Source organism: Aythya marila (genome assembly GCF_965140915.1).
Source record: "Aythya marila genome assembly, chromosome: 2".
Taxonomy (NCBI): domain Eukaryota; kingdom Metazoa; phylum Chordata; class Aves; order Anseriformes; family Anatidae; genus Aythya; species Aythya marila.
This window is the reverse complement of record NC_139043.1, coordinates 133,640,096-133,701,043: the sequence shown is the minus strand read 5'-3', so window position 1 is coordinate 133,701,043 and position 60,948 is coordinate 133,640,096. Positions and strand designations below refer to the sequence as shown.

Below are 60,948 nucleotides of genomic sequence, written 5' to 3'. Positions count from 1 at the left end.
GCTGTGTGCTTGGTAGCAACCAAAATAGAAGTCTTTCTCTCGCTTATTCTCCAAGGACCAGAGCTATCATTTCAGGTTTTAATTAAAAGCCTCCCCAAAGCTACTCATTTGATTTTATTTTGCTTTGGTTGTTCTACAGCAAGTCTGACAACACGGGCACTTTGCAGGCCTGCTTGTATGGCACATGTAATTAAAGCCAACGGGGGTTACGAAGCCTTTAAAACTGAGCCAGGGTGGCTAAAGCTGGCAGCCCAAAATTAGAAGCGAGGTTTGAAAATCCAGGTCCCTGCGTTTGTGTTACAGCAACACCTAGAGGCTGCAGCTCGGATTCATGTCCACCCTCCTGGACACTGCATACAGGCAGGCTCGGATCCCTTTGAGCATCCCCACACACGGCAGTCACTGTCACAGAGGCTACACTCAGTCAGGCCCTGAGCATTTTGCTGAGATGGCTCACCTGGTAGATACATATACACACACACACGAGCATTTTATGCATTTTTTTAAGCAAAACCCACTGAATTACTGAATTGGAGGGCACAACAATTGCAGAACATACTCTGGATGACGTCCATAGGAACGCTACTGCTGTAAATTCCCCTACTCCAAAACGCATTAAATGAGCTATCCAGTTATTTCGCGATCATCTGCAAGCTGAGATCCATGAAAAAATGAAAATTAAATCCATGTGTATGCTTAGTATAGTCCGGCACTTACGTTGTTGCTGATTATAGGAATTCAATGTTTACAATTTACATTCTTTCCCAGACTTTTTTTTTTTTTTTCCCCCCTCAAATTGAAGTAAAAACTCCCTTGGCCTTATCATAATACAGTTTAGGCTGTTGAGGACGGCAGGAGTGCTCCTTTGCGAGAGAAGCAAAGTCCAAGCCTGAGACACCGATCCTGGGCTGAGAACTGAAGGAAACATAAGATAGGATCCAAAATAAAGACGTAGAAAGGAGATGAGAAAAAAATAATTGCTACTGAACATTTCCAAGGCCGGTTGAGATAACCAAGACTTGGACTCTTCTTTCAAGTATGAAGAAGGTTGATACATTTTTCTGCAGCTGTCTGGAGCAAGCAGCTGGATGAATGACACGCTCCGGAAGAGTTGTAGAGCATCTTCTCAAGGTGTCCTGTCGAGAACAGCCAGCTGGACTTTGTCAAAGGCAAGAGATCTGAAATCCTTCAGAATAAGGGAAGCACTGGTGTTCCTTCCAGACCCAAACTGGGTCTCTAGAGGCACACGGACTCTCACATCCAGGCAGGTTATTGGATTGGTACCATATAAAACATGAGGAGCTGCTTCAAGCCTGGCAGCTGCCTATCTTCACACCTTCACAGTAAGTCTTTCTGGACCCAGGTAGGTTGAGAAGTGTGAGGGCACAGCAGCAACTCCAAAAGGAGCTGGAAGCAGGCAGAGCTGGTGCAAAGTAACACCTGACCTCGTTAGTCCCAGCCTGACTCTACCTAGAGAGCACCTGGATGGGCTTACTGCCCCTACAAAAAGTGTACTCGACCTACTGCCACGGTGCCAGGGCACTTCTCCCTTGCTTACCTCTCAAACCTTGCCCTGTGCATCAGCTGGCTTCAGAGGGGGCAGGTGCACGAATCTCCTCGGGCAAACACCAGCAGTCATGCTGTCCTTGGGCTTGGAGCCTACTGGATGAAGTCCTCTTGGATTTCTAGTGCTATTTTCTTAAGAATGTGTCCTCAAATCCTGACCTGCCTCCCCACCCCCGACCATGTTAAATTGAGTGACTTGGGGTGTGTTTGTGTCTGTCCAAAATTCATTTTATCCAGTTGTGAAACTGCACCTTAATTTGTTGAGACAGGACCAGTCTCTGCCTGGGCTCCAGAAAATAAAACCACAGGGTGACAACGGATAGATAAAACAAGGCAGAGCAAACCCAGAGGGGGAGGGAAAAAGAATATTTCAAGTTATTTTGAACATAAAAGGCCTAAAATCAGCTGAGAAACCTCTGGTTAAACCACACCCCATGACCATGTAGTCTTTACAGTCCCTCCAACAGTCAGAACGAGAAATACCAGTGGGAGAAGAGTGCCCTGGGAGGGCAGTGCCTGGGCCTATGGGCACATAACCAGGATGTAGCTGAATGTGAACACTAATACCTAAGAAAACCAGTTAAAAAAATAAAAATAAAGTTTCTGGGCTCCTCTCTAGTTCTGAGAGAGCAATTCTGAGAAAGTAGAAGCAGCAGCTCCTCGGACACACTATGACTGAGAGAACTGCAGCTACCAAAGCAGGCGTGGGCACCAGTACCTTTACGAAGAAATGCAGTTTTTGATGTGTTACTGTTAAAGGACGCTTCATTTTTTAATGCCTCATTTTTTTTCCAGTCTTTTACAACACTAATTGATCAGAAACAGGCTATGAAAGCATCTCCTCCAGTGCAGTAAGCTGTGTCTTGAGAGAGGTAGTTGTTATAATTTGTTTCGTCAGGTCTTTTCCCCCTCTTCGGATCTACAAACTCAACATTTGCCTCTTTGCTGTCCTCAGAGGTTGAAAAAGCTTCCACCTTTCACTACAATCTTGGAATTTATTGGCTCTCTATATAAATTAATATTCAAGAGGATAAGTTATGTTGAAGTCTTTCCCAAGAAGCATTCACTGCCTGTGGAGAGAAGGAACTGAGGAAAGAAGGGAAAGCCTGTGCACACCAGACATCAGGCTGATACTAACAGCAGAGGAGCAATCAGCAGCTCACAATCAAGTTGTTTTATATACAAAAACAACGAGAAACTGCTGTTATGGAAACTAGGGCAGCAGCGTAAGCCAAAGCAGAGTATTTCTGACACTCGCTGACACCACTGTGCTGGCAGAAGTTTACTTGCTAGCAGCCTGTCTCACTGCTCTTCCACAGGAAGTCTCGTTTCTCCTTTGAAGATCTGTCTTGAGGCCATCTCCCAACTCAGTTTTCTGGTCCTGTAGTAAAACAACTCCAAAAAGAATAAGGGGATTGTTTAAGACAAGGCTTAAGCTGTATACTGTAGGAGCTTCAGAAGGCATACAACTGTTTGTATTATCGGAGCTGTTGCGCTGAAATAATAAATTGCTGCTCAGGAACATTTGCTGCTGCAATTACAAACAACAAAATAACTTCTGAAGGTATGTAATGACTTCAAGGATGTAATCTTTTCCTACGCCTTGCAAGTACAGACAGACACACAGACACGGGTGACATGGGTTGATTTACTGAGTTATTGCAAAATACAAGACTTTGCAGTCGATACAGAGCAACTCTATTCAAAACTATTAAATACATGGTAACATCTGTGTCCTCTTGTGATAACATGGTAAAAAAACAGTACAAGTTTTAACAGATGGAACAATAAATGGTCATCTTCACAGAAGAGTAACAAAAGCACTGGTTGAAATTACACTCCCACTATTGAATTGGAGGCTGTATATAACCTATACAGCAACTTCGGTACTGGAATCCAGTACTCCAGGCTAGCACTGGTTCACTCCATGCCTGCACCTTAAAACTCTTTGTTTTCATTTAGCCCACTACACAGAGTTCTGGCCACAACCCCCTGCTTATGCCCCGCTGCCCCAAATTAGCCTCCCTTCAATGACTGACAGCGCTGACGGCCAGCCTCTGGAGGGCCAACTCAGCTCCCTCACTGGCAGCAGGGGAGATCACCAGAGGACAGAGAAACAACATCAGAAGCAGGAGAGTACGGAGGAGATGTTGAGGCAGAATAAGTAGTTAAAAACAGGACAGTGCAGCTGTGACTATTACAAAATACTGTTCAAGCAGCAGAATTCATACATGGACACTTGTTGCTAAAGAGCTCGGTGATTTGTCACGGTAGGTGTCGCGCGCACACCAAATTCAGCAGTAGCGTAGTAAAATGGTAAAACTGGGATCACTTGAAGTTTACAGCAGTGATCAAAAGCACCTTTCCAATGCCTGCTAGTGCAAAGCTCACATCCAGAGACGATGGAGCTGAAAATACAGTTGTCAGTCAGCAGAGGACTTGTGAGAACACGTGTGAATTCCAGGCAGAACTGTTGACAGAGGACAGGAAATACCATTTTCCAAGCAGCACTTGAAAAGTTTACTTGTTTCCCCTCACCCCAGCCCTCCCTCTGAAAGAGTAGCAAAAAACAAACAAACAAACAAAAAAATCACGGGAAATATTTAAAAAGATGTTGTCAAACAACATTTCTTCAAGGCCAGTGCTGTTGTAACAGCGTAGAGAAGTCAGCTTCCAACAAGACAACACTTCGCATTTGCCTTTTCAGTTTTTAGGGTGCAGTGCAGCAGCGGAAGCACCAGGTCTGCAGTTACAAGAGGTGTGCTTGTCCCCACAGGCAACCAGACGGTGTACTTCAGTGTCTGCTTGCACACGTAAGCGTTGTAGACACAGCTGGTGTGCATACACCGTGCAAGTAGGAAACGGGCTCTCGCCTTGCACAGCCACAGGACTTACTGGATCGAAACCACTCGGCTTCCAACCTCTCGCTTTGGTATTGGATCAACAGAAAATGTACAATGCCGTTCTTCAGCCTTACACAGGCTGACTTATTAACCAAGGAAATAAAGTAACGAGCTGAACATCCAAAGAAATCTACAAATACATTCATCAATATGCAGCACACCACAAAGAAAGAGACAATAATACATGGATCTGCTGATATGAATGAAAACCAAGTAGTTGCAGGAAAGCCTGAAAGTCTTCCTATCGTTTTTTCCCCCCGTAATGTTTAATGTCACCGTAGCAATGCTGATCTAGCAGCTTCCACTGTGTGGCCTCTGAAGTTGGACACTTACTTGATTGAAAAGGGGGGTGGGGAGCAAAGGGCCTTTGAGGAGTTCAGCAGCAACAGTTAAGTGCATTGACAATGTCGATCATCTGTGGCACACAGGAATTCGTGGATTACACAGGATACTTGTTTTTTCCTCCTATTTACAGTATCATACACTTGTATAAAGTCTCTGCTGCATCTTCTTTTGTCATTACTCTGTGGCAAATCAAAGTAACTTATTCACAGAAAAAGAAAATCCCAGGTTCTTCTGAAAACTAGTGGCTGAGGGTATTAATTACCCTTACGTAAGCTACCTACCTCTATCAACCCCCAAATTTAATTGGCACAAAAACATTTCGATAACTTAATACAGGAACAGATTGCTTTTGATTGTTTACCTCTTGATTTAATCATTACAGTCACACCTGGAGTATTACCCACGTTACTAGATGTTGGATTTAATATTTCAAACCCCTTGGCCTCCCCCCCGAGAAAAAGAAAATAAAAAACCTGCATGAAAGTCATTTTGCTGTTGGGTGTCCAGCTGCATGATAGGAAGTACAAACCAAGACGGTGTATCACAGAAATATCATGCTAGCTCTCAGACACCAAAGACCTCAGCAAGTCTTTACAAATAATTATGTTTATGGAAGCAGTAAGCAACTGGGCTCCAGCAAAAAAAACAAGCCTGCCTTATCATCAGGCTTGGTAGGGCACCAGAGCCTTCAAAGCAGTTTCTGCTTTCAGTCTGAAGAAGCTGGGATTTCTTGGTTCCAGCTGAGGCAGAGGCAAATCAAAGGGGAGAAGGAAGGAACACTGAACACAATGTGACACGGCTGAGAGAATGGCAGACTTGCACTTGAAGATGCAAAATGCTGCAGTAAAGAAGAAAAACCAGCTAAATGAGATATCCGTCTCTGAGGGCAGGAGGCACGGCCCTCTCTGTTTTGCAACAGGTTTTTATACAAGGATTTTAAAACGTTCAAAGAAATAGAATCTGTAACAGTCAAGCAGAAGGACAATGCAGAACAAAAGGACCGTATTTGAAGGTCAATTTCACATCATTTACAAGAAACCTGGACCCATTTCTCAGCTGGTAGAACACTGTCACCAGGTCTGTAGAGCCTTTAAATAAAAGCAAGCAGCTGTCGACGTGTATGGACGTTTTAAATATTTACCAACTGTCATATAGAAAAGTTTAGTGGTGAGAAAGACGGGCAGTGGCTTTTAGTCAAAGGATTGCATACTCTTCTAGAAAACAACAAGAACACAGTGAAACAGAACAATCCAATCAACCATGCAAACTGATTATCAGTTTACTAACCTTCATCTTTATGGCCTCAGCTACGATATTAAAATGCACTTGTAACACCTGAACACAAAACAGGGTGTACCTGCTATGATAAAATTACTTTTCTTTCCAGCATACTCTTCATTAGCTTTTGTTGCCACATGCTGAAGAAACTAGGTTTAAATCAGTGAATGGCAAGTATCAGCAGGCGATGAGTTGCACAACACCGGTGGCTCCCTCTTGACCATCCTTTTCTTCAACGCCTTTCTTTTTTAAAATTTAAAATTAAAAAAAAAAAAAAAAAAAAAAAATCAATCTTCCATTTGGAAGCTCAGAACCAGGTCTGATTTTCTCTGTCATCTCTAATCACATTGTAGAGTATCTTCAGGCACCTTTCTTATTTCTTGCCAATTCCATTTGTTACTTTTGACTTGGAGTGCCGATTCCTCCTCCGAGATGAGTGGCTTTCACTATTGACCGTATGTTTTGGTGGGCTATTGTCAGCACCTGCTGAGAAATAAAACACTTTTTGACTATCTGACATTGACAAGTTCTTGTCTGAAAGACCGTGAAGGCTTTCTGGAGCTACAGCATTTACAGTATGGAGTAGTTCAAGCTAATACAAACTGGTACTCCTACTCCATCTAGTGGCCTAATTACAAAAAAGAATGAAAACAAATTTAAGAACTGTAAAATTCCTCCTCTTACAAGAGATTTCAGAAGTTTCTCGTAGCAGAATATAGTGGTGAAGCATCTTCTATTTTGAAATGACATCAATAATTCAGATCTCTACACTTTTATTACTGACAGAAGTTTTATTACTATCAGAATTTAAGAACTATGAGACTGAAGTCACAGATTCAGTCTTTCTTGACAGGTAGTGTTTGACTCCGAGTAAACAAAGAGAGGCAATGGGGACTGAAAGAAGGATCCAAGAGCAAAACACGAAGAGGTTAAGTTCACAATTAATAAAGAAACAGATAAAGTCAGAGAACAAATATTTGCTTGGCTAGATTTCTCCAGCATGTATAAAGAGAGACTTTTCAAGTGCAAGCAATTTTTCTTCAAATAAAAGTCCACAAATGCACTAAACTAAGAATAAGTTATTATCTGCATCTAGAGAAATCACATTTGGCATATAAAAACTCAATTGTAGACGTTTTTCAAGTATATGATAAATAAGAAATATTTTAACGATACTAACATCTGGAGCGTGAGCTCTGACAGGTCACATCCAGATGTGAAGCTTGATTTTTTTTCAGTAAGCCCACACTAAATAGTAAGAGGAAGAGTAAATTAACTGACCTCTAGTGTAGGGAAAAGAAGTTAAAGAGGTGGGCTGCCTGTAAGTACAGAAGAAGCTGTTTATGACTATCAGCGCTGCACTAACTAGGCAAGTGTCAGCAAGAACATAAGCTCCAGGGCACATACTTTACTTTCTTAAAAAGGAGGAATAAAAGTATAATTTGCACTCATATATTTAAAACCAAACATGCAATGTTTAGGTAGAAAACCCATTCAGAACACTTATGAAATATGTAACGTCTTAAACCTCCAAGAATGATCTGGAATAGCAGGAGAAAAGAGAAACTGCTCCATAAAAAAAATAATACATTTCTTAGAATTGGAAGAAAAAAAGAAAAAAAAGACAGTAAAACCAAATAGCTTTGTAGATGATTTATCTGTAGAGCTCCTGCAGGGATGCTTAAGGAAGTCCAGCTGTCTCCCAGGTAAGTTTCTCAAGCCTCATTTCCTAATGCTAAGCATTAAAGCATTAATAAGAACACACATGTAAAAGTGTCAATACCTCTGCTGAATTTAGAATGAAGCCAGGAAGCATCTGGACTGTACGGGCTGTCTTCGCTTTCTGATAAGGTCTGCAAAACACAAGAGGGACACACGTCATTGGGATGCTGATTCCTGAGACCAGCACAGACTTGTAGATTGAAACTGTGGCAGAAGTCCTGATAAAACACACAACTAGCACTTCGGATGTTTCCCTTCATAGTTAAGAGGTACACCATAGATGGTGCAGTAAGAATTCACCACTTGCCAGGTGATCTGTTGTGTAACCCAGTATTCTTAATATTCCCCTAGCATTCCACCTGTACAATGGGAACAGCAGCTGACCATTCGTCCCTGAATGCTTTGCCAAAATTACAGCCTCGTTTTGGGTATCCAAGAGGACAACATTCTTTAGAAACCACCGTGTAAGCTGGGATCTGTCCAAGGCTCACTGAATTCAGAGTTCTTTCTATTGACTTCAGTTAAGGCTCCAAACCATCCCCCTCTCCCCCACGTATGTTAGTTCTGGTAAAGGATCCTAACATCTAGTAGCTCTGTTGTTTCATTCTGGTATAAAACGAGACCAGGCATCCTAGTAAAGTACCTTTTCTCGGTGGCCGTAGTATTCCGCATACCAAACCATTCCATATAAACACAGGAAAGTTGTAAAGGCCTAAACAAGGAAGGAGAGGAAAAAAAAAATGTAACTACTTATTTATTCATTTTTCCCAAATTCCTTGCTGGTTCAAAATCTTTGAATTCCTGGAGATTCCATGTTTGGAGACTTTCATGCTCTGTTTCTCTCTGCATCTTTTTTCACATCAATTAAAACTTGGGCTCCAACTTTAGGATACACTAAATAGCAGAACAATAAATACCGACTTCCTATCACCTGTTCGAACTGTGTTCCCAGTCAGAAGGGAGAAGCATTTAACTGTCACAGCCCAGAAGAAATGCCTTAGTTTTCATTAAAATGTGTTTGGCATCAGAATTACAAGTTGGGCAAGACTAACTAATGTGTTTGCTGTTGTAAAACGGGCATTTCATGCTGCATTTGCAGTAATTACACTGAAGTGCAGAAAGTTGCAGGCTGAGTGAAAACAATTTGCCTGATAAAGCAGGGCTTCTGCAGTTGTAAGACTTCAGTCTGAAGCAACATGCATTACTTATTAATGCTGTTCATTAATTCCTGTTCTCTTCCAGAGGGCACTGTCAGAAGCAGCTCCCAGATTATCCTCAACTGAACTGTCATTTTCTCTCATAAAGAGAAGATCTATAACCACAGTATGTTTCTTTGGTAAGTACTGGTTAAGTGACTACATTCTACTAGGTCAAGAACTAAGGAAAAAGTTATTCTTGTCTCTTCAGAGTAGTTCTAAACAATCTCATATTTGCTCTTCCTAGGACATGCACGACGTTCTTTACCAGCATTCCCTCACAATGATCCCCTGCTGCCAATGTTCCAGAGAGGAAGCTATTTAGATGCTTTCAATGCCTTTGCTGTGCCTTATGTTTCACATGAGAAATCTCACTTACCACACAGAGAAGCCAAAACACAACATACAGGATTTGTGTTTTGGAGAAAAGATCCTGTCCAAACTTTATGCACACAATAGCTTCAAGGAAAGCAATAACCCTGTGAGTGAATACAAGAAAAAGAGAAGAAAAAAAAAGTGGTTACAAACACAAAAGACTCAACTCTCATGTCCACAGCCCAGGCTCGGGATGGTCAGCTCTAAACAAGCACTACTCTCTAGCGAGCACACATCTCCCCAACAACAGCATTAACTCAAAGTCTTTGGAAAATTTATTGTTCATTCTTTATTTTTCTTCAGCATAAACAGCCCACAGAAAATGCTAAGCTAGTAGGCCACAATTCCACAAGCCTCTGCTTGTCCAAGGAACAGGCAGGAATGTGTGCCAATAGCTGAGAATTTCTGTTCATACCTACCACTGTGCTTCAGCCCTCACCAGATAGAAATGTCTTTTGCATGCTGAACGACCAATAGACTCCCTGTTGGGTGAGCTAGAACTACGCTTTGGATATTTCTCTGCAGGAAACAAATTTACTACAATTCTAAATAGGTTACTTTGCTCACTTCAGAAGTATTTTAATGAGAAAAACAACATGAAACAGTATTCCAAATTCTCTGAGAGCCCACACGTTTGCTCTGGTTTACGTGTAAACCCAGGTCCACGCTGTAATATTAGAGGATTTGTGGAGAAATGTGAGAGGAAAAAATTGCTGCATTTACTTTCCTAGCCAACATTGTAAGAATAAAACCAAGCTCCATCTCTCCCTCATCACCAGGTATTTACATCTTGTCAGGCTCAAAGCTATGGAGTCCTCTCTGCCACTTGGGGTGGAACGAAGGGGCTATAAATCCAAAGCTTCCACCAACTCTTGGTGTTACTCTTTTTTCCAGCAGATTACAGCAACAAGCAGCATGAAGAATACTTGCACTGTGCACACTTTCCACAATTAGATCAGGCTGAAAATATGCAATCACAAAAAAACTTATTTGAATATCTATTTTCAGACTTATTAGACAAACGTGTTCAGTGAGAGCTTTGAACCAAGGATGATAGTTGCTGTAATCCATCCTCAACGATTTGAGTCAGAAAGCAAACATTCAGAACTATGTCTCCCTTCATCTTGTGAAAGAATATGTAGACATTATTTCTCTTGGATGAAATAGGGAACGCATCTTTCTTCCTTCATAGCACAGACTTTGAAAATTCCCCCCTCCAAATTATAAAACAGTTTAATATGCATCTTTTATATGACTCTGAGATTGCCATCTGTAGCTAAAAAGAATGTTTTTTCTCTTCCATACAAACATCTCAATTCCTAAAACATTTAAATACATATTTCAGTAAAATGTCTGTATTTAAATGTGAACCTCTGAAATGGTAATTCAATTGCTCTGTCACTACTCAGATGTTTCTGCACAAACAGAGCAAGTTTATTTGATTCTAATTGTAAATTAAGCACTCATTAACTATTTGATTGATTAGTTATTTTGGTACTAAATTAACACCCAAATCCAAAAGACAGGTTACTCTGTAATGATAATTAAAAAAAAGCCAATGCCTTTTTAAGGACTATGTATGTCGCAATCTCCCTTTAGTGATCATAATGCATGTTTTGAGGAGGGGGAATCGGGGAATCCTCCCCAGGTAAGGGGATTTAGGCTTACAGAATACATTACTTACTCCTACTCAGCTCTAATAAACCTAAACAAGAACAGAAAGTTACTACCTTTTGAATATCCATTGGATGTTATGACCATGAGTTGAAGACAGTAATAGATCCATCCAGGAAGGTGGAATCTCAGTGAAAGAGGTGAATATTTAAGTCCTTCCAAACCCAAGGAGACATGTGTCATGTTCTCCAGGGTACATTTAAAGCAAGACTAGAAGTCCCTTCAATTACATTGCAGCGTGTTCCACTCTCATCTCAACTAACTGCTGAAAAATGGGTATTGCTTATGGTGATACAGTGTCCCTGGACACAAGCCTGCCAGCTCAGCAATTCCTTAAATGCTGGGACATCCCCAAGACCAACAATAAAGGTGAGGGGCAGTTTGGCAGAGCACTGTAACTAAATTAAATTTGAGCATTTTATGGCTCATTGAAATGCTGCGCTAATTTAAGCAACAGCTGCTTCTATTAAGCACAAAAATGATTTAGACAACTGGAGATAAGACATACACTAATCCTGACAATGAGAATGAAAAGCCTGTTTTCATTTAAAATCATTGCCATCAGAAATGAGCTTCTTTAATAGCTTCTTAAAATTGACGTGTATTTTTTCATAAGACTTGATTTAGGATCTTTTATGCTTGCCCGTTTGTAAGCTTGCAAGTCATAAACCAGGAGGGACATTACTGGGTTGTTTGTTTGCAAGCTTTTACAGTACCACAACAGCATACGCTTCTGGTTTCCAGAAGGCTGCATTTCAGTCAAACCACCTAAAGAAGGAAGTTCTCACCAGAAGCAATCCTGCGAACCCTTCATTTAAAGGTCTCTAAGAGATGTTGAAAGAGATCGTAGTCAAGGTAACCATTATTCGCAGCGTTATTCTTTTCCCTCTTCGAGAACAGAATAGGAATTTTTGAGAACTGTGGTTTGTTTCACCGCCTTTTGTTGTGATTCCTCAAATAGCAGCAGTGCCCACCTCAACAGCCTGGTGAACGTTACTCTAATGACAGGAAAGCAGTAGGTGCAAAATCTTTATCTTTCTCACCTAACTGAGAATATGGGCAGAAAGGCCAGTGCTACTTTGAAGGAGGCTAGCTTTATCCAGCAGTTTCTAGATCTTCCTTTTATTCTCCTTACTCATTCCATCAATTCTCATGTTCTACCTCTAAATCCAGAATTTTCTTTTCCTCTGAACTTGCAAAAAGAAAAAAAATTCTCTCTTTACTGTTATTTATACTAAAACCACTACAAGACAAGAACTACAAGACAGGAACTGGCTTCATCCAGTTTCAAGCCTGTTTCTGTGCTGGATTCCTACTTAATACCTCTTCAAGTGCTTCAGGTTTGTACGCAGCAAGAACACTTACCCGAACACCCAGCACTGAGTTCCCACCCTCTTGCACTGTGTATCTGTGAGGTAGGCATAGTACTGCCTGCGAAGGAAAACACAAGAAAATTCTTCAGCGATGTTGAAAGTCCCCAGAACATTTACATTTAGAAACCTAGTTTATGTTACAACTGGATCTGCACTGAAAATGAAGTGCTGATGCTTGAATTCACATGCAATCATGCTGGATGTCTACCAGATGGCTCCAATTCTAGCAGGAAAGATTATCACATAGATCAAATAGCTTGAAACAACACAGAAAACAATCCTGAGAGCAAGGACTGGGAAAGTACCCAAACTAGTAGGCTAGTAGAGCTACGTATTTGCCTCCTGTCTCTCCACTGAATCTCCAGTTCTTTTAGGCAACACACAACAGCTTCAGAAGAATTAGAAAATCCCCATTTTTTTTCCACAGCTTCTCTTCAATTTGCTAACAATTGCACTTTTTTGAGAGATGTGGGTTTAAACCTTGGAAGTAACTGAATGTGGCTACCCCATATCCTGGGTGAATGCTCTAAGCAGCATGTTTTTCTGGTCTCTAGACTAAGTAGTGAGAAAATTCTGCTGTGTTTTCTTTGAGCTCCTAAATTTTTATGAGAATTTTAAAATCCTCTCTTTTAAAAGAGAGGAGAACCCTAAGTAAATGAGAACAAAGTTCCTTTCCTCAGTCTCTGATTTCTGCTGACAGATGGGGAAGGCAAGCGTTGTTAATCAAACAACATAAGGATTGTTTAAGAATAAAGATCTCTACAGGCTGTGAAGTGCCATAAAACACCTGAAAACTCGTTTAGGAGATTATAGGATGTTTAAGGTGATTTAATTAACAGTGTGAAATCACCGCACATAACTTCAGTGACTACCAGCTTCAAGAAAACACTTTTAGGAATAAAGCAATGCATGGCTGCTATTTAACTGTCCAAGGTAACATTACATTAGTTGTGAATGGGAAATACCTTGTTTCTTAACATCAAAACTGTGAATTCTGTCTACATTCAGCTACGTCACAGGGGGGAAAAAAAAAAAAGAGGACTGTGAAATAGCATGTGTGACTAAAAGCAGGGTAGTTCCTACAAAAAAAGTTAACAGAGCACAGATGACGTCCTATCATTCAGAATAAGGTAATGCTCTATCTTATAACATGTTTATCTTTCCTGTAGACAAGCAACATAAGGAACTCTGAAGAAACAGAGAGGGAAAACTCTATTTTCCCTCATCTACAGTTTTGTGAGCATCTGACTCATCAATCCAAACTTCTGCATGCACCCAGTCCTCAAGGATAAAGCGTGCAGCTGCTATACAAACAGAAAATGGAACAGACAGGTTCTGCATCCCTATGGAAACACAGATGTTTACATACATTTTACCTTACTAGTTTACTGGGCAGAAGAGACACTTTATTGAAAATTGGTGATTGTTTTTGCTTTTCATGGTGGCTAAAGTATAAATTCCTTGAAATGAACTGCAATCTTTCACAAATTACATGTTGTTTTTGGGTCCCTAGAAGTCAAGTTACTCTGAACGTTAAAACAAAACAAAACACAAATTACCTTACAGTGGGTGCTGTAATGATTCCTATGAAGAGAATTCTCCCCCAGCTTAAAGGGTGGCTTGCTTGGAACACAAAGATATGTTTCAGAAAGAATGTGTTCAACTCAGTCAGCTACATAAAAATAAAAAAAATCAGTTAGTAGTGTTCAATTTGCATAACTCTTAATGAGTTACTACAGAAAAATTGTGGATTAATATGGTAACTTGAACAGAGAAGGGCTATTTAATGCTCCACTGTAGCCTTGCTTATTAGGCTGAGAATTTAAAGTGCCTATAAGCAAGGAATGAGCCATTAAAACAAGAAATTCTTCCCTAGACACCTCTGTGAAAGCATTTAGTCTCTCATGAAACCTGGACCAGATACTAACTTGCACTGCAGAAGGTTTCTGGAATCTTTCACGTATGAATAACTGAGGCAAGTTTTGTAGAGGGCTAGAAGAGAACTTATCTATTTAAAACAGAAACCAACCAACCCCCCAAAAAACGATTAAACACCTCTGGTTGTCCTTTCAAAAACTAAATATGGCAAGTTAATAACAAGCTATTTTAGTGAATTCTGTCAGCACTTGCCTGACTATGTACCCAGGCAATTGGAACATATTACGGAGTCTTGCTGGATCCCAGCCAGAACTGTGAGGATCAGTGATCCATCCAAAAGTCAATGGGAAAGAAAAAAACAAAAAACAAACAAAACCCACCTGCCTGGCAGTTTTTAAAACTGTATCAATTGCAAAAAGTAAACTGATGGCCAGTGGCATTTTTGTTTTTTTCCCCCATTTTCCACAGATTCTGTAATTACACTCCCGAACTATCATGTAACTCCTGTGAACAATACCCTGACTAGCTTTGTACGATCAATTCATTTAATCGTGCATTTCAGTGACAGCCATACATTGCATTAGAATATCTTCTAGCCGAACACAGCCAATAAGTAACTGAGCTGATGGCAGCTTTGATTTCACAGAATTTGCTTCTTACCTGCCAAATGATCATGAAAAGGTAGATTCCAGCCACTCTTTGAAATGAAGACTTCGGGTCAAACCAGCGGACGTAGGTCCAGCTGGCTGGGGTGAACTGCAACACAGCTCTTTTGATTTTCCCTGTGGTCGTGTGAATATCCCTAGAAAAAGAGAATGGCTGGAGTGAAGACAAGGAAGAGGCAAGGGAAAAAAAAGAAACAATAGCCACGTTACGGATGTTTCAGAACCATCACACTTTTTTTTGCTGGATAGCAAAGATCTCTACAGAAATAACTGTGTACCGGGCAAGGGGGAATTGAGAAATGTGATCTGTTAAGCATTTCGGTCAGGACACACTATGAAAGCCCACCCACCTCTACCTTGAGTCAGTAACTACCTAAAAAACTTCTCTCTCATTCTCTCCGTGAAGGAAGAATAAAGGAGGATTACAGTTCTCCAAATACCCTGAAGAATCTAGAGGATACTTCTCCTCAGTCTATGCTGCCACTGCTCTTATCCCAACGCCAAATATCTCTCTGATGTTCCAGAGCTCGTGGACATCAGTCCTTCAAGGATCTCTTAAATTTCTTATTCATCAAATGTTTAAGAGGCTGGCTCCACAGGGTGAAGCATACTGCACTAACAGCACACACAGCCCTTGCTGTTCTGGTATTTAGCTGCACTCTCTTCCAGAGAAATGCGGTAGCACTGTCATAAGCTAGCAGATTTTTAAATTCCCTTTTGAAAGGGAATGGAGGTTCATCTGACAGATGACTTATGGTTATTGCTTTTGGTAACAATTCAGATGAGCAACACCACCCAAAGGACAGGGAATTCTAAGAAAAAAAAGAAAATCAAGAGATTTCTGGGTTAGAAGTCAGTTTTCAACCTATTTCGCTGGCCCTTCTGGACAAAAAAGAAAAAAATAAATCAGATTTCATTTTTGTAATATTTGTGTTCTCTTAGGCTAGTGGAATCTAAGGTTAAATAGGTTAAGGGGGGGCAGGGTGGGGGGAAATATTCTAATCTTTAAGATCCATGTTTATTCATCAAAAAAAGGGAAAAGAAAACAAAAGAGCATAAGCAAAAGCTTCTCATTCTCTGCAGTTCCTCCTCACATTAAAGGTCCAAAACGTCTACAAGAAAAATATCCCACAAGGATAATAAAAAATAGTTCTGCCAAAGATACTCTGCTATCTGCTTTAATTCTCAGTGAGCTCTCCAAAATCAGAGGGAACATCAGCTGTAATGCTCATTATTCTGTCTGAACTGAAATGTGGGAAAACTGAATTGAGGCTGAAGGCTGGATGGTTCTCAGAGCAATGAACAAAGGTAGGAGGTGGGAGAAGGTGGGCAAAAACAACAGAAAGAAACCACAGTGGGAGAGCTAAGAACAGGAACCTACTCAGCCACAAGCTGTTGCCCTTTTACACAGCAAATGCTACTTTATTTTGCAAATAAATCATTTATTTTGGAGGGTCAGCAGTGGGGTAAGGTAATTCACAACACAGGTACAACCAGCCTGATTCCTTTTTTATATCAACAGGCTGCCACGCTGCCTCATCAAGCCAAACCCAAATCTGGAGATTACAAATACTGTATAAAGAGAAAAGCAGTTACAATTAGCTTTGTTCGTTGCTTTCTTCGAAGTTTTATTTCTATAAAATAAGCTGAAAATGCAAATAGCTTTACTTCCTCCCCCCTCCTTCATTTGGCATCAATAATTGTAACTTGGATTGCAAAGAAAAATATATACATAACCGTATTTACAAAGATATGCTCTAAAGTAATATTAATATGAAAAGGATTTTTAAGACAAAATAAATTTACAGCACTGTTAGCACGTGCAGCTTGCATGTCATTTCTGTATTACATGCATTTTACATATGCAAAGAATGTCTATTTTCCAAACAATTTAATATTAAAGAATATTTAATTAAGCTTTAATTTAGACCTACTTGAAGCTTGCCCAGTGATAGGTCCTCATCTCCAAGAAACGACAAACTACCATGCCCAACCAGATGCCACCCCCGTTACAAAGCAGGATGTCCAAAATGACTTGATCCCACCAGCATTCAGCAAAGTTAGGCAGAAGGTGCATGAAGAAGAGCTACAGAATACAGCAAAAAGAAGATTCTGGGTGAGGAACAGCACAGAATTAATACAAATTCATTTTTAAGAACACATCCAAATACCAGCATTTCAGTACATGCCATACTTCAAGGACACGAGCCACGATCACTGAAATTTGATGGGAGTCCTCTCATTAACTTTGGAAGGCCTTGGGTAAGAGCGTGTAAGACCTCAGGGCTCCCTCTCACCATTCCCTGCTGGGGCAATGCTGTACATAAAAGATTTTTAAATAGCTGTCAGCACTAAAATGTGTTGAAATTCAGGACTTAAGACTTGCTCTGATTTAAAAAAAAAATAATCTCAAAACTCCTTCATTTACTGTTTTTTGGGAAATTTAGTGACTGTAGGAAGATTTAGAGTTCACCAATAACTCAGACACTACAAGTTTTGCTGCCATACTTGATCCAGAATGGCTCCAGCAGTTAAGAGCATACTGGTAAGTACTAATTGTGAAGGTGATTTTAAGATGAAGATACTGGGAAATAGCCCAGGAACAACTCAGTGTTGGACTGAAAAGCTGCCACCACTGGGAAAGAGCAAAGCAAAATTCAGGCCCTTAAAAATTTCCCCTGGAAAATGATTTACTTCTTTAGCAATCAGTTCCTTTCTGAACTCAATCCTCAGCTTAACTGAAGACCGCCATGAGGCATCAGTAAGGCAGTTAAACATGTTTACAGACACATTTGATAGCTTTTGGTAGAGTGGAGGAGGACAGTTGGCCAGATGGCAACAGTTGAGGCAAGATACAAGCATAATTTACTGAGAGATGAATTCAGCTCTTCTCATCCTCCTCTAAAAGGAAAATAGTTGTATTATTTGTTCTACAAGGGGAAAAAAAATAAGAAAAAATCAGAGCAACCCAATAATTAAGAGACTGAAAAAAAATCTAGCTGTGGACTGGCACTCAAGAAAGCCACTTGTTAAGCTGTCCCCTTGAAATACTCATGCAGAAGCTTAACAGAACAAATAGCTAACTAAATAACCCTCTGATAAGCATGGCATAAAGTTTGTCAGTAAACGAACATACATAATTTGATTCGTGTGTCTGTGGAAGATTATTGGTACAGTTTGGTGGCAGAGCATCTTTTGTTGACAAATGTATAAATAAAATACCCCAAAAAAATCAGATGTGTCAAAAGGAACAAGAAGAACGTTCTTGCTATACAGGATGAATGGCTAGTGGTCAAGTTATAATAAATCAGTGCCTGATGTTGACAAGTGACCCTTCCTTTGAAAACTCTTGCAAAATGTATCAAAGCAGCTTGGTTGCTTCTGCCAATGCTATATTGAATTTCAACCTGTAAAGAAGAAAATTGAGTTCTCTTCAGGCCTTAAGCTAGACAATGTTGCTTGTTATCTTGCTACAGACAGCTTCCCTTTCATGTTTCAAGTAAGTTTAACACCAAAAGGGACACTAGGCTATGAATCCCAATATGCAATAATCCAGACAAAGGCACCAGAAGTTACAGATAGGGAGGCAGCAAAGAGCAGACCACAGGTGTTAGGCAGTCCGTCTGAGCTGCTCGCTGCTTTCTCAGAACAAGAGACCAAGGCCCGCCCGCGTCCCAGCTTTAATCCGATAGTAAGCAGCGAGAGCCAAGTGTCCCATTTCAGAAGGGGGAGCCAGCTCAAAGCCATTAATGCTAACAGGAGATGCACAGCTAAATCCCTCCGTAACTGCCCCGATAACTTCTGCAGGTTTCTAATGACTCCCCTGAATTAACCAATTCATTAAAAATCCATTTGGGTGGTGATAACCTCTCCATATGTTGAACCTTACCCAACACACTGTCTGTCTCCACGATCTGCCTTTCAGCAAGGGGGAACACTAGACACCCCGTGCGGTGTCAAGTTGAAGACGATGGTTGTGTAAAGATCAGCTGAACGATAAGAGAGTGTGTGAAACAAATCCAAATTTAAAACTTCTTTTCCAAAGGGAAAAATGAGTACAATAACCACCAAAGCTCTTCTCTGTGAATGGGTACTTGTGAAATTCTGAGCTTAAAACGGTTTCAAAATGGCTTAAAAACCAGCGTATCCTTGAATGCCACAGAACAAAAATATTTTTTGAATATGAGTTCATGGCACCAGTATTTTCAAACCCAGAAATTTAGTTTGACAACTAGATCCTTATCTACATTTCTGAATTATAAACGCACTGTCAGATAAGCCAAGCATTCTCAAGAAGCCCTATAGAAAACTAGTTTTAAAGATTAAATGAAATGTGTTTCTATCGACATTTGGTATCTTAAGTATGATAGGCTAAACTACACTGCCCCCAAAGCTGATAAAAAGTGGACTTATTTTTTTTCTCTGAATTGTCCCATCCAAAAATATCATGAAACTCATTTTTTATAGAAACACATCCTTGCATTTTTGGTGATGCATGTTCTAATTAATCAGCTTGAACTCTCAAAACAGATCTAACAATAAAGATCATCAGTCCAAGCAAGTCAACTGACTAAATCAAATTAGGATGTAAGGGTCAAAGCTTATTTAAAATAAACCCTACTGAAACCTATTTTAACTGACTGAAACACATGCTTGGGAGAATTGTGGTAAAGCTGGATAACAAAAGTAAGTCAATCGTTCCCCAAACCATGGTACAGGGGACTACAATGGGTATGAAATAATTTAAATCCTGGTTCAATAAAAACCACATTTTTATGTCAGTCAACATGAATAAACGAGGCTTGTGGGGTACGATTTAACAAAACAAGTGGCTATGCCCTCTGGCCTCATGACAGAGCACAGCACACTGAATGATGTAGTGCTGTTCCATATAGACTTCTCCCCTGAGTCCTCTCACTTCCCTTGGGGATTCCAGAACTTCTTTTTACTGTGCAGTATTTAAAACACTTGTATGGTGTATAAACCATATAAAATGTTTAAATGCTATTTTATTTGGAGTAAGGGGATCATGACAGTTGATGACGGGTATCACAAGGTGAAAAAGGAGAATAGCTACTCAAAATCAGGGTATAAAAATCAGCACCTGAAATAATATGAGGTTTGGCTCCTATTACAGCAGAAATACAAAGTATGGATGGCAACAATAAGCTGCCAAGACTTCCTTTTTATTTAAGTAAACCATCATCCGCCCAACTTACCTAAAGCCCAGCTTGTTGTTCTCCATTACTGCGACAAAACCAATTGCTCTGCACCTGGTTTATAAGGCTTAAAATATGAATCTGTACTGAGAACTAGCGAGTCATCCTCCTAGGAACATTCCCCTTCTGTCCCGGAACAATTAAAGAGTCATGTGTTTTCTTGAGATAAACGGGTGCCCTACCTCCGTGAGCTCCCAGGTGATGCTGATAGTCCAGCACAGCCCGTAGCTGCGGATCAGCAAAGCCTTCATAGCCCAGCCCCAGAAATGCCCAAAAGCAAATATATCGAAGTGGCTGAGGATTCTCTCCCAAGTGATAACGTGGCAGTTCACAGCATATTCCTGTTAAAGATAAAAGATACAAATAAAAATAACTTCGATGAACCCAAAACTGCAGAAACACTAGAATGAGGGAATTTCTTTCTACCCAGTGAAACCCAAATGAGCAGATGATTCCTTAAGAATATTAATTAATATTTCAGTCACCAATATCAAAAGAAATGTGTTCTCTCATTACATTCTAACAGCGAGAGCTAGAAATCACTGTCCACTTAAAATAGGCAGGATATAAATCAGGATTCCACCAGAAGGCTGAATCTAGGGGGTTCTGTCTTGTCACTGGGCACAAACTGAACTATCTCCAACTGGAAATACACATGTAAAAAGCTCTCTGCTCTTCAACCCTCCTAAAACATACATTGCCATCTGCAGGTAACAACACAGCACTGCTCAGAGCTGCTGAAGAAAGGCTTCTCCCTCAGGCCTGAACCATTGCTACCCCTGCACAAACGAGCCATGAACAAGTTGAAAAAGGGATGGTAGAGAAATGGTTAAATCCTGGTCTCCATGAAGACAAGAATGCAGAATTTTACAGGACTCTTGCCCTGGTATACAGATGAAAAAATAAAAAAGTATTTTTGCTTTTATTTTTACTAGGACCTTTCCCCCCACCTGATGCATCACCTTTTCAACCACCGCTCTGCCAGTCATACAGTGAAATGTGTTTAACTTCCTTTTATACACAAGCAACTTGGCCAGAACAAGAAGAGACCAAGTTACAGCCTCCATTATCACTGCACTTGAAAACTTTACTCCAACTTTCTTTAAGTGACAGTTATCAGGATCAGTAGTTCAGAAGTCTCTGCTGCTGCTACAGGCAGGAAATCTGCTGTACTGTGGTTCTGTGCCAGCAGTAACACCAGTCCTCCCCTGACTTGAATTTATTTCTAGCTTAAATGACAGGAGAGCCAGGTGAGCCTGGCTTACCAGCAGACTTCGTCTCAGCTCCCTTTTGTTGCTCAGCAACATCACTAACGCCCATGCTCAGGCTCCATTTAGGAACGTGTCCTCCCAGCACCCTAACAGCAGGCTGCCCGTGCCTCAGCACCACCACACGTCCTGCAAAACGTCCCACCAGGGGCCTCTCCACAGGCTGCAGGGCTGCTTCTCACTCCTATCTCCCAGCTGCTGTTGCACAGCCTTTTTTTTCCTACCCCTTTCTTGAATCTGCTCTCCCAGAAGACTGTTTTTCACTCCAACTGATTTCAGTGTCACTAAATAGCAGAGTCAACGAGCAGAGTCAACCCTTTGTGTCAACTATCAAGTACAGGCAAAACCTTGCATTGCAAATGACAGTAAATTCAGATTTATCCCTTCCCAGCCATGCAAAACATATCTAAAAAAGCCAAAATGTCCAATAAGGTGCCGAGGATACATACCATAATATCTGCTTCCCTTGTGGCGTACCGAAGATTAGGATCCAGCCAGTACATCACTGCTTTTACCTGCTCAAAGTTAAGGAAGAGCACGAACACCAGGAACAGAAAATAGAGCACACTGAGACCTGCAAAAAGAGTCTGCTTTAGAATCATATTCACAAAAACATTTTTGGACACAGAAGGTTAAAAAGCTTTCAAACAGGAACTCAACACATGCCCACTTTGCACAGATTAAGTTTTCTACATACAGTGCCTACAAGCAAAGCAGCTTAAGAAACAAGGCAGGTGGTAATCTTTGAGCACTCGGTCTTTCATATTATCTCCTGCTTCATGTGATACGATGTATGCTCAACTCTATCAATCCAGTCAAAAAAGAATCAGTCTAGACAGTTTGGGCATGAGTAACACAAGTCCGTGATCAGGAAGCTCCGTAGTAGGAGACACATCAGGATCACAGGACTGGATTGGCTTTTTGCCTTTACTTTAAGTTTTGTTGGTCAAATCTCCAAGCCTAAATGCAGATTTCAGCACCAAGATCAGTTTACTAATCTGACAACAAAGAGTGGTTACAAATATAAACTGGAGGACTGGCAGGCTTCAGTTACTTTTGCGAGTTGGAAAATTGGCTGTTTGAAGCTTTTGAAGATAAAGATGATGATATGCTTACATACATTTATAAATTAAGAAACACCGATGCATTTGAGACTACCTCCTCTCTCCTCCCAGTGTCAGAGTATGGATTTTATATAAAAAAAAAAATAAATCAAAACTTGTATGAAGTTAAGAAGGGTCTTAGGTGTAGATCTGTAGGCAGATGAAGCTGCTTTTGGGAATGTATCTTTATATTACTCACAAGTCCAGATATCTATGACCACATTTGGAAGAGGCACATAAACACACCAATTCTACAGTCTAACACTCAAACTTACTTGCGTCCTGCAGTGATGTCATGGAGGGTAGAAAAATTAACATGAATAAAAACTTAGCATCTGCCATCCAAAACAAACCATAGCACTTATGAAAAGAAGAACTGAAGTGTTATTAACCCCCAGGACGTGCTAGAAAAGTTCCATTCAAGTGCACACGTGTACAGAGAGTCTATATTGTCTTCTGCAGTGTCTCCTTAAAATGCATCAGGTAAACAGATGCCAAACTACTAAAATAAGTGCAGCCTGGGGGTAGGGGTGCATCCTGAAATGCTGAAGATGTGCCATTCCTGCCTTTCATCGACTGCACAGATCTGAGACCTCTAGCATGGCTAAGTAAGTCACACCAAAGGAAGCAGGACTAGAGAGGGGAAGATGTCACTCGTGATTTTCCTTGCAGTTTTTCCCCAGAAATACAGAGGGTCAAGCTCTGCCTGGGAAAGCTCTTTTAATTTACATTTGCTGTAATCAGAAGTGAGCAGTAGGGACTGCGTTTCCCCAGCTTCAAAAGGAGCAGGATTCTTTAACCAGTACTATCTAATCAGCAGTATCCTCCCAATGTCAACAGATGAGTAATCAGCTACTTTGGGAACCTACTTATTTTTAGCTCTGTGAAGTGGCAGGAGAGAGGGACATTCATAGTCCCGTTAAAAAGAAAGGGACCAGCTTTTAAACCAAATCCGCCTAATTCCCTGTAAATATGCTTAACATTTAGGCTGTGCTCTGTGAACTCCAGATTATTTTTAAAATGTTTATGTTCCTGCCATGTAATTCAGGTGTTTAAGGAGCAGGATTTCACTTGGTAGCTACTGCAGTTAATGGAATTATTTTCCCAACTATGAATGCAATTAGTATTTACAGTAATTTTGCTGAAATTAAAAAAAATGAAAAAATACACCTTAGGAATTTTAATAAATGCATATTCAACTACATAATTCTGCTGTTTAAGAAAAAATAGCATGTTTTACAGATAATGAAAAGAAACACTCTACTAAACCAGGTTTAGTTTGAAGTAAGCTAGTTCCTTTAGTTGAGTTGGGAAGAGATGGCAGTAAAGTGGGGAGGGAATTAGGAAGCATACAGACAAAATAGGATTAAAACAGAGAATCGGAGGGAATGCTCCTTTTCTGATGATTTAATTTACACGATCCCAACATTGGGAACATCATTGGAGTTTCTCTAACATAATTCAGAACAGATTATAAGCAACAGCTCAGAAGTGGGAGGGAAGAGTTATTCACTAAGTTTGACACACAAATTATGTTTCACGACAAATCCATTCATCGGAGAAGAAAAATGGTCGGTCCTGCCAAAGCACTGAGTCAGAAACACAACTTAAACTTACCAAAAACCATTCGCCATATTGCAGGGTGGGGGCGTGTAAAAGGTCCTGTGGAGGGTAAACAAAAAGCCTGTTAGAAAACAGTCAGTAAGAACGGCATTTCTCATCTGAATTTTGACATAAGCACAGATCAGTTCTATGTCAAGCTGTATGACATGCCCAAAACTTTGGGGCTCCTTCCTGTATATTTAAGAAAAAAAAAAAAAAAAAAATGTATCAGATTTGAGAGGGGAGAGAGACTGCCAATTAGCAGGACATAAATATAACGTTCAATTATTTTAATGGGAGCTGTTCCCAGAACAGTAGTATACCATTTACCATATCTCAGCTGAGAATCTCTTGCTCTGCTTGCTAGACCACAGCAACTCATGGCTTGCTCTCAGTGAAGTCAAATACACTCTTTTTGCATGCCAGCAAAGAAACACAGTGCTCAGCCTTCAGATGACCAAGAAATGTTAGCAAACAGGCCTCCTAAAACTTCCAAACTAAGTATCACGCATCTAATAGCTGTGCAGGATACCTGTGCACTTCACCAGTGTCGCTATTATTTACTTTAAAGCCAGTGATTAACCTGACTTTATTCGATTAAAATCACCTGAGTTAATGCAAAAAGCAGAAAAGCTGAGTCTGATCAAAGTGGGAAACATCTAAACGTGAAATGTACATTTAGGGAGCAAGATGTGGCCAACTAGTTTTTTCAGTGCACGCTGTGGATTGCTCTTTCACAGTTGTAAGCATGAAGTTCATTCTTCTCTGACGCTTGGTTTTTCAGGGAGCGCTTTGTGAAAGCCATCAATTAATAATGTTCAAACATCAGAAAAATACATCCCAGGAGCATGCCATGAGCACAATTACCGTTCATTTATTTCTGAACACTGCCGAACCTAAGACTGGTTGGAGTTGACCCAAGAATAAGGCTCTTGCTGACAGCAACGAGCAAAAATTTAAAAGAAATAAAAACAGGAAAGACAGCATTTCCTCTGCAGAGCTAAGTGTCACCCACAGATTTTACCCCCTTTGCACCTTCTGCTCCCCATACCATTACCAAAATCTTTGTCTGACTTAAATTTCTACTGAGCAACTGTGGTTTGACATTGTAATGTGATGTAGAGGGTTCGTACCCATCACCAGGTGATTTATGTGTTACATCTCAGAATTACTGCAGAATTACACTTCTGCTAAAACACACAGAGGCAGCGTGTTTTGAAACATTACTTAAGGATCTGGCAGCATCATTACTTCACAGTCTGAGCTGCAGCTGTGCACCTGCAAACACAGACGCTGATTTTGAAAACCCGACTTCCTTGTTAGGTACAGACAAGCTATAAATAACTGGCACTTCACTGTTATCTCCACTCAACGCGACTGCAACGCGTTTTTATACTGTCCCTTAACGTAAGGGGATTCAGAAGAGTAGAGAAAAATTACATTTAAAAGTGGCACTTTAATCAAAATAAACATAGTGGTGATAAAGGCAAATTCACATGCTGCAATAAATGATGTATGGACCTTACTCACCATTGGGAAAAGCTAGAACACTGATGATTAGAAAGAAGAAAATCACCGAGAGGATACCCCTCCAAATATTTTCCTCTGGGACAGAGTCATCTCTGAAGAGAGAGAGAGAAAGAGAACATCAAAGTGTTAAAGTGTTATTTTGAAGGTGAAGTTGAAAGGCTCTGAAGATGTAATTACTTCAATAAAAGATTACACGGAAATAAGTAGAAGAAATAAGCATGCTGGTTATGTACCCAGTCAAGACAGTAATTGCAGCAAATGGTTTCCACTCTGCACTTCTGGCTATCCTTTCTTACAAGGCATTTAAACATCATCAACACCTGCAAGCCACAAGCATTGCTTCTGCAGTGACTTCTAACAGTAACTACATTTAAAGCAACGTGAAAAAATCCTGCTGTTTTAATTTTCACAGAAAAATCATCAAAAGCACTTTTACACTGCAAATGGTGACCAAGACTCTAGAAGCCTGGATGCAGTTCCCATCTTCCCTTCTGCTGTTTTGGTTGACATTGCAATCCCCTTTACTTCCCTTGGCCTGTTCCCAATGCCAAATGCCTGAGGTGAGTACAGGGAGACACGGAAAAGTATTATTCCAATCAGCCTTTAATATTTTATTGTTCCCTAGCCACAGATCCCCTATGCCAGGGTTGTAGGTAACCCACAGAACAGCATCTTGCCTCACACAGCTTGGAAATTGTGTATAACACAGACACAGCCAATCCTAAAAGAAAATAGAAATAGAAAAATCACCTGCTTTGTGATCTACTAAGCCCAAGTTCTGAATAACATACGAGGTATTATTTGTGCTACTGTCACATTATGACCAGAAAAAAAAAGATCTAAGAATTCAAGGCACACCTGACCAAGTTCTTATTTCTCTTGCAGGTATATAAATATATATTATATTTATATAAATATACAATATATAAATATAAAGAGTACAGCAGCAACATTGACAAAGACAGCACCCAAGCCTTCTCACCAGCAGTCAGCTTCTAGGAGACTTCAGCGATAAAATTAGAAAAGCTTCAAACTATAGGAAAAAGCACAACTGATATTTCACAATGTATCAGCTACTACTGCTCAAAGTTTCTCTATCTGGGTAATTTCAATGTGCCTGTGATCAGTTTATCTATTTAAATAAATTCCTTTATTTATCCCCAACCCACGACACACAAGAAAGTCCCAGACAACTTTAGAGGGACTACAGCTCTTTCTGGCAGAGCATTTGTCACTTTTCTGGATGGCTCGGTAACAATCTGTGACAGCACAGATGTGCTCCACACTAGATGTATTTGCTGCAGCCATAAACTCTCTCTCTCTGCCAAATTATTTCCCTTGCCCTCAGAACAAAACCTTAATAGCTCCATGGCAGACTTTCATCACGAGGAGACATTCGAGCGCTGTGTCAGTTCATCCGTACGGCAGCAAAAAGTACATTAAACACAAATGGTTTCTCTGCAGGCCTTGGGGACCCCTTTCAGCATTTTCCCTAAAGCAGCTGACCCCGGACTTTGCAGACATTTTCCAGCAGCCACGCTGCATGGGCTGACACTTCACGCCAGCCCCAAATTCCCAGCTCCAGGACTTCACTCTGGCTCCCTTGGCAACCCCCAGAGCTCGTCTCACCCAGAGCCCTTCCCAGACAGAGCTTCAGGCCCCGAGGGCTCAGCCAAAGCCATATTCCTGTTTTAATGCACGCAAATACCACAGGCTGTCACTGGTGCCACCAACTGGACGGGTTTCTTTATTTTGAAGAGATTACTGAAGTCACATCACCGCACAGCTCTTTCCAAGCGAGTGGTAGAAGCATTTTTGGCTGGTTTGCTCGGAGGTGCCTCTCAGAAGGGCTAGATAACCGATCTCTTTGCCAGAAGCAGGTAAAGACAGGTAGCAGCAAGAGACCTGCTGCAGCGTGCCAGTTAAGATAAGAATTACAACGCTTGCCCAGAAGAGTTGGTTTGAGGACACCGAAGGAAACAGGGAGGCAAAATAACCGGTGGAGGAAAGACGCGATCACAACAAGCTGCAATCAGGAAAATGTGCTAAATCATCTCCTCGCTTAGCCTCAGGAACTTTGATGCCGACTTTGAAATGTCGGCGTTCATGCAGCACAAATGAGGTTTCTAACGCTCGTGTGGGAGGACGGAAGAAAATTCTCTCGGTTTGAACCCACTTCATAAATGTGTTTTTCAAGTCTGGCGCTTTCTGAAGAAATAATAATAAAAAAAAAAAACAAAGCACCTCATAACTTCATGATGTTTTTGTCTCTCCTGATCTTCTCCCTGTTCCAGAGCACTGCATTCCAAAAGCATCTTGCAAAAACACAAAGTAGGTATTAAATCACAACGAGAAGAATTGAGGACACTGAACTGGGGTAAAAATAGCAAGGACGCTAAATTTAGAGTGTAGGGGAAAAGAAGCCTTCCATAAACGCTGCCGTGATCCACCAACATCCCCTCCAGCAGCCAGCTGCCCTCCTGCAGGCTGCCTTGGGGCTGGGAGAGGGCCACATCCCTCTGCTCCAGGGAGGAAAAAGGCAGGGAAAGCGAGAACCACTCTGTGCCTCCACGCTGGGTGAGGCCTGGAAGCAGAGGAGCCTGCGTCTGGCTCGTTCAGCAGGAAACAAGCTCGGCAGCTGCAGCCATTGTCAGAGGCACCAGAAGGATGTGCTTTAAAAAGAGAATGCCCACTACCCCATGCTGTAAAATGGAGAAGCTAAAAACACTCACATTTCTTCCTCTGGACTCTGATTACTGCTCCTTGAGCACTACTGCTATCTGAAGTTCTGTCTCACCCTCATCTGCCTGCTCAAAGGCGGTGTCATCGGCTCCCGGTGATCCCATGGGAGGCTTGGTATATCCGAGGGAAAAGCATTTTGGAAGTTCTCGTGAACCCTCGGGTATTTCTGGCACTGAACAACTACAGAAGAGGCAAGAGAGACTTTAAGGGAAGCCAGAATGAATGGTATGAATGTATTGTGGAAAAAATCCCCTGCTTTATAAATCGATCAGGAGTGCTACGGAACATCTGACAGCACAGGGGAAGCAAGGAAGAGGAATCATTTGGCACACCTGACTGAGCACAGGAGGTGGAAATATGAACGCAGCCACTGGAGACTCATGCAATAAGCTGATGGGAGCAGAAAGCCCAGAGCTGGGAGCACACACTGGAAGCACGTGGGGAGCTATTCCCACCTCCCTCAGCTTCTCAAGAACATATGGCTTGAGCAGTGTCCCAAATAAGGCAATGCTTTGGTATCACCCTGATTTAGGAAATTCCTGTGATGGCTGGAAATAGCAGAAAAGGGGAAGGAAAAAACAAACAAAAAAAAAAACACATTAAAAAAAACAGTAATTCCCACAACCTGACAAGAGGAGCAACAGGGAAGTGTTAAAGAGAAGTCAATAGGTACTTAAACACAGGAAGTGAGGCTGAGCAGAGAGAGAGAGAAAAGGGAAAGAATATGAAACCAAGGCGAGTTAGAAAGCTAGCAAGACAAAAAGAAAGAAAAGATGGCAATCCTCTTTAGAAAAAAAAAAAAAAACAAAAAACAAACAAACCACCTGAGAATTCAATAAATATTCTTTGGGCCGAGAAGAGTGCACAGTCCCAAAGCTGCTGCCTGACTCATCCTCTGCTTGGAAGAATTAAAGGCAGGAGCCTTTTCTTCTCCCAAAGGTGAGCAATCAATGCCATTAGCCCCTCAGAACAAGGTCTGGATGAGAATTCCCCAATACGTTGCCAATTTGACCTAAATTAGCCTGACAGCAGGACAAGTTATCAGACAGGGGAACATGAGGCAAGAGGAACACTCGCAGCAAGGCTTCCTGATTAAATATTGTACCAACACACAGAAACATCTCTGAGTTAACTATTAAAAACGGATCCCTCAGATATTGAAGATTACACACTGAGTTATATCTGAGGCCTAGGGATGAGTTAGGATGTTCTCCTGTCAAAAACAGAGTATAATGAATGAGGCCACTGTAATCACATACACACAACATCACTAAAGCATAAATGAGTCCAAACCCTGATGCACTAGCTCAGCCAGAACCTCTCCAGAATCCCTATTTGCCCAGAAACTGTGTGAGAAACTGAACCTAGAGGAGGATGCTAGTGTTGTCTTTGCAGTTCCATTCAGCAGGAGGCAATAAAAGACACGGACAACCTGGAACAACACCGTGAGGTGGCCCGCAGCCTGCCCTGCTATACCTTTTGCTTACAGATAAGGCTCCTGAAGATACCTGTGCCTGTCCTCGGCTTTATTTCCATGCACGACTGCGGTGGTGAAGGCTGTTCCTGTGGTGGGGCAAGAACGTGGCTACGCTTATCAGTACCGGGGCCCTATGCCAAGGGGCGATGTGCCCCAGATAAAGCACGCTGCGTGAAAACGATGACACAGAACAGTCCCTGCCCTCCGCGAACCCTTGGTAGGTTACCTGCCGGCGTGATGTCATTGCCGAGCTCCGTGATAACCTAGTAAAAAGCCGTTTTTGGGCACTGCTGGAGCCACAGGCTCGTTTTTAGCGAGAAGACCACCCAAGTCTGAGGCAACACCACAGAAGAGCGGCGCCCTTCTGAGGGGGATCTCCCACTCTGCCAGAGCCTGACAGGGGCCATATAGCCCAGAACCTCTTAGGGACCCCATAGAGACCGCCCAGAACCCTATAAGGACCCCATAGGGATCCCCTAGAACCCAATAGGGACCTCATAAGGACCCCCCAGAACCTCATAGAGACCCCATAAGGACCTCCCAGAACCTCATAGGGTTCCTACGGAGAACCCCCAGAACCCTATAGGGACCTCATAGAGACCCCCCAGCACCCCATAGCAATGCTATAGAGGTTCTCCAGAACCGCATAAGGACCCTCCAGAACCCTATAGGGACCCCATAGGGATCCCCCAGAACCCCATAGGGTTCCTATAGGGAACCCCCAGAACTTGACGATGACCCTGTAGAGAGGCCCCAGAACCCTATAGGAACGCTATAGGGGCCACCCAAAACCCCATAGGACCTCCTGAGAACCCCACAGGGACACCACAGAACCCTATAGGGACCCCATAGGGACCCCCCAGAACCCCATAGGAACCCTATGGGGACCCTCCCCGCCCCCCCGGCGCCCCCCAGGTGCCGCTCACCTGGTGAAGGCGAAGGCCATGAGGCTGAGGATGGTGAAGCTGAGCAGGGTGATGGTGTGCGGCCGGTAGAAGAACTCCAGCGTGATGTCCTCCACCTGCTGCTCGTTGATCATGCGGAAGTGCAGCCGGTAGTTCACGTCGTCCTTGCTCAGGGTCCGGCTGCCCACGCACGACGCCATTTCGGGACTTTTTTTTTATTATTATTATTTTTGTCCCCCCCTCAGCCCCAAAACCTTCGCCTCCGGCCGGCCCCGGCCGGGCCCCGCTGCCGCCGCCTCCCGCTGAGGCGCTGAGGGAGCCGCGCCGCGCCCGCCGCCCCCACGGGCGGGGCCACGGCGGCCGGGGGGAGGGCGAGACCAATCGGGAAAAACGGGGGGAAACGGAGCGATTCCCCCTATCTCTTACAGGCGATGGGATGTCCCCTCCGCGCCCGGACACCCCTCTGCTTGTCCCGGGATGGTTCCGCCGGCAGCACGCGGGCCGTGTGGGGAGGAGGGCGCTGAGAGGGGCAGGTGAGGCGGCGGCGCGGCCCCGGCGGCCGTTAACGGTCCCCAGCGGCCGTTAACGGCTCCCAACGGTCCCTGAGGGCCGTTAACGCCCCCCAACGGTTGCGCTCGCCCCCCTCCCATGCCGGGCTCGGTGGCTGTGGAGGCGGTCAGCCCTCCGCTGGGGGGGTTCGTGGGGTGTGCGGAGCTCTAAAATGGCTGCCCGGGGGGCGGCGGGCGCCGTGAGGGGGTAACCAGCGCTCCGCTGGCTGAGGCCTTCCTCCTCCTCCTCCTCTTCCTCCTCCTCCTTCTGCCCCTTCTCTCCCCGCAGGATGCCCGGCTGAGGTGGAGGATGGCGCTGTGGGCCCGGCCGGCCGCCCGCTGCTGCTGCTGCTGGCTGCAAAGAGCCCGCTTAACGGCCCCGCAGAGGCTGAGGAGCTCCAGCGAGGCGGTGCAGGCACGGCAAGGGGCTGCCCCGCTGGCTCTGCTGGCCTCTAGACGCGGCTTTCTTCCGTGGGGATGGCAGACGTACAGATATGTAGCCGTAGAGAACTGTTCGCAGGCTGCCAGTGCCCAGGATGGATCCTCGTCTTCGCCGGAAAGTAATTTGTTACCAGTAAAACAGGAACAAGTGAAACCAGAAACAATCCCTGACCTGAACACAGAAATACTGTGTGAAGGTAAGAGGCCTTGAGGATACCTTTTCTTATTAATCTTCAAGTCATGTTTCTTGTGTTGCCTTTGGCTCTCTTTTTTTGCCCAGTTTAATTAAAATATTTATCTGAATTTCATGACTTTCACTTAGCTTTTGCCCCATAGCTAACGTAGAATTCCTGTGATAGCGCTAGCCTATAAAGAGTACCTTTAAGCTAAAATAAAATACAGCATGCTGGGTAGAAACCTCAGTCTGGAGCAGCCAACTAAGGAACTTCTCATAACTACTTGTAGTAGCTGAGCAGGTGTCAGGGAGGCCACTCCCAAAGCAGCTCACACGTCCTGAGGGGTGTTTCAGGATGATTAGGAATGGGCAACAGGAGGCAGCAGAGGGTGAAGCCTCCTTAAGAACTGTCACGATGAGAAATGCTCCCTCAAACCCTCTGCTGAGGGAAGGCAGATAGATGCGAGGTCTCCTTGGTGTGTTGCCCTGACAAAATAGCATCACTTTCTTCCAGTAAGCATTTTCTGAGTGGCATTTTTTTATCCTTACTCAGATACTTATATCTGAGGGGGGATAACATCCCACCCTCTGCAAAATGGTTTTAGGAACCATATGCTGAGGAAACTTGATCTGGAGTTATTAAGCAGTCCTGTATATTCAGATTCGGCTTTGAGTCCAGCCAGCTTGGATCCTACAGAGCTTATTTTTGGGGTGGCTCAGAGCTGCAGCTGAGGTCTGTGTGTTTTTGCAGCTGGTTCTGGAAACAGTGCTGCACCAGAGCTGACAGGTCAGCCAGCTTGTATGTGTCCACACCTGCGACACAGTTGATCTACGTGCCAGATTTTTATCCTCAGGCAGACTTACTGGTGTGCGTGGAGCAATTTGCCTAGTTGGCAGTGCATAATGGGAGAGACATCGTTGGTTTGGTTTTATAATTTTTTTTAATCATTTGAGGCCTGTTTCCTGATAGGAAAATAGATTCAAAGAACTTGGAGCGGCCAAAAAATGCATGTCTAACCAAAAAAAGGTAGCAAAAATGTGCTACCAGACTGGACCTTGGTATGTTTTGGTTTGGTTCTGAAGGGAAATGCTTCATATGCATACAAATTCATAGAGAACTGTTATTACTGTTTAAGCTGTTAATGTTGCTAAAAGTGTTCCACTGTGCTTCTGTTGATGAGGCTTTGAGAAAAAAAAGGTGGTGAGAGCTGCAATAATTGAGCTAGTCTATGCAACTTTTCCTAGAACATCAGAATCTTCCTGCTGGTTTTGGAACTTCTTGTTCAGGTGTAGCTTTGTGTTTTCAACACAGAAGAGCGTCACCTTAGTTTCTAGGAAGTCGTTGTGCTAAGGAACAGGACACAGAAAATTGCCATCCTGAGGAGTTTATAATTAGTACGGGTGATCAGCTTGACCATTGAGGTGAATGCTAGCGGTCAGCCTGCAAGACAGCAGTCTTGATCTGTGTGCTGTGAGCTTCTGTCAGTGGAAAAATAAATGAGTTTAGAGATTTTTTTTCAAAAAAAGACAGAGTTTCTGTGACTTTGAACACAGTTAAGTGGAAGCAAATATAATGATGCTTACTTGGAAACCTTAATGAGTAGGCAGAGCTCTGTTTCCTTGGTTGTCAGAGCTGGTGGCAGTCAGCAGCCATCCCGTAACGGGTAAGACATGATGGCTCAGTTGGAGTTGGCTGTGAAATGCCTTGAAGGTCAGAAACAACTGCAGCTCAAGCATTGAATTTGGAGAAGGAGCCGGGTGGTGCGGTTTTCGGGCTATGAAAAATCTTTGTGTTAGCTTTTGGTTTGGATGTAATCAGGCAAGATTAAATCTGTGGAGGCATGAAAGAAGACTTTTCAGGAAGGTGATGTGATCTGTTGTGTGCAGTGATCAAGCTGGGAGACCAAAGGCAGGCTACGTAGGGGCTAAGCTTGGATTTGGCCATGTGAGCAAGACTTGATGGGCAGTGGCAGGGCAGTGTTCCAGAAGCAAAAACTGGGAGCAGAGCCTGTTTTCATATGTTTTCACACAGCAATAGTTTGGCTGTTCATCTCTTGCAGAGTGTTCTTGCATTTTGAAATGGATTCAAAGATCTGCGTAGGGTTTGAAGGGAACAGCTTTGTCATTCACAAAATGCACTTTGCTCTTCTGTGTTTATTTCCTAGACTGGGATGATGTTCCACCTTCATCTGCTTTGGAGGAGATTTCTGAGGAAGAAGCCGTGCAGATCCTTGCGGACCCACTTCTTCCCCTTCAGTCTTCCACGCTCCGAGATTATGTTGATCACTCAGAAACACTAACAAAGCTTGTCCAGCTAGGTATGTGTGATTTTGTTTGTGTGGTTTCTTTGTGCCTGGAGCTTTGGAGTTCCTGTAATTTGGGCTTTGATCTTAGTGGTGGCTTTGTAAATTTGAAAATTTCAAGTTATAGGAGCAGTGACTATTGCTACAGGCAGCAGAATGTTATGCAGGGTGAATGGAAAAAGAGAAAAGGTGGTATGGCTTACTGAATGCTGTGTTAGTTAGAGACAAGGCTGCCTAGCTCTAGTCCCTTAGCGTATCTCCCAGAGCTTCTGGAGGTAGGGAGCACTTTGTGCACGTTGGTTGGTCTTTTAATTCAGGCTGGATAACAATTTTTTAATTTGCTGCAAAAGACACTGCAGCTCTCCCTTCCAGGAAGGAAGGAGAGTGATTGCTATGCAGAACTGTAAAAGTGGGGCACAGTAGACTGAAGAGGAAAGAATGAGGGGGTGGGAGAGAACTTCAGTTTTCATCAAAAAGCGTTTGGACTGTGCAAGAAAGATAGTTGAGTCCGAGGCTGCTGGCTTCTTCCTCGCTTCCCAGAAGCACAAGGAATACCAGAAAGCTGGTGAAACAAATGTTTGCGATGGGGAGATCTGGCACTGTGCAGTAAGAAATTGGTGTGTGAATCACTCACTGCAAAATTGTCCCAGGTATAGCAGAGTTAGGAATTCCTTGTACAGATGCTTCCGTGCGACAAGAGTAGGTCACTGCGTGTGGCACGTACTGGTGTGTTTGATTCCTCATGTGCAGGATTCCCTGGAGATGTCATCCTTCGTAAAATAATCTTAGCAAAAGTCTGAAACCAATCTGCTTGTTTTATCTGGAATACCTCCATCATATAGGAGGTGTCATGACCTTACTGTGTTAAGCAATCAAAGTATGCTAAATAAATGAAGAAAAAAAGAACAGTCCTAGAAACATCAGCATGCGTTTCTGAAACCTTTATAGGGAATGAGGTCTGTGTTTAATTAAAACAGTATCTTGTTTTATTTGTTGTAGGAGTTGACTTATCCCAAGTGGAGAAACGTCAAAAGGCAGGTCAGCTCTTACTGACCTTGGACTTCGAGAAAGATATAAAAAAAATACTCCTGTTCCTTAAGGATGTGGGTGTAGAAGACAATCAGCTGGGACTGTTCCTGACCAAAAATCCATACATCCTTGGTGAAGATCTGGAAGCTCTCGAAACCAGGTATGCCTTTTACGTAGCAACAGGATGTTAAGCCCCAGGCCTTGAAGATGTAGTTTTGGAGTTGTCTTAAGCTTGTCTGAACGCCCGTTGTGGCTGCTTACTTCCTCACACAGTCCCTTGGCTCCGTGTTCCTTTATCATCAGTCACCATTAACGTGGTGGCGGTGTTGTGAGTCAAGTCAACCCCCTGATCCATCTGAAAACTGACCATCACCAGAATTTATTAAGTTTTCAGTCAGATTTGTGAGGTGTGTGGCTGTGTGCTGTTAGTTTCCATACAAAGGATGAGGAGAAACATACCTTGGGAAGGAGGAGAAACAGAATAAGACCATGTCTTTTGGTAGCTGCTTGAAACTGACTCACCAAGGAGACTGCCCCTTGAATACATGTTAAGATTTTGTGCCTTGAGTTATCCCTCTGTAAGGATGTGCTTGGGACTGCATCAGGCCAAGTACTTGAATGGGCTTAACTCGTGGGTGTGGGGCTGCTCAGCCACCTCTCTCCATGCAGTTGTTGCTTACGTGTTGCTTAGTTGTTGGTTAAATGAATCATGTTGCGGACTGGCTTGCAATAGCAAGACAGGTATGAATTTGGAAGAGCAAGGATTGCTCTACTAGGCAAGAAGCTGTCAGGAGAGGTTGGATAGCATCAGCTGTGGGTAAGGGTATAGTGGGAATGCTCAGTAGTGCTGTGATCAGGGAGTAAGATACCTGAGTTGACCAAACCTTTGCTGGGTATCAAGGCATACACCTCTTTTAGTCCTTCCATGAGGAACCTTGATATTCGTGGGTTACGAGCAGGGAGGAGGGGGAGGCCAAGACATGGCTGGCAGCAACTTCTACTGGTGCGCAGAAAGAAAGGGTTTCTGCAGAGGTTCTTTGAGTCTGCTGTGTCTGGAGATGGAGGCAATCGCTGCTGCTCATCAGGTGCAATTCTTATGCTATCCGTGTGCATACGTGCCTGTGCTCACCCTGCAGCAGTTTCTGGTGTCCTACTTACCTGTCCAGCACTGGCTGTTCAGGCTAAAATGTCTGTTCCTGTCTCTGCCGCAGAAGAAGCAGCTTGCCATCCTAGGTTGCTCACTTTACCAATGTCAGATTAGATTCCAAAATTATGCTCCCTGAGGCTTCCATTAAGTTGGAGAACAATGTAAACCTCTTTTTCTGTATTGTTGTTGTCAGATGTTGATTGCGCATGTAGTGATCTGCAGATGGGGAGATACTGATGACTGGGCATGGATTTTGTCTTCTGTCAATCATACTTCAAAACCATATTCTATACGGTTTTACCTTGTAGATTCTGCAGTAAAAGAAGCAGAACAAATCTTTTCTGTGCTTAATTTTAGTAGCAGCACAGTGTTTTGGTGCCTTTTTTTTTCCTGTTGTCCAGCCCAAACTGAACACAAGACTACCGGGAACCAATTTTCATTGTTTGTGTGTTCCCACTTGTATTGCACTAGACTGTCCCTTGGTGTCATTCAAGCTTGTATGTGCATAAGGATAAATGCCAGTCTCTTTAGATCTCATGTCTTAGACCAAGGCTTATGTAGTTAGCTGCTTTTTGGAGTTGGGGTGTTTTTTGTTGCTAATGTGTTGGTTTTTTTTTTGTTGTTTGTTTGTTTTTTTAAAGCTTCTTCATGTGTGTATGTGTTTACCAAAAACCCCAAAGGTAGAATGGTTTATTTTTTTAAGAAAAGTCATTGTGTTTGTGGGCCTTTATTCAGGAACTGTAAGAGAAACAAGCCGTTTTCTCCATTTACTGTCAAACTCTTGTTTTCTGCACCACTCTCTCCTAGTCCTCTCTAGTCTTTTTCAATGTCTTAGATTTAGAATCTGTGTACTGCAGACTGTGCTTGATGCAGTCTGACTTTCTAGAGAACACTTAGAACATGCTGCATTCTGAATATACTAGCTATTTGACTGAAAGTAAGCAGTGAGGAAATCAGATAGATGTGTGCACATACTCCTTTTTTTCCAGCAGCCTGGTCTAGAAAGTTGTGATTTGTGTCAGTCATAAACCGAAGTCTCACTGTTAATTTCACTGGTTTTAGTGTTGTCTGAATCAAGTTTAGTAGTATTGTTTGTTCTCTGCCAACAGTGGAACATCGTCTTCAGTGGCCATTATTTCAATACCAATTCTTTGTCTGAGCATATATCTAAAGATATAATGGGATAATACTGTTTTGTTTGTTTGTTTGTTTTAAGTAGCTTTATAAATCTGTAGCGGAGTTGAAGGGATAATGGTGGGTAAAACAAGAATATTGAGGAGCTGTGTGCCTGGCAGGGTCCAAAATGTTACTGATGGCAGCAGTTCGTTCTTCTTATGTCTAAAATCAACCATTGTGTTTTGCCACATGCGTGTGCACCTTGGCTGCTTTTACAAAGATTTCAAATGTTTGTGCACCGGGTTTAAATTAGGGTGCTGGGCTTCATACTGCAGTGGCTGAGATACCTGTGCTGATGCTTGGTCTTACAGTTGTAACTGAAGCCTGTTCTCAGTATTTTGGGGCTGTTAACTTTGGAGGATTATTTGCAGAACTTCAAAGATAAAGTTTGTATCTGTGGCAGAAAATCACGTTAAGATAGGAGATACTCAAGGTACCAGCTCTAGACTATAGGAGTGTACTCTACTGGTTTCTCTTGTAGTTACAGATATCCTACCTTTCTTTACTCAGCTGTGTTTGTTTGTTGTGTACCTTTTAAATAACAGATTGTGAAATGGAATTAATTCATTCTTCTGATACATACTTTCATTAGGTGTGTTGACTATAGAAAAAATGCAGGAGAATGGACACATTCTCAAAATTACATTAGGCATTGCATTAATTCAGTTCTTCTTTTGCAGAACAACTCTTTTGTGTGCTTACATGCTTTGTAATGAACTCAAGATATCTTGGTATTTAGAAAATCTAGAAAAGAAAGGCTGCCTGCTTAGATTTTGCACGAAGTAGCTGTCCAAGACAGAAATCTGAAAATACAGCTTTTTGGAAACAGGTATACCAGCAGATTCAGGTCTAACGCAGACCTGGCTTTTCCTTTTCTCCTCCATTCCATCCTTTTGTTCAGTAAGTGGCCTTTCAGAAACAGCATCCAGAAAGAAAGTAGCTGATTTTTCAGCAGTAGTCCTGAGCTGAGATCATCTGAGTTGCCTATACTCTCCTGAAGAGTGTAGTTTTTGTTCTGATAAGCATTGTAACTCACCTGTGAAGTCAGATTTGTTTTTCAGTGACTGTCCTGTGTCACTATTTAGTTAGCAAAATGAGGGCTGAACAGTACAATCCAATTTCTTCTTATTCAACAGCTTGATTTTTCAGTAAGTTTATCTCGCTTTGACATTGATGAATGGTTTAGTGTAATCTCTAAGGTAAGCGTGCTGCAGAGGGTGAATGTGGCTCAGATAGCTGTCTTTGAAAGCTGAGTATCACCTTCGCATAAACGCTTTGCTGCAGATGGACATGGTATTGGTTACATCACTCTGGAATGTTTTATTGCTGTGGATTCCGTGTTGCCAGGAAACAAAACACAAATTTCAATAGATTTGGCATTTGACTTCAGATAAACACTGCAAAAGTCAAAACATTCCATAACTCATAACAATTCTGACAGTTGCAAATCAGTGTCTGCACTGCAGCTGCACCAGATGCTTTGTTTTTACGGTGTTGTTAATGATGACTTAGAACTGCTAACATGCTACACACAACTGCTGACTGCTGTAGGAGAACGAGGGCTGACCTTGGTGCCGATGCTCACAGAGCTATCTCAAGCCCTGGTCAGACTGAATGACTGTTCTTCTCTGATATACCATCTCTAGAGTCAGCTGATTATGATCTTGATGTCCCTCTTTGAGACTTCTTGCCTTTCCAGGTCGTAGAGAAGTGCTTCAAGTATGAATCTTAATGACTGGTTCCAGAGATAAAAGTAGGGGAGTCAGGACAACCAAAAGATTTTATTATTTATCTGCTCATTTAGCTCTGTTTCTAGAATGCTTGGCAGTTGTGTCCTTGAAAAATGGAATGGAAGAAGAACAGCATAGCCAAACGGCTTCATTCAGAATATAACGGGATAAATTTTGAAGGGACAATTGTTTATTTTTGCATCCTGTATTTCTTCCCCCTCCTAATGTCTGTGTCTGTCAGGTTTCTGTAGCCAGTTCCATCAGCATTATCTGGAGACTAGGCTACTACCTTCTGTGTTGGGATACCTGCTTAGTTAGGAATTGGTTCTCTAGATGTTGTTCTTTTATCTTCTCTGAAGAGATTTTTTCACTTATGGTTATTTCATTTTTCAGGGTTTGTGGAAAGAAAGGGAGGCTGTAGTGGCTAGAAGGTACTAGAAGGTATTTTACTTCTTTCTCTCAACAAGACATAATTTAACACGCAGCCTTTTTCCCCCACTATAAGACCAGGCATCTTTTGCTGAGTATCTACTTCTGCAGAATGTTCTGCAGTCCATGCAGTATCTTAATTAGTCAGATGAAATCAGTTCTTGTATGCCCAAAGTTCATCTGATAACAAGTACTTCTTTTTCTGATCATCTGTAACCAAAGGGAACCACTTCACATAACAGTGTGTTTTTTGTAAATGGTGGCAAATGGGTTAATCATGTCTCTTTTGTATGCTGTATTTTTCCTCCTCTTTTTTTTTTCCTGGGAGCTATGGCAATAATCTGTTGTAAGTAGTACTTGAAGTAGGATTTCACTTTCACTGAATTCAATAGAAATTGGAAAAAGTTTTGAGTTGGAAAGAAAGAAAGATCTGTTAAACATAAAAACTGTAGTCAGCCCCTTCACCTTTCTGACAACCAGATGTTTTGTGACTAAATCCTTGGAGCAGCGACTGAAAAGTAGGGACCTATGGTAACCAAAGTAACTTCAGCTGATTTAGAAATGTCTCTTTGGACAATGTCTCTACAGATGGCATTGTTTTATGATATTTCTCCTCCAGTGCTATTGGCAAAACAGGGATGTATGAGGTATAGTACTCTGTTCTTTCAGCAGTAGAAATGGAATTGATTAAAATAGCAAGAGGCTGTGTATATCTTCTTGTCCATACCCTATGATGATCTATTAATGTGTTTGCAATCTAGGAGACAGGCTGGTAGTTAAATATAGGTTAACATAGTTATCTGCTTAAGTACAGCTGGAAGGAATTAAAATCTGTCTTCGGTATTGACAATCTGCTCTGAGGTTTATTTTACTTCTAATTAATTGGAAGGGATAGTATTTTGCTTTTATGATAACTGCAGATTTCCCCCTAATTATTTTTGGCAGAGTTGCATGTTAATGCTAGAACATCTGTCCGTTTATAAGATACCACTGAGGAATTTAAGCGAGTACTGAATAAATGGAGGCAATAAAATTTTCATCACTAGACTTTTATTTTGTTTTTGTTCTCTTTCTAGAGTGGCTTACCTAAAATCAAAAAAATTTGGTAACGCAGAAATTGCTCAGATGGTCTCAAGAGCTCCATATTTGCTGTTGTTTTCAGTCGAAAGATTGGATAACAGACTGGGTTTCTTCAAAACTGAACTTGGCCTCAGTGTAAAAAAGGTAAAAACTATACTCTGAAGTCTTTAGGTACCTTATCAGTGACATCTGTAAAGTCTCAGAACATGAATGCTTACATGGCAGTGCTGGCAGGTTATCCATGAGCCCTGCTGATGTTACCAGCATAACACAGGATTGCAGGAAGGTATAACATGATTTTAACCTTCCGTAGATGTAATAGGACATCTGACATTCAAAATATGCTTAAGTACAGTTCTTGAAGATGATCAGCTGCAGGATGTTGACAAAGAAGCATGCCTGTACCCAGTTTTATTATTTGCAGTAGTTCACAGGACTGAATCTGTCGGTGCAAGCAACTTTTTAACTTGAAGCAGATTAACTGGCTCTCTTCATTGCTTTGAGATACTGTAACATTTCACTCATCAGTGTTAAATAGTCAAATCTGCAAATATAATATCAAACTGAATGCCAAGTCATGTGCTAGTTCACCAAGAGTAATCTTCGTTTCTCAGAGTGCTACCACACTGTGACATGCTTAGCAGGTATTTAGCACCACGCTTTGGGATAGTCAGGGGAGCTAGCAGCTGAAGCATCTTAGAATGAGTGGACAATATGAGTTGTTTCCTGCAGTAGCTGGTGATTGCAATAAATGTCAATTTTCAAGGGGGATCGTTTGTTCTTCTGTTGGCTTCTATTAGTTGAAGAGTCATAGCTGTCACAGTGCCTGTTCTTGGCCTTTCCAGGCTTGAGGTAAGAGATGTCTCTGGAAAAGGGTTTAGTCACTGCCTTGTACTCAGGGTGGATTACAAGTAGTCCCATGGCTCAGGGGATGTGGAGTAATTTCTTGTGTTGCCATAATGTTATGGTGTTACTAGATCCCAAAGTAGACAAATAAAGCACTGCAGTTGAAAAATCCTTTTATAGCCTTTAGCAGGTAGTGTTTTGTTTACTTGTCTTTAAAGAGATGGGGAGAAACAACTCAAGCACCAAGAGAGGGCTTTTCAGCATGATATCTACTTCTGGGGAGTGGTTTTACTCCTTCTCCCCATCTGTTTTATAGAGGCTATGGTATTTTTTTGTTCTCCAAATTAACGTGACATTTGGGTAACATTTGCATTTTAATACATAACTGTTTCCTGCAAACTCAGCTTTGGGCTAGAGAGAAAATGAAATGCAAGTGAAAATGCATCTCTCTTCCAATTGGAAAAAAAATATCCTTTTTTTTTTTTTTTTTTTTTTTTTTTTTTTTTTTTTTTTTTTTTTTTACAGATATATTTGCAACTGTGCTTTCATGGTAATCTTTCCTTTGTGTGTGTTTTCCCTAATTGCAGACGAAGGATCTGGTAATTCGTCTGCCAAGACTACTGACTGGCAAATTAGAGCCTGTAAAGGAGAATCTTCAGGTAAGTTTATTAGTAGAAGTTAAAAATATACTGAGTACCTGTATAGTTTGAGTTGACAGAAGATAAAATTCCCTGGAAAAGAATCCTGTACAGAAAGAATTTAATGAAATAATTTTAGTGAAGATGGAAAACAACTGAGGATTTTGTCAGACCACTTCTTTTCCTCTGCGGTTTGCCAGTCAGTGTACAGCATACGTGAAACAATGTCTTGTTCTGTTTTCTATTCTGATGTAGGTTACAAACTTCATCTGGGTCCCTTCCTGCCAGATTTTGGTATCTGATGACACAAATTGTTACCCATTTTTTTTTTTTTTTTTTACAATGAGTGAAAAATAGGGCTTGCTCTCTCCTTTTTTTTTTTTTTTTTTTCTTTCCTTAATTACTATGTTTTTTTGCTAACTCGAATTGTTCATGAGGATTTAGGAGCAAGAAATGTGCGTTTGATTATTTTCCTCTTGGCAGGTAGCTAGTCTGCCAAAATGTGCATTTGACACCTATTGTCTGATAGCAGATGGTCGTTATTAACAACTGTTGGGTAAATAACTTCAAACCCACAGGGACTCCTTTCCCCTTTGAAAATGTAACTGTGTATTGGTTTAATTATTGTGCTGTAAAGCCAGCTAGGCCAAACAGCATGATGTAGTCTAACAATTTGAGAAGTCCCATTATCCTATAATGCATAACTATGAATTAAAATATATAATTTTCACACAGACTCACTGCTCTGAAACCATTAAGCACTGGGAATCTTGCAATCTGAAATGTGTGTGTGTGGTAAGGGAGGAGACTGGAAAGTAACAGCCTGTTCCAATTAATACTGCTTTCTTTTTAATGAACATTGTTTCCACAGGCTGGGGATTCAGTATATTATGATGAATGTGTTTTTTGAGACTCGCAGTTCTATCTGACTATCTTGCCTATCTGCAAGGAAATACAAAGTGTAGCATCCTTATTTTTAACGTATGTTATGAAGAGAGGAGAAAGAATTTCAAGTCCTTGATATCTGAATCTACTGATAATTAGAAGCTCTGTTTTTTCAGGAAGCTGGATGTTTCTGACTCAGAATCTGAAGTCAGACCTGTGTGATTTAAGCTGGTCGTGAGCAAGCAGCATTCTCAAAGCATAACCCTGTACCACCGCTTCAGGAATGATTTGGTGCTACCCCTCACTGAGCGGGCTGCTAATTGGAAATAAAGGCTGCAGCTCATGTTGGCTGTCAAAAGATACCAATCACGGACTAAGCAAGCTCAAGGATAGAATATTCCATCCTCCAAAGGTCTCTTCAAGCACAATTAGAGATTCACTGAGAGGGTAAAGCTGGAAAGTTTGCATTATCACCATCTGTTGTGGGAATCATGTAGGGTGTGTTGATCATTGCTAGGACTTGCACAGTAAGGATATTAGCATACATGGTATAGCTACTGAGTGTTAAATATATTATCTGAGTGCAATCAAAGCAAATTACACCTGAGTTCACTATTTATGTCGAGGAAAATGTTTCACATAGTAGAACAGAAAAGGCAAAGGGACTTGCCACAGTTAACTGCAGTGGGGTCGGCTGTATGGCTCCAGTGAGCTAACAAGAAGTCTTACTTGCAGTCATATTTCTTACTGCAGTAAGCTGCCCCCTGCTAACTCAGATCTGTGGAAGGCATCACAACAGTGCAAATACATCTCTACATATTTGAATGCCATCGTAGTCGGTTAGTGTTCCTTGTGGTACACAAATATTATAAAGCAGTTAAGGAAGAATCAGGAGTCGAAAGACCTGATTAAAGTCATCTCTAGAAACAATTGCCTGTAAAGGCCTGGAAATCCTACAGTATCTTCAAAACCCAGTTCCGTGCCCTTCCCTCTGCTTTTGCCAGGCAGTCCTGGAAGAGAGCGGGCTTGGCACATCAAACTGGACACAAAAAAGCACCATCTTTGTGCCAGCTGTGAAGAAGTACCTGAGCTGGATTTGAAAGTCTGGCTGTGTTGCCTGGCAAGCCCACCCAATTCATGACGGAAAACAAGCTCCTTGTAAATGTCACTGGAGGATAGAAGAAATGGTTGAATTACCAGACACTCTTCTATGCTGAATTCCTTTCTCAACAACTCAGTGAACTGCTTGCCATCCTGCGTGTCGGGAGGAGTTCTCATGATTTTATTGAAAAAATCTGTTTTGTTTTTCCTTTTGGGAAACCATAATTGCAGTCAAGGCAGTCTTTGAAAAAGACATCTTACTTTAGACATGAACCAACTGTAAAATAAACTGAATACACTGCATATTCTACGCAACTCTTTCAGGTTCAACTTAGGAAGGATTCTCAGGGGAGAGTTTTTGTGCTCGCTACTGCCATGTGTACTGAGACACAAGCGTTTTTGTTCATATCTTGGACAAAGAGAAAAATAGATAGCACTCACAGAAGCCGTCTTAACTTCAGGAATACTCCATAAGCAAATTGCACTTTAATGCAGGATGACAAACAGTTTAAACTCTCTGACTTCAGAGAACTGGAAGATGATGATATGGCTTGCATTCATATTGCCATGTGACAAAGGGTAGAAGAATTTTGCATGAGTTTATTTCAGTGGCATGTTAAAATAAGCTGTTTGCTGTAGCTGACTTTGGAAAATCAAATTCTACTCTCTTTCAGGTTTGTCAAATTGAGCTTGGTTTTCAACGTAACGAAATTCAACAGATAGCGTATAAAACCCCCAAGATTTTAACTGCAAGTAGAAAGAGACTCCGACAGACGTTTGACTACCTGCACAACATCATGGGCATTCCCCACCACATGCTTACTCGCTTTCCTCAGGTGAGCTGTTAATCCGGGGATATGTTGTAGGTGTTGTGTGCATCACTGTTTCACTAGGTTGGTGAAAGTGGAGGCCTGCTGTATGCAGGACACACAATTCTTCAACTTATGTGTGGCTTTTACTTTAATTGGGAAGACTTTTATTAACAAGTCAGCAACCATTGAGTATTCAAGTGTAAAAGTGCCTTTCTTCTCTCCCTTGTATATGTGCCCTCCCAGCCCCGAGTCTGGTCAATTTTAAGTTTTTGACAGAAATAATCATGCTTGTCTCTTTTGGATTCATAAAAGAGAATTAATAGCAGCTTAGGGATTCCTTGTCCTGAAATCTTCTGTGTAGAGACATGAAAAGAAGACAGATTGTGCAGAGGATCTGCTCAGTAAACAGGATAAACATATAACCATTTATTTCATGTTTGCCGAATTAAAAATTAAATTTTGTACATCCCAAGATCTGAAAATATAGTTTAAAGGCAAAGAAGTTTTATCCTTTATGTGGTCGGATTGACCTTTCTTCTGCTGCAGCAATAAACAGTGAAAATAAATGAAATTTTTGATGATTTTTGTTCCATCTTCTCATTAAAGTTATTTCCTCACAAACTGAAAGTTCAAAGTATTTCTCACTTCATCAGGCGCTGACAGGCAGTCACTCTAACTTCTTACAAGGAAAAAAAAAGTATAAATTGCTACTTCCAAACTGCAACAACACTCCTCCTAAAGCTAATGCTAACTGATTCTAATTAAACTGGCTAAAAAGCCAAACTTGTACGGGGAACTATGACTCCTCGTCTGGATTTTGGCTACTTATCTTGGTATCTAACATATCTTAGCACCAGTGCTTTCTATAACTCCAGTCCATGTCTCACTTTTGTCCTCTTTCACCTGTAAATGATCACAAGTTCTGTTCACTTCCTTCTCAGTTGTCTTATCGTGGCTTTGTGTTGCTTCACCTCATTATTTATGGTCTCTCTTTGGAAGAGTAAGTGGTTAGTTTCTTCCACTCTATGTTGTTGGTGTGGTCAGTCTTTCCTTTCTCTGTTCTTCCATGTCATTTTCAAAACCGGTGAGTTTCATGACATAACTAGGGCAGCTGAGCCTGTCATTTTTGTATTTAAATACAACCTACCTGATGGTTGACATAAATGAGGGGAAAAAAGATGTAAAGTATTTTCTTGCTAGATCCCCAGTTTGTCTAAAAAATGCTTTTTGTTTTTTAGATTGATCAAAATCTGAAATTTAGACTACCTAAAGCATTCTCCTTTTTTTTTTTTTCTTTTTAGGTTTTCAACGCAAAGCTATTACGAATCAAAGAGAGACACAAGTTTCTTACATTTTTGGGAAGAGCCCAGTATGACCCAGCAAAACCCAGCTACATCTCTCTGGACCAGCTAGTATCCTTGCCGGACGAGGTGTTTTGTACAGAGATTGCCAAAGCGTCTATACGGGACTTTGAAAAATTCTTAAAAACAATTTAATTATTAACACATGTAGAAAGGAATAGAATAAAGTTGTAAAATAAACATTTTTTAAAAATGCTCCCTTTTATGGTCTCAAACTTTTTTAATTATTTGTTTAAGTCATCATTATTTATGAAACACTTGTAGGATGTAAAAGCATATGGTAACTTTGTGGTGAATTAAAAGGATTAGGTAAGTATATGTTCATTTTTCTTGATGTGATCCTTGTAATTAATTGCTAACTTTTAATTCAGTATGAATTAAAATTCATACTGAGCATGCTAACAAAAGTAAATCAAGGTGATTTTTCTTTTCTTTCAATAATTTCAGAAGCTTGGGAGATGGAAAAAATGGTTAATCACTTTATTTTTTTCCCCAGTCATCTTAAGAGCTAGTAATGTTATTTGTTCTTTTAAACAGTAAAGAGAAGTACAGTATGACATGTGAAGCCCATATAAAAGAAGGCGCTTTTCAACAGGTTACCCAGGTGTTTCCTTGTAAAGCTGGCTGCTGAAGTTAGTATCCTAAAAGCTGTACAGTGAAATTAGGCTTGAAACGTAAGAGAAAATCAGCAAATTGAATCTAGGCAAATTATAAGAAGAAAAGCTCCTAGCCTTCTAGATTTCAGGGACACGTCTAGTTTTAAGTCACTTTTGCTTAAGCACTGTTGAGAGCCAGAAGCAGTTTTACTCCACCCTGATGTGATTTGTATGGCTTTAGTATAGAAGTAACCAACTGTGCAAAAAAAAAAAAAAAAAAAAAAAAAAGCTATAATGTGTACTTAATTGATAGTTATCTTGCTCAGTTATAACTGAAGTAAAATAGAAATTGTGGGAGTATTAAAAGTAGTTAATATTATCAGTGAATAAACCACGTTAATACAGAGTTACGAAATGTTTCACAGTGTATTTGAGCAAAGTGAAGAAACTAACTTTGCACAAATGCAAACTAATAGAAACTTGTAAACAATAAACTATTCTTTCAGTTAAAATAGGTCAAGAAATTGAAATCCAGATGTTGTCTTTTGTATTTAAGCTTTTTATTTCATTAAACTGTCGTCGTTTTTTTAAGGTTAGTGTTGGAACTTAAAATACCCATTTGGGCCACCGGAGTAAAAGCCTGAAGATTCTGACTGCAGATAGCAGAATAAAATGCAAAAGGTTAAATTCCCCTAATCAGGGGGGAATACAGTAACGTTAAAGGGCAGTTTAAAGAACGAGAAGAACAGTGAGTTCTCGGCATCACAATCTGGGACTTTTACCCAGAATAAAAATTAAAATTTGAATTGCAACACCACCCAAGGTAAGGAATAGCATCAGGATAAGCAGTATATGGGTTGATTTACTAGAGTATCTTCATTTCAACTGCAGGAAAAAGCTGTGTTGAGTGTCTGTCACGATGCTCTCCTGTTCCTGTTCTGATCACCACAGCGATCACTGAGTCCTCTGTCGCGTTGCCTGCTCCTGCTGGAGGTGCACAAATACCAGCTGAAGTGGTGGCTGAAAATGGGCTGGCTGAACCCTTCCTCACTCCTTCCTTTCAAACCCAAGGATCTAAATCTAACTTAAGATCAGATTTTAAATATTAAATGCTAATAAAATATAGTCTTCAAACAATCTAGTAAGAGTAATGATTACAGGAAACGTGTGTGTTCATAACACTAAATTAGCTTGGTTTTGCATTTACTTGGCTGCCCTTAGCACTATTAGTGTGTGATAAACCATTACTCATTACAGAATACATATGAAACTTGGGATATCTTAAACTTTGAGCTTTTAATTTAGATGTAAAAAAGAACACCGCTGCCACAGCTAAAGGGGTTCCTTGAAATGTTAACTGTGTGAGCTTATGCCAAAATAGCTTCCCAGAAACACCGTGAAGAAAGACAACCGAGGGAAGTGCTAAAAGGGGGGAGAAAAGGCTTTTCGGAGTTATATCAAATACTTTTTGGCTGCACGCTGACAGAAATTTCCGACAGCGCTGCTCCTGCTGAGGGCAGCGGCTGCCTGAAGGGCGCCCTCAGTGCTGCTGCGAGCCTGCGCGTCGCGCTCAGCCACCTCAAATTGTCTAGCGTGACAAGATTTCTGTTATAAAACAACTTTATTTTCTTTATTTTATTTTTATTTTTGTCTTTAGGAGCGCAGCGGGACCTTTCTTCAGGAACAACCGGCGACACGCTGCCCCCGGCCCCCGCCCCGCTCCTCCCCTCACGGCCGTGCCCGGATCGAGCCCGCCCCGCCGCGCATGCGCCCTTTGCGCCCCCCAGCAGGCAGCGCGCCGCGCCGAGGTCAACATGGCGGCCAGGGCGACCGGTGAGCGGGGGGGGCGGCTGGGCAGGGGCTGCGCTGAGGCGCTCCCAGGGGCTGCCCGGGGAGGGTGCGGGTGTCCCGTCACGGGAGGGGCTCATGGCCAGGCTGGACGGGGTTTGGGGCAGCCTGGGCTGGGGGGAGGTGTCCCTGCCCATGGCAGGGGGCTGGGACTGGGTGGGCTTTAAGCTTTAAGGTTCATTTCAACCCAAACTGTTCTGTGATAAGTAGCGGCTTCGGGCTCGGTTCGTTTGGTGTGGTTGCTTCTCAGCTAAAATGTGAAGGTCGAAGTCTGACCAGGCGACATGCTGATAGTGTGCTGCTATTACACATAGCACTGTCTTTCTGGATTGTCTTCATAAGGCAGCCCACTTAAAGCCATGAAATACATCCTTGTGTTCACCGCATTGCCTGAACTGTGCTGTTTTCACCTTTCCAGACCCTTGCCGAGTTATATTAATTTGGTACCAAACAGCATTTAACCACGCTTAAAACACAACCAACCAACCCACCTTTGATATCCAAAATCACAGCTAGGAAAAGATCGGTATCCTGCTAGATCAGTATCCTGCACATTGCATCCTTTAGTTCTTAAAGCCAACGATTCTTCTGAGGTTTCGGTGTTGACCTTCCCGCTGACTTTGGCAGCTGTTTGGAAAAGCAGGTCTGGAATAGTATTTAAGTAATGGGCGAGGGGAGCAGAAGGTTAACAACATAATATGCTGGTCTTGAAATCACATTAACCCGTAATGAGAGCTGTGAAACTCAGGTAAACGCTTTGAGAAACAGGGCGGTAAACACTATGGTGTTAGCTCAGGAAAGAGTTATGGAGCTTAAAGCTGTTGCTGATGTGTTTGGGGATGAATTGTTAGCAGTGTTCCAAGTCTTAAAGCGCTCTAATGTTTAAATAGAGTGAAAAAAAGGTGAGAATATCATATGGAACAAGCACTTGTTCTGTATGCTCAGGATCCATGTAAGAATACTGGAAAGCATGCTCAAGTCCAAACCTGACGTGGTGTTGCATTACTGTACGTGAAAGAGGTCAACAAATACTTGCATAGTGTCATAGCAGTGTGTAAGGTTGCATTTTATCGTGTTCCCCGACTGATGGCAGTCACTTTCAGTTTCAGGAGGTGGCCGTCTGATCGACAGAATCCGCAAGTGGTACTACAACGCGGCTGGATTCAACAAGCTCGGTGAGTGTTTCATTAAGCCTTAGAAACTTTGCAAGGTTAACAGTTCTCCATCTAGTTATAATTCACAACTGGTGTATGGACATGCAATTTGTTGCATGTCTTTTTATCAATGTTAGCTACTACTTTTCTTTCAAGAAGAAAGTTATCAACAACTTCAGTCACCGTGACTGCTACCTAGTAATGAGACAGTGACTTCTTTTCTGTTGTTTCTGTGTTTGCTCCCCTTTTCAGTGAAATAACTCGTAACAACCAAGCTTAAGTTGGAGCCGTTGAAAAAAACTTTCAGAAAGCAGTTCTGAAAGCTTGATTCTTTATTTTTTTTCCCCACGAAGTTAATTGCATGGGTTAGTACCTGCTAATCTTGTTACCTTCCCAAGGGCTGCATTCCAAACTGGAGAGATTGCTGCTAATAGCAGTTGGTCTGTCTGGGTTACTTGTGCAAAGTATCCAACCTGTATAAAAGGATTTAGCTATTTTTGCACTTTGTATCACTGTAACTTGAGCTGCTGTGTCTCTGGCCTGTATAATGGGAAAGTGGCTGTAAAAATAGTGTTTCCTTAAGTAAAGGGCTTTGCCTTGATGGTATTGTTATTAATTCATCCCTTGTTATTACCAAGTTTGTTTCAACAATATAGATTGCAGAACTGTTGTTGAATGACAAGATAATTTGAATATTCAGAGACTGTTACTAGTACTGGCTGCAGCTTCAGGGCATGATTTAAAGAAGCTTACTTGCCTGCCCCAGGAAAGCTAGAAAGAAAAAAGAAAAATGAAGGACTAAAGTTTATTCTTTGGTCACTCACTTCTAGAGGTGAAGTGCTATCCACTGAAATTCTTGATGGCATTTATACATTTGTTCTATTTTCTATGAATGTGACTGAAATCTAGTGGCTAAATTAGCAGCTGTGCTTCTTGTGCCTTTAAACAGAAACTGTAAAACCACACCTTATATTTTCAAGAATATATGGCTCAAAGGAAATTTGTTTTTTACTGGGAGACTTCTGCCAACTTGGTCACGTGAGAGCAAAACCTTTAACCTCAAGGCAGTAGGTCTGCACTTGTAATCTATACTAATTTTAAAATGTTACAGAAGTAACATTTTGTGCTTTGTTACTAATACTGAAATTTCAAGCAGGATTGGTTAAATTTCAGAAATTCTTCACTCCAAAAACAGTGTGGGGATCTCCTTATGCTGTCAGAAGGCTAGTTACACCTCCCTGAACTACGTTCTGATGGAGGGAAGAAGTGGAAACTCAGGCACAAAAAAAATTCAGTAGGTTCATGTTCCCTTTGCTTGTTGTAGCTGATGGAGATCAAGGCATTATCCTCACTGGAGCTTAGACAATAATTCTTAGGTACTGAAATAGTCACATCTGCAGATGACTGGCCACAACAGAATCAGCTGTTAAACTCTTTGCCTAGACAGTCATCTGAAATCAAGGATATGAAATAAAGTGAACAAAAGTCCACCCATCAGATCCTGAATAGTTACTGTTCTGCATAGATTATGCAAAACATTATGAAATACATTAAATCAAATATCGATTTTCCATATTCCTTCTTAAGAAAAGGAGCAAGAGCAATTAAATAGAGTACGTGAATGTCAGCATTCACAATTTGTTCTCTGTGAGCAGTTAGTGGTTCTCTTTGCCTGGATTGTTTTGTTTTTTTTTCCTCAAAATTTTGCGTTTTAAGTGTTATGTCCAAGTTATGCCAAAACACCTGTGTTGGTCCTAAATCTTACTTAGGAACATCAACTCAGTGATAATGTAAAATATCGTTGGTACAGGATTAATGCGAGATGATACGTTTTATGAAGATGATGATGTAAAGGAAGCACTGAAGAGACTTCCAGAGGATCTTTACAATGAAAGAATGTTTCGCATAAAGCGAGCACTCGACTTAAGCCTGAAACATCAGATCCTTCCGAAAGACCAGTGGGTGAAATATGAAGAGGTATGTGTATGGAGTAGCCTCAAGGTGGAGGTCTTTAAGACTGATCATTGTAGTGTCATTGGGATGTTCAGTCTCTTGAAGAGATGCATGTTTACATGTTATTTATAATGAGTGTGCATCTCATGCTATACCTCTGAAAAACACAGCTTTGAAATGCTGTTTAAAAATCTGTATTTTAACATTGGAAATTAAATCTTTTTGCTCAAGATGACAAAGGCTTCAACTACATCTCAAAACTATAGCACTTCTATATTCAGATGAAATATTCTAAGCTGTCAGGTAAGGAAGTATGCTCTAACTGGCTTGGAAATTCTTTTGAATGAGTTTTGTACAAAATCTTGAGCCAAAGTTTTTATTTATGAAAATGTCAATAATTTAAAGGAAAGCCTTGTATTAAAATAAATGTCTTACTGTAATTTGAAAACCAAATCAAGCTGCACCTTCCTTTTTATTTTTAATTAACATGTTTCTTTGTAGTGGAATAATTCAGACTTTGCATTACTGCTTGTTTCAACTTTCTCCAAATCCCCTGGCAGGAATTTTTCACTAAACTTTGGACTGGAAAATAATATAAGAGCATTAATTTCTCGATAGAAGCGGAGGTTGTTTCTTGAGGTGTTCTTGGTCATATTTTGGTATCGACTGCATAAGTTGCTTGAGCAGCAATTGATTGGCAGTTATACACAGACAAGGGGTTATGTTTGAATTTGCAGTGCTGTTTAGAAGCTAAGTTCAAAATAAGCTTCTGCAGTGCGAGGAAAATTTAAAGTGGATTATGCACGCTTGGATATTTGTCAAAAAATATGAAGTTATAGCTGAAGGCATCGTTTGACTTGTTAATGTTGGGGAAGCATTAAGAATTAGCAGTGGTTGCATTAGAGTTTGTCATTGCAGACTTGGTAGATGCCAATCTTACCCTTTCAGAGTGAGTAGTGTAGTTCTTTTTTTCTTTTCCCCCTCTGTAGATTAGTTTGTAGCCAAATCTGAGGAAGAAAGAGAGAGAAGTAATCCGTAGGATGGTTTGAGTTGTTTCTGGACCTCCCTTTTGAGGTGAAGTTAACTAATCTTAAATACTCTCTTCTTTTTCAGGATAAGCATTATCTTGAACCATACCTTAAAGAAGTAATCCGTGAAAGGCTTGAAAGGGAAGCATGGAACAAAAAATAACTATTGAACTACTACTTCATGCGAATGTCCACATACTTCTGATATCTCTAAACATTTGGTTATTGAAGTCTTCAGGGAGGCAGATGTGAAGCTGAAGGAATACTTGTTTCAGCTTGTTCATGGTTTCTGTTCATCCAACTAAAATAAACGTGTCAAAGTATAAAATCTCCTTGGAAGACTTCTTTGTAAATGCTAACAGGCTAATGTTCAAATCTTTCCTATGAGCATATACATTACATATTAGTTTAATGGTATGCAGTCTTCATTCCAGCTTCTTACTCTTTTCATAGTGCAGCTGTTTCCTGCAGTTAGAGGGTAAGGTAAGAAATGCCCAGGGCTGTTGCTGCTAGTTGCTCTGTTAACTTAAAATGGGGGTGCTGTTTCCTTTGTCACCAGTTCTCCCTGGAGATGAGAATACTGGACTGGTGTTTGATGTGACAGTGGTGTCATGAGACAGCAGCATGTGATATTCTGTGTATCTAGGCACGTACTTATTTCATTAATGACAAATGTAAATGGTTCCTTAATCATAAAATCAGGAAATATTTTACTAGCTCTTTATACCAGGTGTGTTGTCAATGCTTATAAGATTATTTTCATATAAACCTTGATGACTGTCTCATTTCATCTTGATTTTATCCTTATAAAAAGCTGATGTGCTTTCTACAGTATAATTAACATCCCATGTATTTTTTTTCTTGGCCTAGAGCATGTTGTTATTTACAGTGAGTTGCACCAATTACTTTAAACCATGATGCTAACAGACCTAATAACAGTAGAGATCCACAGAACTTGGGCCCTATTTCAACACAGAAACAATTTAGCTGTATGCAGAAGGTACCAGCCCTTGCTGGCTGAAGACCTTGAGTTTAGTCATCCGTAGTATAATAGTAGCGTTACTACTTAGACAGTCTTTGGTGTTGCACACATATTGCAAAGTTTGAGGCTTATTATATCCCTCAATATGGAGTGCACAATCTTGTGCGGTAGTAACACAGTATCTCTTTTATTATGCATGCTTGTAAGCCAAATGCAGTAATCTGTGGACCAAAAGCTAGAGAACAGTTAAAAAAAAAATACATAAATATGGAGCAAACCATGCCTATACCTTTGGATTAATATATAACCAAATAGCTTCCATTCATTCTAATCCATATCTTAGCTTTGGTCATGACTCAGACTCGTCTTACCTGCTTGCTTGAGTTGCTTACCTCTGTAAAACGGGTAGAGCGATTACTAGGTGAAATATTTATTTCAACACTTCACAGTATGGTGAATCAAAATGCTGCAGAAATATCTGCATCACCAATATTCCTTGAAAAAATTGTGTGGAAGTTACATCAAGAATGTGAGGTTTCCTTCACCTTCTATAGCAAAATCTTATCATTGAAGCATATACATCGTTTGCTGATGGATTTTTGAGAACTTCCTAATTTTCTTCAAGGGACAGACAGGACCTGAAAGTTCCACACTTCTGTTGTATGGAATTATTAGAATACTTTTTTTTTTTTTTTTTCCTAGTGGAATTAGAACTACTTCATTAGCTATTAAATAATATTAAAGAACTTAATTATCTAATGGAAGGAGCATTTGAAGGGCTTAACTGATCAAAATTCTATGAAAGGTACAGTTTTGTAGAAAGACCATATCTGTTTATTTGACTATAGGTTTGGATTAAGGTTACTTTGGTTCAAAAGTTTTCAAAAATAAGTTGGGGTAGACAAAAAGGGTTTGCTGGCCACCAGCACTTGAAAATAGTCTGACCTTTGAGGAGGGTACCAACCATCCATGTGCCAATTGGCATCATACTCCTGAAATCATCGACCTCTTTACTGTCATATATCATGTTTCAAGAGTCAGAGGCGAGTGGTGGAGGTTAATAAAAATCTTCTCAAATGGTCTTTATTGGAGTTTCAGGGAAGGAGATAAAAGGAAGCAGTGTCAAAGCTTGCCTGTTGACTAGCTGAGATCGACAGCTTCAATTTAGGCATATTTTCAGATACTTCTGACGTGGATTAATCAGTTTTAAGTTCCCATACTGTACAGTAGTTTTCTGTTGAAGTATTTTTCAAGAGTTCAGTGAAGACTGTTGGCTTATTTCTCAGTTTAATATTAGAAAGGAAAATGTATTTGGTTTTCTGGCAATGATGGGTGAGTATTCTTTGAGACATTTAAGAAAATCTAAAAATAATATGAAACAGGGAGGGAGCAGGTCAGGGTAAAAGGGGGACCTCTGCACTGGAACCAGGAGTTGTAGCAGTTCCATGTTAGAGAACAAGCTCTTATCTAGAATACATAACATAGGATTTGGATGCTTGTGCTACCAGCTAGCAGGTGAGTAACTTGGAAGACAGTTTAAAATAAATAAATAAAAAAGGAGGGAATTCCATGTATCTATAATCTCCTTGCAACACTTCCATCCCACCTGTGCAGCTGTGTCCTGCCACATTTCTGGTGTAGGCTGTGTGCTGGTCTGTGAAGAGTGTGAACCCCTGGCTGCAAAACCCTACAATCTGAAAAATTGTCCAATTTTAAGGAAAAACTTGATAGCACTGATAGTCTGATGAAGAAGAAAACAGCATTCTGTTTTGGAGAACTAGCTTTTCTGTCATGAGGTTCCTCTGTAACACTCTGCAAGGCACTTTATTCAGTGATCTCCAACTTCCATCTGCTTTAGTGCAGCTCATTTCAGTATTTCTGTTCTGAAAAACAGAACAGAAAAAAGCAGGTGTTCGTTTGGGCACACCACTGATACTACAGGAGGTGGTGCTGGGAGCGAATCTCGAGAGGAATTTGTGTTGAAAAAGACCTCCTTCCTCATTCCTAGGATGCTAAGTGTAGAAATACGGCAGCTGATACTTTTGTGACCTGTGCAGAGTGTGGCACTTGAGGTTGTGCTGTGTACAGAAAATGATTGGAAAGTACTCTTAAAAAGGGGTTCCTACTGGAAAAAAATGAACCTGTAATTTGTGGTCATATCATAATGCACAAGGCAGCAGTGTACATCTTGAGTTTCCAAACTTGATTTTGAAACCTTGATCTTAATTTATATGAATTCTATATAGATTTCTTACATTACTGGGATCTTTTTCTATCTTAAGTTCACAGCATTTTAGGCACATCAGAATTATTTGTGTCAAATTAAGAAAGTTCCAGTTAATAATATTAATCCTGCAGTTTGACAGTTCTAGCTTGAATTAATTTCCGTAATTTTTAAATGAACTTTCACTTCACTTGAAGTTCTTCGATTAAATACATAGTGAAATACAAGAATAGGTTTTGATTGCTGAAGATCGTGTTTGTTATGGCAGACCGATTTCTTTAAATTTCACATCAGTCAACCAAGAAACAATGGATTTTTCTGCAGCTCTGTAACGAGAAACATATGCTTGTTTTACATCCAACTCCCATCCAAAGGAGAGCTGCAGCAGATACAAATCTCCTAAGAATTTTGATGAAACATCATGCTTGTCATTGCGATGGAACTGTTTTAGCGTTATTATGCTAAACACATTCCTACTTGAAGCGTTTTCTCTCTAGGTAGCAGAAGTCAAAGATTATCCAGAGGGTTTCACCGCAGTGCTGTTGTGCCATCAGCTTTCGTGGGCTGAAATTTTGGCCGTGGTAAGGGCAAACTTCGCAGGGCAGGGCAGGGAGATGCAACCTGCACCACCGCTGCTCTGGGGTGAGACCAGAGCTGGAACTCGGTGTCCCTCCTGGTATGCAGCTGAGTGCCTTGAGTGACTTCACTTCTCAGCCTCTTTTCCAGCTAGTCTAAGGCCCAAAGGACTGAGATTTTGGAAAATATTTAGGCGACTATCTCCACTGTAAACTGTTTGGGTTAGTATCTAAGTACCGTTGGAGAACTGGGCCTGATCCCGGAGCTCGGTTTCCCCAAACTCCTCTGCAGGCTGTGCAGAGGTGCAAGTTTCCTCAAGTAAAGTTATGTAAATGCTGCGGTGTTGAATAGATCTTGGCTTGCCCAGGAACTCAGCGCTGGTGGTGCTGGAGTAGGTGTCAGGCTGGTCTGATAAGCTGGGGTGCCAGAAATCACCTTGGCTTCTGCTTTCCTGGCAAGGTGGCTTCTCATAGCAAGCCTGGAGAAGACCACCTCGATACCGTCTAGTCACTAGTGACTTAACGTTAGTTCATGCTGGCAGGCCATGAGCTCGATTCATTTTTCTTCACAAAAAGCTGGTGTTTTGCAGGCCACCAGAGAGGGTGACACCTGTGTGGCTTAACTCTGGGAACCCCAGTTCGTGGCGCTCGCTGAGACTTCAGTCTTCTCTAAAGGATATCGGAGTCTTACCCATCAAACTGTGTCAGAAAGGTGCCCAAGCTGTCTCTCCTGCTGCCAGAGTGCTCAGGGATGATTGGTGTCCATCTCCCCTGGCCCGACCTCATCTGTTTCCAGAGGGGCTTCAGGAGGATACCCCAATAGTCACACCGTGGGTCTGGGACTGGGGAATTCACATCTCTGCAGTGAAAGAGGAGACCTGCATCTTTCCCTTCCAAAGCCTAAGCAAGTGCTCTAATTGCTGTTGCTGTTTTATGAGTGTGTGCTGCTTCAGCCCCTACTCTGGGAAGGGAGCTGGGGCTTGAAACCTGATCAGAAAGAGGCACCTCACTCAGCACAGCTGGGCTGTGCTCTCTTCAGCGTTTCCTAAAGTGGTTCCCTGCTGGCCTGTGCGGATCTGGTTCTTTGTGTCTAAATCTTCTGGACTGCACGGGGAGGCTGGAGAGCGAGACACCCAGCGAAATGCTGCTGTGCTCAGTATTACAACACCTAAGCCCTTTTATGAAGCCTCATACTCCCGCCGCGGCCCGGCAGATTGAAATGATTGCTTATAAGCAGCAAAGTGCAGAGCCCAAGGCTCAGATCTCTTCGAGGCACTTCAGACGGCTTTTGTCTGCGAGCTGTGCTCCCTGGTGGAGTATTAGCTTAAAAAAGACAGGGCTCTGAAACAGCCGTAAAAGCATCTAGGTATGTTTGGTTTGCTTCAATTGACCAAAAGTCCTCCAAACGCTGAAAGATCCTCAGCTGCGTTCTCATGCCGAAGAAGATGGAGGAAAGCTCCTTTAATTTTCCATGGGCCTGCGCTGATGCTCAGAGCCCAGCCTGGCTATTAGAGCTAACGAGACTGTCACAGGAGTGTGGAGGTGGCTCTGATAAAAAGCAAAATGCGTGCTGCTGCCAGGTGAGGCTTGGCTCAGCTCTGCTCTGTGCATTGCAAACACCGAGTTACCAGAGGAGAGGTGAGATCAGCATTTCTGAGCTTTATTCAGGCGCTGCCTCGAAATCCTTGCACTGCGGCAGGGCAGAATCAGGACCTGAGTCTGCAGCAGGGCAGCGATGCCTTCTCCTCCCCCTGCAAAATACAGAATAAAAGAAATTCTGGGAAAATCCAACAAAGCATATTTCCTTCCAGAGCTACAGCTGGTTTAAAGACACTGCTACTCCCATTATATGACTGGCGATACAATTATGACACATGTTTCATATCTGTAGTATAAAGTTTCTGTGTGGTAGCCCAGATCCACCCAGCTTGCCTTAAGGAGCATCGTTGTGCGGCTTGTCTGCTGCCCACCCCTGGAAGACAGCTTCTGCTGGGAGCAGCTTCTGCAGGACAGCTTGTAGGTTTGCAGCTGGTCCCCAGGGTGGATTTTTGGTGCAAGATTTAGGATACAGAGTGCCAAGCTTTGCCCAGCCTCCTCCTTACCTGGTTGTGAGCTTTCTTGTGGAAAGGAGGCGAGTAGCCATCTCCACCCCTAGGGCACTGGGAAATTTATTTGTTTCATTCTTATACTTGCCTTTAAATACATATATCTCACCCAGTGGATCTGCTTTGTGGCCGGACACCTCCAAACCAGCCACTGAAGCCTCAATGCTTCGCAGCGATTCAACAAACTGTGTCAAGGAGATCGAGAGGAGGTGTGCTTTGAAAGGGGACTTCTCCTCCAGCTGCTCCCATCCAGCACTTTAAAAACACATAAGACACAATAAAGCGCGTGTTGACATAAGCGAGCTTCAAAAAAACCATTGGATTATTTTGAAGGAGCGTATATACACACGTGGGGAGAGTTATCATCCTTCACCCAGCAAAACAATTACATCAGTGCAGCTTGGAGCAGGATCTGCCTTAAGATCTCCCAGATGTTGCGAGCAGCACAGCTGCTGATCGGGTGCTCTGTAATTATAAACTGTTAAATGGAGGAGGGGAGGAGCAGGGCACGGGAGACCTCGTGTTGGGAACGAGCCCTGTTTTTCTCCTCCCCACCCGTGAGCGGGGCACGGGTCTCACGGGGCGTGCTCTGAAGGACAGCAGAAGGCACCGGTGTCCTGAAGAGCCTTCAGGCCTCAGCAACTCAACTGTTGGGAGATGCTTTATCCTCAGGAAGAGGGGAGGGTTTAGGAAGCTCCTGTGCTGGCATTTCCATGGGGTGACGTGCGCTGGTGGCCTGGTTCCCCAATGTCCCTTACCCATCCCACCGAGGCTGGTTGGCCCCGACGGCAGGTGGGGCTGTGCCGTAACAGTACAAGCACCACCAGAGCGTCCTGGCATTGTCTTCTCTTTTTTAATTTCATTTTTCAGGATGACAACACTTTGGAGGTTTATGACCAACAGGAGAATTTACTACTAAGTCATATACTGATGTAATGAAATCTAATATATGCTGTGTAATGAGTTATGAGATGTTATTTAGTTTCAGGGTTTTATTACTTCAATCAGTTATGACCATATTTCCTTTTATATGATTGCTCACTCTTTAAACATACCAGATGACTGTATAAAGAACACCTAATAAAGTCTGGAGATGTTAAAATATAAATGTTTTAATTTTTGCCATAAATTTCTTTTAATTCTACCAATAGTGGCTTTTGGGCTGGAAGCAGTGCGGTCATTGTTAGAAGTACAGGCCTTGTCGGCGTTGGCCTGGGCCCTATATGAGAGGTAGATGAATGACCCTGCTTAATTACAAAGCACAATTAGTCACTAATGGTCATGCTTGGTCCAGAGAAATTTAAAGGGTTCTGGAACGAAACTGGAATGAAAATGCCCATCAGTGATAAAAGCCATTGTCTTAATTTTCCTCTCCTATTTACCAGTGCAGCTGTGACGTCCTCACTCCTGGCTGCCACCACTCTTCGAGAGGGCAGAATCAGGCTTTGTGCTCCATCTTCTACATCAGAAACAAATCTAAGAATGCTCTCCCCAAGCACATTTTGGCAATACTCCTAATTTTTCCACGTTCATGTGTTGCATTTAAAAGTCATTTGGGACAACTTCATAGTGGTGGAATTATGTAGCTGTGAAATCAGACCAGAATCAAGTCCTTAATAAATCCACATTTAAGCAAGTGAGGGACTTGCCCCACCGAACAATTGCAGGAACCAAGAGGTGCAGTTTCCCATTCCTGAGACGTTCACAGCTGAGTGCTCACAAAAATACGGTGGAGGACGTTTTACGGTGGTTAACAAGCCTTGGGTAAGACTTAATGTCTGTGGTAGTGAAGAAATTGCCCTGTTGCATGGTTTTTATAAAGATTGCAGCAATTGCAGAGCTGCAGCATGCTGCTGGTATCCTCCAGTGCCAGGATATGAGCTGCACCTACCCGACCCTCTTATCCTGACCCAGGTGTGCACTGCTCCCTCCTGCTGAGGACTTCAGCCCAGGCCCAGTGC

The 60,948-nt window shown here is 41.7% G+C and overlaps 3 protein-coding genes across 6 annotated transcripts; 2 read left to right on the top strand and 1 right to left on the bottom strand.

Annotated features, from left to right (window-relative positions):
• Positions 1-3,196: 3,196 nt before the first annotated feature.
• Positions 3,197-31,136, bottom strand: PTDSS1 (phosphatidylserine synthase 1). Of its 3 annotated transcripts, XM_082755022.1 has the most exons (14): positions 30,843-31,136; positions 25,698-25,789; positions 24,183-24,227; positions 21,912-22,036; positions 20,377-20,535; positions 16,910-17,061; positions 14,971-15,112; positions 13,992-14,104; positions 12,425-12,490; positions 9,390-9,489; positions 8,458-8,526; positions 7,876-7,945; positions 6,461-6,578; positions 3,197-6,335 (listed from the first exon to the last, which is right to left on the bottom strand). In XM_082755022.1, the coding sequence occupies exons 1-13, from the start codon at positions 31,019-31,021 to the stop codon at positions 6,466-6,468; spliced, it is 1,425 nt and encodes a 474-aa protein (XP_082611148.1). In that variant the 5' UTR covers positions 31,022-31,136; the 3' UTR covers positions 3,197-6,335; positions 6,461-6,465. The 3 variants fall into 3 exon arrangements, with proteins under 3 accessions (XP_082611148.1, XP_082611147.1, XP_082611149.1); XM_082755021.1 differs by having other exon boundaries at positions 3,197-6,578; XM_082755023.1 differs by having other exon boundaries at positions 3,197-6,575.
• Positions 31,137-31,251: 115 nt separating this feature from the next.
• MTERF3 (mitochondrial transcription termination factor 3) lies at positions 31,252-46,717 on the top strand. Of its 2 annotated transcripts, XM_082752360.1 has the most exons (8): positions 31,252-31,354; positions 31,659-32,007; positions 34,151-34,303; positions 35,288-35,477; positions 40,876-41,023; positions 42,313-42,384; positions 45,024-45,185; positions 46,463-46,717. In XM_082752360.1, the coding sequence occupies exons 2-8, from the start codon at positions 31,680-31,682 to the stop codon at positions 46,655-46,657; spliced, it is 1,248 nt and encodes a 415-aa protein (XP_082608486.1). In that variant the 5' UTR covers positions 31,252-31,354; positions 31,659-31,679; the 3' UTR covers positions 46,658-46,717. The 2 variants fall into 2 exon arrangements, with proteins under 2 accessions (XP_082608486.1, XP_082608485.1); XM_082752359.1 differs by lacking the exon at positions 31,252-31,354 and having other exon boundaries at positions 31,374-32,007.
• Positions 46,718-48,868: 2,151 nt separating this feature from the next.
• Positions 48,869-53,433, top strand: UQCRB (ubiquinol-cytochrome c reductase binding protein). The gene is made up of 4 exons (XM_082752818.1): positions 48,869-48,951; positions 50,070-50,141; positions 51,931-52,097; positions 53,187-53,433. Exons 1-4 carry the CDS (start codon positions 48,933-48,935, stop codon positions 53,262-53,264), a joined length of 336 nt encoding a protein of 111 aa, XP_082608944.1. The 5' UTR covers positions 48,869-48,932; the 3' UTR covers positions 53,265-53,433.
• Positions 53,434-60,948: the final 7,515 nt, after the last annotated feature.

Excerpts from the sequence above, each read along its gene's own strand:
- PTDSS1 (XM_082755021.1), bottom strand. The coding sequence starts at position 31,021 with ATGGCGTCGTGCGTGGGCAGCCGGACCCTGAGCAAGGACGACGTGAAC. Across the intron at positions 20,536-21,911 it reads CAAGGGAAGCAGATATTATG|GAATATGCTGTGAACTGCCA; the intron begins GTATGTATCCTC and ends TATCTTTAACAG. Across the intron at positions 8,527-9,389 it reads TGTTTTGGCTTCTCTGTGTG|GCCTTTACAACTTTCCTGTG; the intron begins GTAAGTGAGATT and ends TTCCTTGTTTAG.
- MTERF3 (XM_082752360.1), top strand. The coding sequence starts at position 31,680 with ATGGCGCTGTGGGCCCGGCCGGCCGCCCGCTGCTGCTGCTGCTGGCTG. Across the intron at positions 42,385-45,023 it reads CTGTAAAGGAGAATCTTCAG|GTTTGTCAAATTGAGCTTGG; the intron begins GTAAGTTTATTA and ends ACTCTCTTTCAG. Across the intron at positions 45,186-46,462 it reads TGCTTACTCGCTTTCCTCAG|GTTTTCAACGCAAAGCTATT; the intron begins GTGAGCTGTTAA and ends TTTTCTTTTTAG.
- UQCRB (XM_082752818.1), top strand. Across the intron at positions 50,142-51,930 it reads GGCTGGATTCAACAAGCTCG|GATTAATGCGAGATGATACG; the intron begins GTGAGTGTTTCA and ends TCGTTGGTACAG. Across the intron at positions 52,098-53,186 it reads AGTGGGTGAAATATGAAGAG|GATAAGCATTATCTTGAACC; the intron begins GTATGTGTATGG and ends CTTCTTTTTCAG.